We start from the raw sequence: 71,059 nt of genomic DNA, 5'->3' as shown, positions 1-71,059 counted from the left end.
CTCACCTTCAGGCCCGTAAGAAAGTGCGTCTGCACAAAATAGGTCGCGGAACTACACTTCCCAGAATCCTCTAGGAGGGAAAAAGGTAGGGGTTGGTCACTGCTCAAAGACTTCATTTCCCAAAAGCCTCCGCGGCGGCTCCCTACTACCTTATGATTCTCCCCAAACTTTCCCTCTCTTCCCCAATCTGGTGTCCCAAAGCCTTGAAGACGTCGTGTATGCAGGCAGACGTTGAGGAAGAGAGCATTTTATTAAGCGCTTACTGTGTGCCAGACACTCTGGGTGAGTTTCAAAGCAAACAAAACACAAGAAAACACGCTCACTGACAAAAACACAGGGTTGATATCCACAGACATCCACAGTCACTCACGCGCACTTTGGCTCTAGGGCATAGATGGGGCCACAAAAGGGAGTCTGTGACCCAACCACAGAGTCTACGATATACCCACGGGCACACTCCAGCTGCAGACTCACTTAGAGGCGGAGCGCCAGCGCAGGGATTCCCGAGACAAGAGGTCAAAGGTTATGATCAGCTTTTGAAAGTTCCCAAAGGTCAGTATCCAGCGGGGTGTGTGGAAACGAGATTCTGAAGCATCACTAACAAGTGCAAATTAAAAAGCCCGAAATTGAACCTCACCCCTAGTGCATTATCAGCATTGGTCAAAATGGCAGAAGACAGCAATAGTCGGCGTTGGAGGGGCTGGGGGGAGGCAGGGCTGCTCATCTGCATGGTGGGCCTCTAGAAAACGATTCAGAATTACACCGGAAGTCTCCCACTTGTTCATACCTTTTGACCCAGACAGTTCTACCCAACCTGCACCCCAAGGGATACAAGATGGGGGGCACCCACAGGTGAGCTTTTTGTTATAGCGTCCAATGGTTGGGGAACAGGTGAACTTTCACATGTGCAATGAATATAATGGAATACTATCATGCCGTAAGAATTCAAAGAAATACTGAATTCAGAGAACTTTGGGGAGAATTCCATGAACTGATTTGGATTGGAAAGAGATGACTCCCTTCTCATGGGTCCCCTGCATCTGACCTCGCCCCGCCCCGTCCCCTTTGATCTGTAGGTTGGCTTTCGTCCTTCCTCTTGGAAGAGAACCAAAATGGCGACATCGCAGTTTCCGACTGTGGCCGATCGGACCAATAGGAGCTCGGAATGCTGCGGCCCAGGTCGGAGGCAAATAGTCCCTGGGAACAGTTGGGGTGACGTCACTAACTCTATACATCTCTAGTTTCTCCTGAGCTAATTCATTTCTGCTGCTCACAGAATTACTGGTGCACTGGGATCATAAAGACGAACTGAAATCATCCCGAGGCGCTTTCTTGCTGTTTGTCACCCCGCTCTCAGTGTTGTCATTAAATAAGGAGCCATTACTTCTGCTCTAAATCTGTGACCCTCCGAATGGGCGTGGTCAGTCGGGAGGGGGGCTGAGCGCCAAATTGAGACCATTTTAATATTTCCAGGTCATCCCATTGTCTTCCCCGCTTTGCCATCTGGGAAGGGAAGACTAAAAATTTGTAGGTCAGCGCCCCCTGGTGGGCGATGGGGATTCTGCAGCCCCTTGAAGGCTAACAAAACCATTAAAGAAGTATTTATGGAACATCTGCTCTGTTCCGGACGCTGTGCTAAGGGTTGGGACACAAAGAAGGGTTAAAAAATAGCCCCTGCTCTCAAGTTCATAATTTATCTGGGGAAACACTGCAAGCAACATATGAGAGCAGGAAGACATGGTGGCGATAATCAGGGTGCAGTGCCACCTAGTGGACAACCCATGTATCGCACCACCCCGTACATTGACAACTTTTCTGTGTAGTTTGGGAGAACAGGGCAGGGAGCCACGTGTGAGCTGCTATTGCTATGGTAACCCTCAAGCATCACCTGGAAAACCCAGCAAGTGCAAACTCAAAGACACAGGGTCACTAGCTCCACTCTGCCCCTCCCTCCCTGCTGATCCAATACCTGTCATCACCTGGATTTCTCCATTGCACTGCCATCCTCTGGTCTCTTCCACTGAACTGACGCCATCTGCTGAGTCTCCACTGAACTGCGACTGATTATATGGCTTTTTTAGTCTATCTAGCCCACAACGATTTTAGCTCTTTGTATTAACTTTAGTAGTGGTGGAAAACATATTAATAATACACAGTAGCTAGGTGGTAAAATGGCTAGAGCACCAGGACTAGAGACAGGAAAACCTGAGTTCAAATCTGGCCTCCTTCCTAGCTCTGTGGCTTTGGGTACAAAACCACTGAACCCCCAAAATGGGTCATGAAGAGTCAGAATTTAAACAATTGAAAAATATTCACTCCATCTCCCAAGTCCTTTGCAGGCTACCTGCTTTCTGGACCTTCTGTATGCTTAATCTTCCCCTATCAGAATGTAAACTCTGGAAGCACCAATACTCTTGGTTCTTAGTTTTTTAATCCCCAGCATGTAGCACAGAACATCTTATATCTTAATAAAGCCTTCCTCTAAATCTCTAATGATTAGCAGCATCCTTGGTACTTTCTAAAATTGTTGGTTGACTTCCATTAAAAGTTAAGAATTTTCCCTTTAGTCATAGTTGTCTTTCTATTTATTTTATGGTGTGAGATTTATATACAAGCCAGTATCCTTTTTAGAAATGACTGTATTATAGGAGGTAAGATATTTGTTGTTGTTGTTGTAGTAGTGATGTCTGATTCTCCAGGACTTTCCTTTGGGGTTTTCTTTGCAAAGATAGTGGAATAATTTTCCATTTCCTTCTCTAGATCATATTACAGATGAGAAAACTGAGGCAAATAGGGTAAGTGACTTATCCAGGGTCATATGGCTAGTAAATGTTTGAGGCAAATCTGGCCTCATGAAATCTGAACTCATGAAGATGAGTCTTCTACTCTACCCATTGGGCTACCTAGCTGTCCATATGTCTGGATGTTATATAATGTGTAATATGATAAATATTTATTTATTTATAATATAACAAATATTTATTTATTAATTTATTATGTCTCTATGGACCCTTCCAGAGCTGAATCTATAACAAACATGGACACCAGAGACAAGTGGATTTCTTGACATTGAGAAAGAATGGACAATTATGTTTTGGAAGGGCTGGCATTAAGCTTCCTGTTTACAATGGGTTTTGTAATCTTGGAATGATCCAATGTACCAAATATTCTAAAATTGAAGAGGTTCCTTCTTCTAGTCATTGGCTTCTTCTATGTTCTGTTGAGTGTTCCTGACAATGAAATTGCCTTAAAATCTCCCAGGTTGAGCCTTAGGCAGCTAAGTGACACATTGGATAAATTTTTTGTTTTGCAGTTAGGAAGATCTGAGTTCAGATTCAGCTTCCATCACCTACTAGATATGTGTACCTGAAAAAGTGATTTAATCCCTGTGGCCTCCATTCCTTCCTGCAAAAAATGAGGATAATGATAGCATATAATGATAGCATATACTTCACAGATTTCAGGAGATGCTGGAGAATAGAATGGCCTGGTCTCCTATGCTTTTTAGGGTCATGAAAAGTTAATATGACTGAATGACAGTAACAATAGCCCCTATGGTGGAGGATTGATTGGCTTCCCGGGCTAAGGCGATGGCCAGTGCAATAATTATTCCTCTGTCTGGTGGCTTTGTATTACACATGGCAGGAAAAATAATCATCACTGAGAAGTCTATGTTTGACCCATACTATTCCTGATTTTGCAATAGTGGCCCTGTCTATGGGCCTCCAGGAACCTAGGTGGCAGCTGGGAATGTTCCAAGAACCAGCAGCAGCCTTCTGCTCAGCTAGAATCCCCCCTTATTTCTACCACCCCCTGGCTCTGCCCTCATCCCTCTCCTTCCTATTTGCTAACTTGTTCAAATCAACCCAAGTTGTTAAACACAAACATAGGAATCATCTCAGAAGTAGCTGGAGACTGTTTTCCTTTGGGTTTGATTTGGCATTTGCCTGTGACTGGAGAGCCAACAAGTACCAGAATGATTGAATAGGAGCATTTGTAGTCAGGAAGCTTCTTAATCACCTCCTTGTTGGAAAACCCAAAATGTTGAGAAATCGTATTTCCTCCAGTTTTTGGAAGACTTTTCCAGATGCCTCCAAAAGGTCTCTTGGGAAGGTGGGTGATAGGTTGATGACAAAGAGGTCTCTCATAAGGAAATAAATGGAGGGTGGACCTTGGAGTGCCCATAAAGATGTCTTGTCTTTGAGTTTTTACCTTCCTTATCCTCTGCAAGGATTGATCCAAGACTCACTCAAGGGAAAAACTTCTTTTTTCAGAAGAGATTCTGGATATCAGAGTCAGAAGATATTGATCTATGGGAAGAGCTGTCCAGGAAGCAAAGGGATGTTGACTGGAGGGTCATTTCCAGTCCTCCAGATCTATATGTTGCCCCTGATAGACCCAGATGGCTCTGGAGGAAGAAGTGAGGCCAGTGACTTTGCACAGTCCTTCCTCACTGAAATCCATTTCACTTGTGTGTCATGGCATCAGCCCCTTGATGTCATGGTCCTTTTCCAGAACAAAGGTCTAACAACAGATGGTGACCGTGTTACTCGGCCATTCGGGAATGTTAACCTCAAACTGCATTTTTTTACATGTGATTTTTTTCTCTAAGATTCCTAGATATGATTGGATCTAACACGTATTTCAACATATTTAACATGTATTGGATCACCTCCCAGCTAGGGGAAAGGGTGAGGGGAAGGAGGGGAAAATTTGGAACAAAAGGTTATGCAAGGGGTCAATGTTGGAAAAATTACTCATGCATATGCTTTGTAAATAAAAATCTTCAATAAAAAAATAAATAAAACTGAGGGAGCAAGAAAAAAAAAAGATTCCTATATATATGTTACCTTGGAGAGAGACATATCAGAGGGAATGGGGAAACTAGGCTGGTTTAAACATCTCTAAGTCAGACATGGCCTAGCTATTAATGTTTTTTAAAATTTATTTTTTTAAATAAAAAAGAATAGAAAAAAAGAAAAACAAAAGGAAAACAAAACAGAACAGAACATTGTGAAGTACCCAGCAGAAGATCAGGGAGAATTCAAAATATATAACAATAAATTAACAGTCCAAGAAAGGATATATAGATGGCCTAGATGCCTAGATGACACAGTGGATAGAGCACCAGCCCTGAAGTTAGGAAGACCTGAGTTCAAATGTGATCTCAGACACTTAACACTTCCTGGCTGTGTGACCCTGGGCAAGTCACTTAGCCCCAATTGCCTCAGCAAAAAAGAAAAGAAAAAAGAAAGGATATATAAAAGTAGAAGGAATTATATTCATGAGTATACATCTTTTCTTTGCCACCCTGTAGGTTATTCATTTGATCTCTGCTGCATATTTTTTTACTGTATTCTCCCTCCCATCCCCTGCCCAAGCAGGCTATAGTTAAGCATAAATATGTATTATATAATGCATATATAGACACACACACACACACAAACACATACAAATATATACACATACATTCACATCTATCTGTTAGGTCCTTACTAAGTGCTAATGAGATAATGAGATATTAGGTTCTTACTAAGTGCTAAGTTGGTACTTAACAATTCTCTAGTTCCCGCCTTTCCTGGTAGTTTGACTTGTGAATTCCTAAGGAAGAGCTTGTGTGCTTGGAAGGAGCAAGCTCATTGGTTGAAGTGGCTCTTCCCAGAAGCCCTTGCATTATCCCACGCCCATTCTCTGGGAGGATAAAAGAGGGCATCACTCCAGAGATAGAAGTCTCTGCACTACATCAGGCTTGACACGGCAGGAAGGGAAGTCACTTCTCTGGACAAGAGTTAACGGCAACTGTCTGGAGACAATGGTTCTTTACAGGAAGAAGAATCTATCAGAGAGATTTGAGTTGACACAGCAGATCTCCTCCCAGAGAGCAATCCGCAGCTTCTGAAGACAACAGCACGCTACAATTGGCGTCCACACGTGGGGCCAGGACCTTTCCTTATTCTGACAAGGACTTATTCTGAGCTCTTCAGAGCAGCTAGACTGGACCATAGCACCTATCCACAGATCTAATCATATACGTATATACACACATATTGGAGCAACATGCATACATATCTACATATACTCAGACACACACATATACTTACACATTTATACATATGTAAACATGCATCTAAAACAATATTAGTATGGCTGACATGTAATGTAGATTTCTCTCTTGATTACATTTAAATTTAATTTAATATAATTTAAATTTAACTTATCTCTTCTTTCCTATCTCTGTTTATTCTTCTGGTTTAATTCTGCTTCCTAACTTACCTTGCTATTACTTAACTTCTTGGCCCACATGGATCCTTCCTTTATCTTTCCCACCCTTTACTTACCCTTTTGCCCATCATTCCTCTCTTATTTCTTTATAGATTTTGGAGGGTGCTATATCTTTCATAGTATATATGTAATTTTGCCTATTTAATCCATTCTCAATGTGATTAGGTTTTCAGAACTCTGTGCTCTCCTCCCTCCTCTACTGCCTCTGTCTATTTTTCCTCTGAACCTCATTTGTATAACAAAATTGCTACTTTTACTTTTTTCTAGGTGTTCTTGCTTTTAAAAAATCAGATCATATTCAACTGTGCCCCAGTCTTTCTTTTGAGTTATCCAATTGTTGATGAAAATCTTAAAATACTATATAAATTTCCATGTAAAAGATTCAAAGATATAAACATCTTGTTGATGTTAAATTCCTTCAAATTGATCTTTGAGATTGGCTGCTATATGTTAAATTTTCTACTGAATTCAGGTTTGGTTGAAAGTCCTGAAAATCTGCAAGTTTGTTGAATGTCCTTTTTTTTTTTTTTCCAATTCAATAGTATGTAATTTTGCTGAATATGACATTTTTGAGCCACTGCCTAGTTGTTTTGATTGCCAGTATTTTTGATTCCAGTACTTTTATTGTAGCTGCTGACAAGTTCTATAATATTATTATTGTATCTTTAGTGTATTTGAAATTTTTCTTGTTTCTTGTTTCTTTTCTTTGATCTTGGGATTTCAAAATTTGGCAATAATATTCCTATGTGTTTTCCACAAAGGATCTCTTTGAAATGGTGATTGGTGTTTTGGTATTTTTTGTTTGTTTGTTTGTTTCTATTTTAACTTTCCCCTCCTGTTCTATCATTCTAGGACACTTTTCTTGGATTATTTCTTGCACCATTGTGTCAAGGTTTTTGTTTTTGTTTTTGTTTTTTTTTTTGGTCACAGTTTTCATGTAATCTAATTATTCTTATATTTTCTCTTCTCAATCTATTCTCTAGATCTGTTGTTTTCTTAAAAGATGTTTCAGATTCTGTTCTATTTTCTCATTCTTTATAATCTGTTTTGTTATTTCTTGGTCTCTCATGGCTTCACTGGCATCCCCTTACCCAATTCTAATTGTCAAAGAGTTATTTTCATCTTTAAGACTATGTATCTTCTTTTCTAGGAAATTTTTTCATAATCTTGTTTTTCTTGGGTGGTTTTTATTTATTTATTTTTATATTTTTCCTCAATGTCTTTTATTTGATTTTTAAATTCTTTTTTGAGTTCTTCTATAAATTCTCTCTGGGCTGGGAGCCATTTCACATTACTCTTTGGGGAAGAAGAGTGTTTTTTATTTCAGCATCCTCCTCTGAAGATGAACTGGGTCTTCCCTATTTCCATAGTAAGTTTGTTCTTCTTTGCCAGTTCATTTAAAAAAAGAGAGAGAGAGAGAACTATTACATAAACACTTATAATCTTGGGGTGGGGCAGATGGTGTCTCTAGCTTCAGTCTGGTTCTCCCCCTCTGATCTGGAAGCCCAAACCAAGAACCCCACCTTCCTGTAAGTACCCATAGCCAACAGCATCCCTACCCCACTGCTTCTGCACTCCCAGTGTGTGAGTTCCTTCTCGACCAGGGCTGGTCTCAGTAGCATAGCTAGGCCTCCTGTTCCAGATCAGAGGTTCTCCTCAGTCTTCCCTGACTCAGACCCTTGACTCCTCAAGCAGTCTGGAAGGTGACAGTTTCTGTGGTTCCTGTTGAGGCTCCAGCCAAACCCAGCTCACCCCAGGAACTGGTGTTTCTGCAGAGCTAGCCTGAAAATGTTTGCACTACATGCTGGCTAATCCCTGGCCTGAGTCTTTCTTCAAAGTTTTTTGTGTTGTCCCAGGAGGAGCCTGTTCTGCCTCAAGTCTTCTTGATTTTTCACTAGTCTGTTTGCCCTGAGATGAAAATTTGTTCTGTTTGTGGAGAGAATCTGGAGAGCTTAAAATTTATTAACCTACTCTGTCTTCTTCCCAGAATCTTCTTCCCAACTATTAGTGTTGAATAATTTTGTTTCTGGCAGACTTATGCTTAAAATACTGAGTACAATATTATTATTATTATTTTTCCCTGAGGCTGGGGTTAAGTGACTTGCCAGGGTCACACAGCTAGGAAGTGTTAAGTGTCTGAGACCAGATTTGAACTCAGTTCTCCTGACTTCAGGGCTGGCGCTCTATCCACTGCGCTACCTAGCTGCCCCTACAATATTATTTTTTCAAAAAAACAATTATCCAGGTGGAAAAAAACCAAACACCTGAATTTGACATTTAAATCATAGAAAAGTTTTAAGTATGCCATCTGCCCTGTTATTATGCAATGCGCAGAGTTTCCTTCTCCAGCACATTTTATAGACAAGGAACTGAGTTAAGTGAGTTGCCCAGGGTCAAACAGCTAGTCAGGTTTAAACTCAAAAAGAGGAGTCTTCGTGACTCCAGGTACAGCATCCTATTCACTGTACCACTATCAAACAATCTGATAAGTCCATTTTAAAAAATTTAAAAAGAAAGTTAGGGGATTGAGATGCTCCAACCATTTTATAAAGCATATAAAATGTAATCTTTCCCCTTTTGGGCTCAGCTGATTCTAATTCCATTGGGGCAGAGATTAGAAAAGTTCATAGACAAAGGAGAAGCACATAGAGGTTCTCCTTCCCACAGAGAAGAATGGAGAGTGACACAGCTCTAAGAAGAAAAGCTTCTCAACCTAGGATCCATGGACTTGGTGATTTTATTTTTCCCCCTTTTAAAAATAGATTTCTTTTTTTCTTGGTTATACATGTATATTAATTAATTTTTAAAATACACATTTCTTTATGAATCATGTTGGGAGAGAAAAATCAGAACAAAAGGGAAAAATCTTGAGAGAAAAAAAACAAGAAAAAAAAGTGAACACATCATGAACATTTCTAGTCTCAATAGCTTGGATCACTGAACCGCTAAGAACCAAGTCTTTCATAGTTGATCATTGCACACTCTTGCTGTTATTATGTACAATGTATTCTTGGTTCTGCTTGTTTTGCTCAGCATCAGTTTGTGTAAGTCTTTCCAGGCTTTTCTAAAATCATTTGTTCAAATTTTTTTAAAGAGCAATAAATAACATTCCATTACCTTCATATATTACAACTTATTCAATCATTCCCCAAATGAGGAGCATTCACTCCTTTTCTAATCCTTTGCTACCACAAAAAGGACTGCTACAAACATTTTTTGCACATGTGGGTCCTTTTTCCTCCTTTATGATTTTTTTGGAATATAGACTCAGTAATAATACTGCTGGATCAAAGGGTATGCAGTTTTACAGCCCTTTGGACCTAGTTGGACTTGGTTCTTTTAAAAAATATTTTAATAATTTCAATTATCCATGATCTTTATACATTTAAAATGCAATTTTGAGTCAGGAACCATATGAACACAATTACAGAACACTTTCCATACAAATAAAGTCAGAAATAATCTCTTGGGAAAATATCAAGTGCTCATGGGTAGGCTGAGCTAATATAATAAAAATGACAAAAATTAATCTACTTATTTAGTGCCATACCAATCAAACTTCCAAGAAACTACTTCACAGGGATAGAAAAAATAATAAAATTCATCCGGAAGAACAAAAGGTCAAGAATGTCAAGGGAATTAATGAAAAAAATGGCAATGAAGGTGGCCTAGCTGTGCCAGACCTAAAACTATATTATAAAGCAATGGTCATCAAAACCATTTGGTACTAGCCGAGAAATAGAGTAGTCAATCACTGGAACAAATTAGGTTCACAGGACAAAATAGTCAATGACTATAGTAATCTAGTGTTTGATAAAGCCAAAGACCCCAGCTTTTGGGACAAGAACTCACTATTTGACAAAAATTGTTGGGAAAATTGGAAATTTGTATGGCAGAAACTAGTCATTGAGCCACACCTAATACTGTCTACCAACATAAGGTCAAAATGGGTTCATGATTTAGACATAATGATATTATAAGCAAATTCTGATAAAGACTTCATTTCTAAAATATATAGAGAATTGATTCAAATTTATAAGAATTCAAGCCATTCTCCAATTACTAAATGGTCAAAGGATATGAACAATTTTCAGATGAAGAAATTAAAGCAATTTATAGTCATATACAAATGCTGAATAACTATTGTTCAGAGAAATGCAAATTAAGACGACTCTGAGGTACCACCACACACCTCTCAGATTGGCTAAGATGAAGGAAAAGATAATGACGAATGCTGGAGGGGATATAGGAAAACTGGGACACTGATGCATTGTTGGTGGAGTTGTGAAAGAGTCTGGCCATTCTGGAGAGCAATTTGGAACTATGCCCAAGAAGTTGTCAGGCTGTGCATACCCTTTGATCCAGCTGTTCTACTACTGGGCTTATATCTCAAGGAAATACTAAAGAAGGGAAAGGGACCTGTGTGCCAAAAGGTTTGTGGCAGGAGTCGGCTGCAGGCAGCAGCAGCGAAGGAGCGACTCCCTCCTCTCCTATGGCCCTCGTTTCCTCCCTCACCCTCCCTCCCTCGCTCGCTCCTTTCCGGAACCATGGCCTCTGGGGTCGCTGTCTCAGATGGAGTGATTAAGGTGTTCAACGACATGAAGGTTCGCAAGTCCTCAACACCCGAGGAGGTGAAGAAGCGCAAGAAGGCCGTGTTGTTCTGCCTGAATGAGGACAAGAAGAACATTGTGCTGGAAGAGGGCAAGGAGATCCTCGTGGGCGACGTGGGCGAGACCGTGGATGACCCCTATACCACCTTTGTCAAGATGCTCCCAGATAAGGACTGTCGCTACGCCCTCTACAACGCCACCTACAAGACCAAGGAGAGCAAGAAGGAGGACCTCGTGTTCATCTTCTGGGCCCCCGAGTGTGCCCCCCTCAAGAGCAAAATGATCTATGTGAGCTCCAAGGATGCCATCAAGAAGAAACTGACAGGGATCAAACACGAATTACAAGCCAATTGTTACGAGGAAGTGAAGGACCGCTGTACCCTGGCCGAGAAACTGGGGGGGGCAATACCGTGATTTCCCTGGAGGGGAAGCCCTTGTGAGTCTCCCACCTCCGGCTCCCCTGCTGGGGCTGGCCAAGCCCAGCAGGAGAGCGGGCTGCCCCCTTCCTGCCAGACCCAAGGGGCTGGGGGGATCCCAGCAGGGGCAGGGCAATCCCATCACCCATTTGCCAAACAGCCCCCCAACCCCTGACCTCCCCCACTTCACCCCAGTGGCTCTGGCCTTCCTAAACCGCCTTTGATATACTCATTCCTCTTGAGTTGTAGCAGACCAAGGCCCTCCCAGACGCCCAGATGGGGGGGGGGGGAGGCCAGTATTTTCCAGCATTTTTTTTTAACTGACGCCCCCAGTTTTCCCCCTTCCCCGGTGCTGCCAACTTCTAACTGCAATAGTGGCTTTGTGCTTGTTGTTTAGTTTTGTGTATAAATGGAATGATGTGGAGACCCCCTCTCCCAACACAGCCGGCTCCCCTCCCCCCCAGTTACTCATGTGGCCAGTATAAAGGAAAGTTACAGTGCCAGTAAAAAGGAAAGTTCAATTAAAAAAAAAGACAAATAAATAAAAAGGTGAGCTGCAAAAAAAAAAAATTAAAAAAAATGTTTGTGGCAGCCCTCTTTGTAGTGGCAAGAAACTGGAAACTGAGTAGATGCCAATCAATTGGAGAATGGCTGAATAAGTTATGGTCTGTGAATATTATGGAAAATTATTGTTCTATAAGAGACAATCAGCAAGATGATTTTAGAGAAGCCTGGAGAGACTTATATGAATTGATATGAAGTGACATGAGCAGAACCAGGAGATCATTGTACACAGCAATAGAGATCATACGATGATCAATTCTGACAGAAAGGGCTCTTTTCAACAATGAGGTGATTCAGGCCAGTTCCAATGGCCTTGTGATGAAGAGAGCCATATGTATCAAGAGAGAAAGGGAACTATGAGGACTGAGTGTGGATCACAACATAGTGATTTCACTCTTTTTGTTGTTTTGCATTTTATTTTCTTTCTCATTTTTTTCTTTTTTGATTTGATTTTTCTTGTGTAGCATTATATTTGTTGGAAATATGTATAGAAGAATTGAACATTTTTAACATATATTGCATTATTTGCTTCCAAGGGAGGGTAAAATTAGAAAACAAGGTTTTGTAAGGGTGAATGTTGAAAATTATCCTCAAATACAATTTTGAGAAGAGGTCCATAAACTTTAGTAGGCTACCTACCATAGGAGCTTATTCAAAAAAGGTGAAGAACTCTTGCCTTTGAGTGATATGAGTATTAAAAGTTCAGAGCAGCTTCCTGACCCCTTATCCCCATGCAGGGACACCCCTGTTATATTCTTTATATATCCAGATTCTAGGGGCACCCTGACAGGAATGCTCTTGGAATTAATTGTAAGCTGAGGGAACTCCCGATCCTGACTTTGAAAAGGATAAACTTGGAGCATATCAAATTCTTATAGCCTACAAGACATAGGAGTCTTTTATAAATTCCCCATAGAATCACAGACTCTTACAATAGGAAGGGACCCCAGAAGGTCTTTTTGTTCAACCATTCTTTTCTGGGAACACAAGCCCAGCCAAGGTTTATCTTCTGCTGCTTGAAAATCTTCCATGATGAGGTACTTGCTACTTCAAGAAATGGCCTGAAAGAGCTGAAACATCTTTTTTTTTTCCCAATGGGTCCTACTAGTTCTTTCCTTTGAAAACGGATCACTGTTTCTAATCCAAGGATTGGCCAGCACTCGGTACAATCGAGGGGATGATCTGGGGTATTCTGTCCCTCCTCTCCAGGCTGTGTTCTGGCTGAGGATCCAGACTTTTAGGTAGCCTTTGGGACATCCATCTTAATGAGTCCTGGGGGCCGCTTGCAGGAAATTCTTGTCCTTATTCTTATTTTTTAACCTTCGGATTTGATCATTGTGCCAAATACAGACTTCACATACTGTTGTTCATTATCTATACCAGTGTTGGGGAAATGGGGAAGATCGTGTTTTTTTCCACTAATTGTTGATCCTTTTTGAACTCGAGTTCAAATCCAGCCTCAAGACATTTACTAGCTCTGTGAGACTTGGACAAGTCCTTTAACTCTGTCTGCTCTAGTTTCATCTGCAAAATGAATTGAAGAAAATGGCAAAGCAGTCCATCTCTTTGCCTAGAGTCAAGAAGAGTCTCACATGACTGAAAAAGAAGTGCTTTACAAAGATTATTTAAGAATAACTAGATGATGCAGTGGATAGAGCACTGGGCTTGGAGTCAGGAAGACTCATGAGTTCAAAACTAGCCTTAGACACTTTAGTTGAAATTTAATTTTTCCTTTAGAGTTTCTTAAGCCAATGAAATCTCATGGACAAATTGCAGGGGTGGAAAAGGGGTGATCCTTTAAACTATTTTCCTGGTTTGCCATATAAGACCAAGAGTCCCTGGAAAAGACCACCTAAGGGTGATTTTTTTTATTGAATATCTCCTTTACCTAGACCTGGGACCTATCCAGAGAAGCCCTTAGTTAAAATTTGTAGACAATCTAACCCTGTTTACCTCAGTTCCTTATCTGTAAAATGAGCTGAAGAAGGAAATGGCAAATACCTCTAATATATTTGGCAAGAAAACCCCAAAAAGGGTCACAGAAATGACTCAAACTGACAATGTGGACACAGCAGAGCCGTTCTCAGAGGTTGCTTTGGAAAGTCCCACTTTTAGAACTTTCATAATGGGAATTTCTGGAGGAAGAGCTCTGACTGATGTTTGTGAACTACCTTAACTATCAATGATCTACAGATTTTAACAAAGGGCTTCTCTGGATAGCTCCCAGGACTAGGTAAAGGAGATATTCAATAAAAACCATCCTTAGGTTGTCTTTTCCAGGGTCCCTTGTTCTTATATGACAAAACGGGCCCTTTTCCAGGCTTGCAACTTGCCCTTGAGATTTCATTGGCATAGGAAACTCCCAAGGAAGAAGCGGCTTGTATTAATGCAGGACTGCTGAGGAACTCAATAATCTGACGGCTTCCGGGGTCACAGAGAAGGGTGCCATGGCCTGGTGAGTGTTGGAGGCAGATGGGAGTCTCGGTCCTCCCAACATTGAGACTGGCTCTATATGCCAGGTGGGGTGGGTCTGCAGCCCACAGCCAGAAATTAAGCCCTAAGTTGTCTCAGGCTGCAAGGTGATAAGATTAAGATGAGCTTGGGATGAGTTTAAAGATGGAGGGGGTGGGGACTTTCATTTCTTTCTCTTTTTTAGTTTTTAAATTTTACTTCCTTTTTTCTTTTTTCATTTCTTTCTTAAAACAAACAAACAAATTCATGTATTGGTTGTGGGTGTTAGGACGGGAAAAGAGCAGAGGCTAGTGATAGAATCAAAGAAAATTCAGATTCACAGTCCAAACCATCTATTTCTTTACTTTCTTTGCTTTAAAAAATGATCTGTACGTGTCTTTGTGTTGTTTAAAGTCGTTTGTGGTTTTAACCAATAGATTTCTTCAGGAAGGTGCCCCAAGTGGCTGTTATTTCTGATCACATCTTACACGAGAATGTGAGTGACTCCAGGTAGAGTCTAACATACACCAACGGGGAAATGGAAAAATATGGAGGGAAAAATATTTTATAATCAATAAACATCTATTAAATGCCACTGTGTGTCAGGCACTGTGCTAAGCATTGGGGATGCAAAAGGGGGCAAGACAGTCCCTGTCCTCAAGAAGTGTACAATCTAACGGGGGAGACAACAAGTAAACAAACAGATACAAAGAAGCTGCCAACAAGATAAACAGGAAATAACAGAAGGAAGGCACTAGAATTAAGAGGGGTTGGGAGAAAGCTTCCTACAAAAAGTGGGATTTTAGGAGTCAAAGAGATTAGCAGTCCGAGCAGAGATGGGGTATCCCAGGCACCGGGGACAGCCAGGGAGAAGCCCGGGGATTTTGCAGGTTGGTGTCACTGGGTTGAGGAGAACGTGTTGAGAAGTAGATCACAAGAAGTCTGAAAAAGTGGAGGGGGCCAGGTTCTAAAGGCCTTTGAAGGCCTGCATTTGCTTCTGAAGGCAAGGGGGAATCACTGAAGCTTCTTGGTTAGGATGATGAAATGGACTGATCCTTTAGAAAAATCACTTTGGTGGCTGAATGAGAGACTTAGAGGCAGCCAGAGCTCCCAGTGGACCACTGCCCTGGTCTAGACCTGAGGTGATGGGGATCTGTACAGGTGGGGTGTACCGAGGAGAAAATGCTGAAAAAAAAAAACCTGATAGGCTTTGGCAAGAGGCTGGATATGGGGTGTGAGAGACAGCAACACGTCCAGGACGGCTCCTTGGCTGAAAGCCTGAGGCACTAGGAGGATGGTGTTGCTCCCCACCATAATGGGGGAGTTAGGAGGCAAGGAAAATTTAGGGGAAAGAGATGAGGTCATTCAGATGTCTACTAGACATCCAATTCGAGATGTTGGAAAGGCCATTGGAGATGGGAGACTGAGGGCTGGGAGAACGATCACAGCTAGCGCAATCTGGTGCTTGGCTATTCATAAATGCGTCTGAGCCAAGCTTTTCTCAGTGAGCATTATACCCATTCCTGTGTGAAGTCTTATGTTTGATAAGGGATGAACGCCACCTGAAGAACTTCCCACACTCCTTGCACTCGTAAGACTTCTCTCCAGTGTGGGTCTTGAGGTGCTCGGTAAGAGACGAGCTGTAGCTGAAGGCTTTCCCACACTCATTGCACTGATAGGGCTTCTCTCCGGTGTGAGTTCTCAGATGGTGGGTAAGGGAGGAGCTGTAGCTGAAGGCTTTCCCACACTCATTGCACTGATAGGGCTTCTTTCCTGTGTGAGTTTGATGGTGCTGAGAAAGGGAGGTGCAGTAACTGAAGGCTTTCCCACATACTTTACATTTGTAAGGTTTCTCTCCTGTGTGAGTCTTCTGGTGCTGGATAAAGGCGGAGCAGTACCTGAAGGCTTTCCCGCATTCGGAGCATTCATAGGGTTTCTCTCCTGTATGAATCCTCTGGTGCTGAGTGAGGAAGGAATTCTGGCTGAAGGCTTTCCCACAGACGCTGCACTTGTAGGGCTTCTCTCCAGTGTGAATCTGCTGGTGCTGATTGAGGACTGAGCAGTAACTGAAGGCCTTTCCACATTCTCCACACACATAAGGTCTCTCCCCGGTGTGAATTCTCTGATGATAATACAGGGAGGCCCTCTGGCTGAAGGCTTTCCCACAGTGACTGCATTTATAGGGTTTCTCTCCAGTGTGAATCCTCTGATGCTGAGTAAGGAAGGAATTCTGGCTGAAGGCTTTCCCACAGACACTGCATCCATAAGGCTTCACTCCAGTGTGAATCTGCTGGTGCTGAGTAAGGACTGAATAGTACCTGAAGGCTTTTCCACATTCACTGCACAGATAGGGCTTCTCTCCAGTGTGAGTCCTCTGATGGTAACACAGGGATGATTTCTGGCTAAAAGCTTTCCCACATTCATTACACTCAAAAGGTTTCTCACCAGTATGAATTCTCTGGTGTTTGGTAAGACATGTGCTCCAGCTGAAGGTTCTCCCACACTCATCACATTTGTAAATTTTTTCCCGACTATGTGTTTTCTTGTGGGTGACTGTGCCCTGCTCTAATGATTTTTCCAGATTCTTCTGCTGTCCTTTTAAATTGTCTCCACATTTCCAGGTTTCTTCCACTTTTGAGTCCCAGAGACCATCCTTTGTAACTCTTTCCAACAATGGAGATGACATTTTGGCTGCAGATGTGCATTCTAAATCTGAAAGAAATAAAAAAAAAAAAATTACCTAAATTTCCTATCCTCTGAGCTGGGAGAGAAAACAAAAAGGAAAAGGAAAATAAAATCTATTTATCCATGTCAGCTTAGAAAGGGCACAGTCAAGGTGATATGGTATGGCTTCGAGGAAAATATAGCAGTGGTTTTGAGGTCCCCTGATTTTGGAGGGCTTTTGTTCTGCCAATCTATCCAATTCTTCTGCTCATGGCGTATAGTCCACATCCTATCCCTCACACAACCTGCATGCACAGGGCTCTCCCCTGGGCTTTCTCCTCTTCCTACATCCCTTTTGGTCAGTCTCTCAACCCCCAGGGGGGTTCAATGATCATCTCTAGGCAGACAATACTCATATCCACATCTACAATCCTCCACCCTCTCCTGAGCTGCATTCCCACATCTCCCCCTGCCTGCTCAACATTTCTGCCTAAATGGTCCAGGGCAACAAGCCTGCCATAAAGGTTACAATGCAAACTACTTTTGCCAATGGTCCCACAACAAGAACCAGGAATGATATTAAAAGGAGGGAGATAAAACTATTTCGAGTTGCTCTACTTGTAGTAGGACAACTCTGGACATAACTTATATCTATTCAATTGTTAGCTAATGCCTGACTAAATGGTAGTATATGACTAGGATGGAATATTCCTATACTATAAAAATGACATATATAAATACAGAGAAATCAGGAAAAAAAAAAAAAAGACTAAATATTTACCATGACTTAAAAAAAACCCACAACCATAAATTGCCTACAAAAAACTACTATGCGGAAAAAGTAAAGATGGAAGAGCTGGGAAGGGAACAGAAAGCCAATCAGCTATTACATTACTATTAGTATAACTAGCATGTGGCTTAAAGTTTTTAACGTGTGTACAGAACAATGTTATCACAAATGTCTGCTTTAACCCCTGTATGCAGTCTAAACTTATAGTTCTCTTCAGGAATCTTTGTTTTATTTCAGTATTTGCTGAGATTCAAACAAACCCACAAACCAAATGGCTCCATCAGGACAAACTCTCCTGGAGCATGGCGGAACATGTGGACACAAGCCTGTGGCCTCTCCTGCCCAAACCCAGAGGCTCCAAAAGTAGATCTAGGATGGTGGATGCAAGATCAGGAATGGCCTTGGGAGGGTCAGCACCAGACAGAGGTCTGACAGAGTCTAAGTGTCCGGGAGGGCAGAGCCCAAACTGAGACCAGGAGCTCCAGGCTGAGTGGTATGGCCAGCCAAGGCAGGGGTGAGGGAGGCTCTGGGAGGCCAGGGGTCCATCCCCATGGTTAGATGGAGAAGGAGGAGGGGAAAGACCTGACAGAGACAAGGAAAAGGCATTCCTTGTCTGTTTTATTTTTTTAAATGGGGAAACCGGTTATGTTTAAAGGTGAGTCTGTAATAAAGGTTGGACTTAGAGGGGTCGGGAGGAAAGATTGAGGTCCATAGAGGACATGAAGGAAGATGTTGGGGAGGGGAATGCTGAGGAGGGGGGATACTTAGGAGAGGGAATACTGAGGAGGGGGGATGTTGAGGGGGGGATAGGTCTAAGGAATGAGAGTGAAGATAAAGAAACCTTCCTGTTTCCTCATTCAATCTAATGCTCTCATGGGCCCTGTAGGCTCAAGGACACTGGCAGAGCCCCCCCATGGACCCCTTTTTAAGGACTCACCAGCTCCCCGACTTTCCATCACTCACCTGGCTGGGGGCCTCTGGGGTCTCCCATCTCCAGCTTCCAGGGTCCGTTCCCGAGTTCCAAATGAGAGAGCACATTAGGCCAGGCTCGGAGCAGTCCTGCTCATGGGAAGACAAATGGGATGTGTCTGCCTGTGCTCAGGGGCAGGGGTCGGCCCTGAGGGAGGGGAGGCCGTCAGTGGGGAGGTAACTGCCTGGGTTCAGAAAGAACAAGCTTATTTGTTCTAGCTGGGGTGTTGGGGGGATGGCCTGCCCCCCTGCCAAGGCCTCCTCACTGGGAAGGACACCGGGGCAGCCCAATTAATCTGGCCAGTCCTGTGAAGCACAGAGCTTTCCCTGGAGAACACAGGCACAAGTGGTCTAGGAATATGTAACCTTGCACCCCAATATCAAGAACAGATGACCCCCCAGGAGGCCCGCAGCCAGCAATAACCAAGGGGTCGAGGCAGCCTCAGGGGCAGGCCCTTACCCAGGAAGGCCAGGCTCCTGTAGTTCTCCAGCATCACGTCCCTGTAGAGATCCCTCTGGGCAGGGTCCAGCAGCCCCCACTCCTCCCGGCTGAAGTCCACGGCCACATCCTGGAATGTCACCGGCTCCTGAAACATCACACGGGTTCTGCTTATCCAGGGGCACCCCCCATCTCACTTTGGAGGAGGGCAGAGATCACAGGGTAGGAGAAATGGCTCGGACATCATGCAGTGAGTAACTATGTGCCTCCCGCTGTACTGAACACGGTCCTTGACCATTGTTGTGTTGTTCCCTCACACGGGAAGGCCCCGGCTTGAGGATATGGAAGGAGCAGGTTCAGTCAGGTGAGTGCCCTGATTCCCTAACTACAGCCCTTCCGGCTTAGGCTAGGTCTCAAGCCTGCTTCTCTACACCAGAATAATCCCTCTGGTTAAGACCTGGGACAGTGGCCAGGGGAGCTATCAGCATCCGGGCAGGTCTGCCCAAGGACGTGGGCATCCTTGTCCCCCTACAGGGGGCAGATGGCATCTAGACTGTCCCGAGGGCAGCACCAGTCCTGGCAGCCAGCCAGCCAAGCTGTGTTTTGCCCATCTCCTGTGTCCTGGCCCAGCACAGACTTGGGCCCCTTGACAGAGCAGGCAGGGACTGAAAGGTTAGGGCTTCTGACCTCTCCCTAACCCTTCAAAACAGAGGCTCATGGGGCCAGCAAGGTCAAGGGTAAGCCCAAGACCACAAAGTAAGTGAACAGTCAGAATTTAAGGTGAGATCTTTGCTCCAAGGTCAAGGTTCTTCCCCCTGGTCTGAGCTGCCCTGGGGAGGCTGTGGGGAAGCTCCTGAGATCAATGGGTGAATGCTGAATGGGAGGAGGGCCTAGAGCGGGACTTTGTCTAGTCAGGATCCCTTTGTGACCCAGAAATTGTATGTAAACCCCTCACAGGTATAAAAGGCTATAAAACAGGCACGGAAATCAAACATTTACTGACAAAAATCATAATTTCATGACCCCCCATTTAGTTATGAGACCCTAGGCAGGGTCATGACCCATAGTTTAAGAAGCAGATCTAGAGAGTCCATCCCCCATTAGAAGGACTTGTGACCTAAGGATGGGCAGAGACGCCCATGCAGCCGTTGCATTGCAGACAGGGGAGAAAGCCCCCCACCTCACCTGAGAGCCAGCTGTGGGCCCCTCAGTGGCCACTCCGTCCTCCTCGATGCTCCCCTCCGTCAGACAGGGCGAGTCCTGATATGGCAGCGCTGGGGAAACACAAACGGCCACGAAGGACGCTCTCATCAATAAGAGGTCTCCAACTCCTCTAGGGAGAGCAAGGTCCGAGGGGCCCCGGGCCCCCCCAAACACAGCCCGTGCCCGGGGATCATTAATGTGGACTGCAGCCAAGTTCTACATCTGGAGACAGCCATGGGGAGCTGGGGGTTGGCAGAGCCAGCCTGGCAATAATAAAGCACAAAAAGGGATGCGATGTCTTCGTGGCAAAACATAACAGCACTTAGTAGGTACTTTACACACATTTATGGACTGCTCAGCAGATATGGCAAAACATAACAGCACTTAGTAGGTACTTTACACACATTTATGGACTGCTCAGCAGATCTCTGAGCCAGCTAATAAAACCTCCCAAGATGGATCAAGACAATGTTATTGGTTCAGTCATTTTTCAGTCGTGGCCAACTCTCTGTGACCCCACTGTGGTTTTCTTGGCAAAGCCTCAGTGTTTGGGGGCTCTGATGGAAAGCATGGGGGAGGAGGCTGCCAAACTGAAGGTCTACAAAGCCTTGAGTTGCTGCTGCCCACTTGTAACCTGACCAGCCTCCCAGCGGCAGCCTCCCAGTGCCAGCCAGGAGGCTTTCCTGCTGAATCGTCCTAGGAAGATTCCGAAGGATACCTGGCAGGATCAGGTACTGGACACTCAGGTCCTTCTCGAACTTGACTGCCAAGGTGCCTACTGCAGGGCGGGCACAACTCTCTTGGCCTGGCCACACTGTACAAATGCCAAGTGGAGGCTTGCCCAAAAGATCATGTGAAGGAGAACTTGAACATGGGACGGCAGAAAGAGAGGTAGGAGGATGCTCTTGAGGTTGCTCTGGAAAACTTTAGAATGGATGGTGTGCCATGGAGCCTCCCAGCACAGTGAGTCCTCCTCAGAGAAGGAGCCGTGCTCCATGAGCACAGCAGAATGAATGAGCTCAGAAGAAATGCAAGATGCACAAAGTCAGAGAAGCCCCAGTATCTGTCTGTGCCTGATCTGGGGGAGCATTCCAAGTTTTTGCCTCTCGGGGGGCGCTGTAACTGCACTCTGACTCAGCTATGCTGTTTGGTCCCCTGAGAGCCAAGGGCAGCGTCCAACAGGAGCACTCTCACCCTTCTCCAGCTCATGGTGGGGAAACTGAGCAAATGGGCCCGCAGCCAGTCTGACTGGGGAAGGGAATGCTCCCTACTTCCCCCTGCTCCAAGTAACAGAACAAGAGAAGCATGGTGGCTAGAAGCTCCCTGAGGGCAGGACTCTTCTCACTTCTCTAGGTCCGTCTCAGACGGTTGCCCCCCCACTGCCTGGACTGGGCTGGGGTCTTCCCTCCAGCGCCCCCTCTGCCCCCTCGCTGGGCCCCCAGGTGCCGCCCTCCTCCGAGGCCCTAAGAGTCTAGGATGGGAGGACAGAGGGCGGGACCTGGCCTGTACAGTTAAACTTTAAGAAGGGCCAGGTAACTGGTTTCCTGGTCCGGAGTCTCAGCCTGGGGAATGCCGGAGAGAGGCCAGCGGGGAAAGGTCCTCGGCCAGCAGGCCTACACATCCCTCGTTGTCCTGGTCTCCTCCGTGACAAAGCTCGGAAGCCACAGGCTCACCGGAGCAATGGTAGTCTTTGGGCAGGAAGGAGCAGTAGGTAACAGTTGGAGAAAACAAGGAGCAAATGAGCTTGTGGAGCTTGAACCAACGTGATCTCTGGCATAAACTTGGGCGCAGTCACAGGGAGCCCAAAGACAACAGAGCCGGGATCTCTAAGGAGCCAGGAACAGCTTTCCTGGACACAAAACGAGGCCCCCCCCAGGTCTGGAGGTGGAGACCGAAAGAGGGAATCGGGAGCCGCCCCAGGCCCAACAGCCGACAAAGTGCGTCAGAATGACCTCGCACCAAGATGTAACAACGGGGTGAAGGATGCCGCAAAGAAGCCAGTTTGCCCAATGAATCCGGGTCCCCAGAGTCGGGCTTAACAGAGGGGTCAACTTGGGGTCTCGGGGATACTTTATACTACGTACGTACATGCATACACACACACACACACACACACACACACACACACACACACACACACACACACACAGACATTGATATACCAACAAGGCCTCCTCTTGCTCTCTTCTCATGGACACTTTTTATTAACGGCCTGCACTGGAGGCAGAACAAGTGCGCTCAGGGAGTGGGGGTCCAACACTGGGGTGAGAGCAGCAGCAAACAGACTTGTGGGCTGAATGGAAATCCCGACAGAATGGTGGACCTGAACCAACAATGGAGCTCCACACCGTTTCTCTCAAGTAGAGCGACTCCAAAGAGTAAACGTTAGGGCTTATTTTTAAAAGTTTTTAAATGGTTTACTTATAAGAAAGTTTATTTTAAAAACTTTGTGGCCTGTCCCAACTGTGTGAGGTGGCAGGTGGGACTGTAAAGTTGTGGAGTCGGTGACTGACAACAGGCGCCCGTGTCCTGGCCGAGAGGGCTCCCCTCGGTGCTCCCATAACTGGGGGCCCCAGAGCGTTTCCCCTCGCTTTAGCCGTCGCCAGACTGGAGACCGCAGGGAGCAGAAACCGGGACGTGATTCTGAAGAATTGTTTCGAGAACTGAGGAACAGCGAGGGCAGCTAAGGCCCCAACTCTAGCCCGACCCGGATCTCCGTACTGCTTCTTAACCAGACTAAATGACCCCGAGAGTCTCCCTTGGTCGACGTGCCCCAGAGGAGGAAATAGCAGGTGTTCTGACTCCAGCCGGCACCGCCAGAACTAAGGACGGGAGGAACACGTGGGGCCCGAGGGCAGAGCGGGCCAACCAGAGGAAAGCCGGACGGCCCGGGAGCTCCCCGGCACTGCTCGCACTCCGGCAAGGGCAAGAAGAGGCCGGGTGAGGAGATCCTGCCCGTTGGCTTCTGAGGATGTCTCAGGTCTGACACGGGAACCCTCGGAGCCAGAGTACCTTCAATGAGCTTTGCCCTTTGACTAGAGATGGTTTGAGCTGCAGACACCGATCTGGGGAACTTTTGGGGCCCCCTTCCCAACCGCAACAGAAGGATCACATGCAAAGGGAGCACGCTCCCCTACTCTTTTTCCCCTACTCTTTCCAATGATGGTCGACACCAATGGAGTCTTTTTAAAGTTTGCAAAACACTCATCTGAGCTTCAAAGTTCCACGACGAGGTAAGAGCCGCGGTCCTGGCCCAGAACTGGGATCCGCCGGCCTGCAGTGAGAGCTTCACCTCAGCAGCAGTTTGGTCTTGGGCTTGGGCTCTTAAAGGGGGGGCGGCGGCTTATTTTTTGCTTCTTTTCTACTTTTTTTTTGCACCATTTTGATAACTATTTCAGGACAATTGGTTTACTCTGTTTTTCTATGTACCTCACTTTGGAGGAGGGGTCTTTCAGACTGCAGCCAAAGGGGTCTCGGACACAAAGAAGGTTAAGGATTCCTGTTGGGGTGGGCGGGATACCGGGTGGTTCAGTGGCCTTTAGAGGCAAGGCCTGAACCCAAGCCCGACACCCTAGTCCCTCATTATCTTCCCAAGACCAGCCCTCCCCATCTGCTCCTCCGTCCCGAACCTTCACCCTCCTCCCGACTCTTCCATCAGTCTCACCTTTTTCCCCAAGAATCTGGGCGAAATTCTTGTGTTTTGGACGCTGTGGCCGCCCGCACGTCGCGGGCAGAGTGGTCAAGGGCCCTGCTCCTTCCCGTGGGTCTCTGCGCTTTGCCTTGAAGCCCCGGCAGGGGGCTCTGTGGGCAGCCTGGGCCCCTCCCGGGAGGAATCCCCGAGACCCGGGGCCGCTTTCCTCCACCTTCAGGCTTGGGAACCTCACTGGGGGAGCTGGGACCTGGAGGGACAGAGAGGCGGCCATGACCCAGGCCGGGGCGGGCTCTCCTCATGGCGGCGGCTGCTGGCCGGGCTCGGCTCTTCAGCGGGCGGGGCCCGGCAGCCTCGGCCACCAGAGCTCCGCTCCCGGGCCTGGCTGAGGTACCGGGGCCCACCGGCCGGCACCGAGTGGGCGGCAAGGATGTGGTGGGGATCCACCGCCCCTGGAACTCCGGCGGCACGTGTTTAAGAGGGAAGACTTCACAGACAGACCACATGGGCGACGAGTCACACTCGGACTCTCCGGCCCGGGCCTTCCCTCCTGATAGAAGGGCCCCCTTTCTCCGAGGCCCACCCGCAGGGTCCAGACACACAAGGGCCGCTCAGACACCGCGCGTCCACGTGTGGGGGGGGCGAGGAAACCCGGCCTGGGTGGGAGGCAGGGAAATGGGGAGGGGGAGGATGGATTAGGGAAGGGGGAGGTGGATTAGGGGGGGAAGGGGATGGAGGAGGGGGAGGTGGATTAGGGAGGGAAAGGGGGAAGAGCAGAATTACGATGATTGGGGAAGGGGGAAGGACGGACTGGAGAGAAGGGGGGAGCTTGAATTAGGGAAAAGATAACCGGGAGAGAGGGGTGAGCAGAAGGGGTCGGACAGGAAGGGGGGAGAGCATCACAGTTCCCCATCCTTTTCCCCAGGCCCGTGGGGTTCAGGGTCAGGGCCGGAGGGGGGCAGGACCCCCCTCCCCCCAGGGGCCAGAGTCACCTGGGCTGCGGGCGCTCGGAGCAGACGGCAGCACCGCCTATCTGGCCCCGCCCTCCAGACAACCTAACCCCCGCCCCGCCCCCTGCACTGCCCCAGACCCGGCGTCTGCAGGAAAGTCACCCACGCACCACTAGTCTCAGAATCCTCCAGAGCGTGGAGTCTCGCATTTTTGTTTTCCCAGAGACCTCGCGGCCCCACTCTGGACTAGGGAGAGCGGGATTCTCTCTGTGAACAGAGAATGGAACCCCGGATGTGACAAGGATTCTGGGAAATGTAGTCCGGGAGCCCCTCGCCCCGGAGCTGCTTGGTTCTCTCCCTTCTTGCCCCCTGCTTTCATTCATTCATCTTTCTTTGCGGTGTCTTTCAGTGCGGGTTTCAGTTCTTAGTGCCTGAGACCCCAGGTCACGTGTCCCGGCCGCAGACGCTCCGATGGCCACCATGGGAAGGCGGGCGGCCGCAGGTGCCCGGGTCTGGGCCAGCTCAGCGGGACAGACGGCGGGGCCATGAGGGGCGCCCCGGCAGTGGCACAGGGTCAATGACAGGAAAAGGGATGGTTGTCCCTTTTAGGGGGGGGACATTACGAGAGCTTCAGCCGTTGGGCGGAACAGGTGGAAATCTCAAAATAAAATGGATTACCTCTGGAGGAGTGGGTTCCTTCACCTAGAGGTCTGGTGGGGGATGGGGGAGGCGTCCAAGAAGGACTCAGAAAGTTCTTTGAAACTTGAACTTTAGGGTGTATTTCTCAAATCCTAGAACGTAACATTTCGCTTACAAAACAACAAAACCAAGACTCACCAAATGTGTTTGAGAACCAACGATTCAAGTATTTAGTTCCAAAAAAGCCAGCTGTATCGGATATGTAGGACCTCTAACAATGAGGCCATTTTTATTTATATTTGTTTTTAAAATGTATTTAAAACTTAAATACAAAAGGAAAAAAATATCATTTACTCAAAATAACATGAGAGTATTCGATATTAAACAATAAATTTTCATGGCAAGAAAACCTATATAATAAATACTATACATTGCTTTCAAAGCCGTCTAGCTTTTCTTTGCTTCCTCACAGGTTTTCTTTTGTCCAATGAGGCCTCTCGAAACATTAAATAGAATTATAGAGAAGTTCTTTATGTAAAATAACATCACAGAATCAAGGATGAGAAAACTGTTGTAGATATTTGTTTTTAAAGGACTATATAAGGACGACTTAAATATATATTTCCAAGATAAATACTCCAGTTAAAGCGGCAAATCTTGTAGTATGTTCTCACATTCAATCATCTGCTAGAATCACCTCTTTCTTTAAAAATCCTTTTAAAAAAATCAAAAACTTCATTGGCTTAAACCCTGTTTGCCTAAAATGTAATCTCCTGTGGACACATGAACTTTTCCTCATCTGTGTCAAACCCCAATTCACCTTGCTTGGTCACTGTAATTTCTACTTGGTCCAAACGCTCCAAGCTGAGATGTTGCAGCTTTTTATGGATTCATCTTTTCAGAGACGTAGAGGACACAGTCTTTGATTTGGGAAGGGTGAGTCACTATACTGGTAGTCCTGTAGAAATATACTAGAAACTTGTACCGTATCCAGGGCAGGGGTCCCTGGCTTTGCCCTCCTTTGGGGCCTTCTTGGGATGAGCCTGTTGCTTAAAGGCTACTGGACAAAGATGGCCCTGGGACACTCAGTTACCAGAGTCCTACTCTGTGACACCTTGTCTTGGGAGTGGAACAAAATGTTAAAGCAGGGGCCTGCTCACTGAAGATACCCTTTGCAGTGAAGATTTTGGTGCTTGGTGAGGGCTGCCCGCCTACTGAAGGCACTCCCACATTCGTCACAGCCATAGGGCCTCTCACCAGTGTGAATTCTCTGATGCTGAGTGAGGAACGTGCTCCGGCTGAAGGATTTCCCACACTCGCTGCACTCGTAGGGCTTCTCTCCAGTGTGTGTCCTCTGATGGTAATAAAGGGACTGTCTCTGGCTGAAGGACTTCCCACATTCACTGCACTCGTAAGGTTTCTCTCCGCTGTGGGTTTGCTGATGGCGAGTTAGGAACGTGCTCCGGCTGAAGGCTTTCCCGCACTCACTGCATTCGTAGGGCTTCTCTCCGGTATGATATCTCTGATGTTCAGTAAGAGAGGAGTTATGACTGAAGGACTTGCCGCATTCACGGCACTCAAAGAGTTTCTCCGTCCGATGAATCCTCTGGTGCTCAGTAAGGTAGGTCCTTCGGCTGAAGGTTTTCCCACACTCCCTGCATTGGTAGGGCTTCTCCCCAGTGTGCGTTTGCTTGTGCTGGGTGAGGGAGGCATTGTAACTGAAGGCTTTCCCACACACATTGCATTTGTAGGGTTTCTCCCCCGTATGTGCTCTCTGGTGATAATAAAGGGACGAGTTCTGGCTGAAGGCTTTCCCGCACTCGCTGCATTCGTAGGGTTTCTCTCCAGTGTGCGTTCTCTGATGCTGGGTAAGGCACGTGCTGTGGCTGAAGCATTTCCCACATTCACTACATTCATAAGGCTTCTCTCCAGTGTGAATCCGCTGATGTCGAATGAAGACTGAGCAGTAACTGAAGGACTTTCCACATTCGTTGCATTTGTAGGGTTTTTCTACATTATGAACTCTCTGATGTCGGAGAAGGTTTGAGCTATCAGTAAAGGCTTTTCCACAGTCATCACATTTATAGGGCTTCTCTATGGTATGGATTCTGTGATGCTGAATTAGAGAGGAACAGTACCCAAAGGCCTTCCCACACACACTGCATTCATAGGGCTTCTCTCCAGTATGAATTCTTTGATGTCGGAGCAAGGCTGAGCAGTAGCTAAAGGATTTCCCACAATCGCTACATTTATATGTCTTCTCCACATAATGGATTTTCTGATGTCGAAGGAGGGTTGAGTTATCGCTAAAAGCTTTCCCACATTCACTACATTCAAAAGGTTTCTCTAAAATGTGGATTTTCTGGTGCTGATTCAGGGATGAGCAGTATCTGAAGGTTTTCTCACATTCGTTGCATTTGTAAGGTTTTTCTCCAGTATGAATTCGCCAGTGTCGAATGAGCTCAGAGCAGTAGATAAATCTTTTCCCACATTCACTGCATTCATAGGGTTTCACTTGATTTCTCTGCTTTTTGTTTAAACTGCCCTCATTTTCTTTGGCTTTTCGTCCCCTAAACTTCGAGTACACGGGACTATTCCTTGGAAGTCTTTTTATTATCAGCCCGGGGAAAGAGCTTTCTTGAAAAACTCTCTGCTTTGGAATTGATGCTTTAGCCGCAGGCTTGGTCTTTGAGTCTGAAAAGAATTTTAGAAAATTACATGTATATTTTGTTCATTATGTTAAGAGGGGATAATACAGTGAAAGAGGATAATAAAACTGAAAATAATGTCTGAGGTGGGGTATGTTTTTCACAGCTCTGAATTCCATTCAGTGCTATTGGGCAACTTTGGAAACCATTAGAGTACAAAAGGGGAAAAATGAGCAGGGGATAGACATGTATTATATGAGATAAACAAAGAATGATTGTTAGATGTTTGATATTGAAATATATTTTGCATTTCTTCATATGTATAATCAATTTCATACTGCTTAACTTCTTAAAGAGCAAAGGAGGGGAAGGAAGGAAAGAATTTGGAATTCAAATTTTTGTTTAAATAAACATTAATTTTTTTTCATGTAATCAGGAAATATTTAATGAAATACAGCCATATTAAAATAGAATAAATAAAATGAATTACTCTTAAGAAAAAAAGATTCTTTTAAGAGAGAAAGAAGGTGGAAAATTGAGAGAGCAAATGGATCAGGTCAGGATCAAGACCTATTTCTCCTCTCTGCACTCTCTACTCCATTAGATTAACACACTCACTACTTCCTTTCCCTATCAGCCTCCTACCCCAGCAGGGGCTTCCTTACTTTTGATGTCTTGTTTCTGCCCCCTGCAATGCATGAACCTTCAGTCTCTGGATTTCTCTCAGTGGCTACTCCACTGTCCTCTAGTCTCTGATCTGCCTACATTGCCCACTTCCACAGTTTTTTTTTGAGGGGGAGGGTTCTCCTCTTTCTTATTTGTCATGGTGTCATTCTCCACAAACCACAGGCAAATATGGTACCAGGATGACACTTATTCTGTTGAGTTCCTGTGTGCAGGGCAGGCCATTAAATAACAAAACAAAATATCTAAAAGATGGTCTTTACCTCCTAAAAATGTATGTACCTGCCCAGGAAATAGTGGGGCTCCCCTCACTTGAGTCCATCAAGCAAAAGCTAGATAAATTTGCCAGATATGTAGCATGCGTGTGTATGATTGGGCGTGGGGGTGAGGGGGAGCAGTGGCTCTTCTGATTTCCTTTCCAATCCTGACACTTTGTGATTCCATAAAGAGAAATGTTCTATTTTAGGGCAAGGATGGGCCAAATCTGCCTGGCCACCTGATTTTGTACAGCCCCTGAGTTAAGAATTTTTGAATTTAAAATCCAACTGTAAAATGCTGAAAACTATTCTTGGCTCTCCACCATACAAAACCACAAGTAGTCTGTGACTCCCCCCTCTAGAAGGGGACCAAGAGGACTGGACCGCTCTATATCCCCAGTCAGTCTGGGAAACAGGCTTTTCTGAGGAATAGATGTAAGGACCCTGAGCTAGGAGCAAAGACAGGAAGCTGTTGGGTTGGCCATGCTGCCGCCTTTCCCAGTCTGAGGAGAGCCATGAGGGAAGGGAAATTCCCATACCAACCACACTTAACAAGATTCCACCAATCTGGATCTCCACAGCCATTTAGTCTAATTCCCCCTGTCCCCATGAGTTCTTATTTCTAATTCCTAACAAGGAGTTGTCCACCCTTTGCCAAGGACTGGGAGAGCCAAGGGCCATGGGAGATGGAGGACAAGGGCAATCCATAAGGAGTCTTCCTGAAGGGGCTGTTCTGTAGCTCTGCCCTGGGCACCTGGCTTCTGCCTGGTGGCATTCATTAGCCTAGTAGAGGCCAGCCCGCCCTCTTCATGCCATGCTCCCATCTGCTTTTCCTAGCTCTGGGAACTGAAACTGAATCAACACACCAAGTGACTCCCCTCACTGGCCCCACACATCCCCAGGGGAAACAATCCTCCAGTGGGCTATCTTCCCCCCCAAAGCAGGCTGGTTTGTTTTTTGTATTTACATCCTTAGTTTAGCCTGGCACCTGGCACCCAGTAAGGGCTTAAAGGCCTACCTACTGTCCAATTATAGACACAGACACCTTGTCCCAGGCCAGATGCCTTTGCTTCTGGTTCGTGCCAGCAGCAGGGCCTGAGGAATCTGTCTCACAGGTCCCACAGCTGGCACTAGGTCACAGGAATGGGGCGAGAAGCAGGCCAATCTCACAGATTAGGAAGGGTCTGAGATAACGGCGCTGATGACTTCTGATATTGCCTCTGGGCACTCCCTGAACCACCAATGCTGGGGAATCCACCATCTTTTTAGCCTACTCATCTTTCAGATAACTCTAATTGTCAGGAGGCTCTGGGACAACAGGTGGGCATTTCATTAAGAACAGGTACAGGATATATTCAGAAACAAAGGTGAGGCAAAAGCAAGGTAGTTTTTAAAAGCTGACAATTAGTGCACATATTTAACCTCGCTGCCTGGGGAGGAGAGAACAATTTGGAACACAGTCTTACAAAAATGAATGTTGGGCAGCTAGATGGTGCAGTGGATAGAGCCCCAGCCCTGAAGTCAAGAAGACCTGAGTTCAAATTTTACCTCAGGCCCTTAACACTTCTTAGCTGTGTGACCCTGGGCAAGTCACTTAACCTCAATGTTGCAAGGGACTTAAAAAGGGTTATCTTTTTGCATTCCTACATGGGAGATAATACTTGTAACTCATTAGAACTTTCTCATTTTGGCAATTAAAAAAAAAAAAAAATATATATATATATATATATATATATGTATATATATATATATATATATATATATATATATATATATATAAACAGGGGGCACAGGTGTGAGTTGAATATGAAGGGATACTATCTTTTAAAAAAAATGATGAAATTAAGGAGTGAGAGCAATGTATTGGGAGAGAAAGGAAGAAGTGGAATGGTGCAAAGTATCTGTAATAAAAAAAAAAAGCTTTTGCAGTGGAGGGGAAGAGAGGAAGGAGAGAGTGAATGAGTGAACCTTACTGTCAGTAGGACTGGCTCAAAGAGGAAATAACATACTCAATATGGGTATACAAAGCTATCTTATCCTACAGGAAAATAGCAGGAGAATGGGATATGGGAAGGGGGAAAGGTAATAAAATAGGGCCTATTGCTCAGTAGCAAAATACTTTTGAGAAAGGAGAGAGTGAAAAGAGAGAGAGCAAATTGGGGGGGGAATACGGTTAGCAATAGTAACTATAAAAAAGAATTTCGAAGCAAGTTTCTCCAAGAAGGCCTCATTTCTCAAATATGGAGGGAACTGAGTCAAATTTCTAAAAAAATCAGAACCATGTCCTAATTGATAAGTGATTAAGTGATATAATGTGCCCAATAGGCTATAAATTCATTCATATCTTTTGACCTAACAGCATGAATACCAAAAGAGATTCAAAAAGAAAAAAGGAAAAGGAAAATGATTTCTATGTACAAAAATATTTTTAGCAGCTCTATTCTCAGAGCAAAAAAATTTGGAAATTGAAGGGATGCCCATTAATTGGGGAATGGTTCAATAAATTGTGATATATATATTTGTGATATAATATTATTGTTCTATGGGAAATGATGAGCAGGAAGCTCTCAGAAAAAAAAAAAACAACCTGGAAAGTCCTCCATGAACTTAAATGAACTGAAAAGTACTGTATACAAAGTAGTAGCAATGTTCTGGGATGACCAGCTGTAAATGACTTTGTTTTCTCTGTAGCACTATCATTCGCAACTACTCTGAACTTGACTTATGGAAATGTTTTGCATAACTTCACACGTGTCTTAATTGTGGATGGGGATAAGGGAAAGAATCTAGAATTCAAAAAATTTTTAAATATTAATAAATAAACGTTAAATTATCTTTGATTTATACGAACTGATGCTAAGTGAAGTGAGCAGAACCAAGAGAACACTGTACACAGCAATGAGATTATGTGATGATCAACTGTGATGGACTTGGCTCTTTTCAACAATGAAGTGATTCAGGCCAGCTCCAATACACTTGTGATGGAGAGAGCCATCTGCACCCAGAGAGAGGACTGTGGGAACCGAGTGTGGACCACAATATAGTCTTTTTACTTTTTTGTTTGCTTTTTTTCCTTTCTCATGTTTTTTTCTCTCAATTTGATTTTTCTTGTGCAGCATGGTAAATATGGAAGTATTCAGAATTATGACACATGTTAAAACTATATCAGATTGTTTGATGTCTTAGGGAAAAAGGTAAAAAGGGGAAGAGAGAGGGAGAAAAAATTGGAACACAGAGTTTTGCAAGGGTGAAGTCTGAAAGCTAACTTTGCATGTATTTGGAAAAAGAAAATACTATTGAAGATTTTAAAAAAATGACAATTAGGTTAAGTAGACACTTCTCATGAAGGGTCAAAGGTAAGGGAAGACCTGTGGAGAAGCGGTCATGGCTGACCATTTCAAAGGTGCCACCCCAAAGTGACCAACTGGTTTTCCTGTGGCCAGGTTTCTTCCTGGCTACATTTACTTACCTGGACAGGTACCTCTGGAGACATTTCTCTTGTTAATACTCTGTAGGCTCCATGGCTCTTTCCTCTGCTCCAAATGGCGAATGACATTGGGTTTAGAAAACACAAGTCCTGCTCACAGGAAAAGGTACTCCAGTTATTTACTAATCAGCAAATCTTTAACGCTTCTGGCAGCTATGAATGTAAACGATGCTCCTGTTCCACCCAGGGGTCTTAGAGCATTTTGTCCCCTGGGCATCCACAGGAAAAGGGGCCCAGCATGCTCTCTCTGGGTCTTTTCTGGTCCCCTTGGGGATTAGATGAAGAAAGAAGTGGTTGGAATGGGCCCTGGCTCAGAACTCAGCAAGAGAAGGAGACTTTTTCAGAATTAACAAATCCGCCCAAAGTGTCTAGCAGGTAGGACCACAGGGACTGGACCACTAGCAGTGGGCAGCACTTTGTCGCCGAGAACAGCCACTGTTCTTGGGCCTTTGGAAAAGAAGACCAGCTCCTTTAACAAGGAAAGCAGCATAGGACTGTACCTGACCCACTGGGTTCACAGATCTAAATGGCTGGGGGCTACCTTTCTGCATCTCCCCCATAGAAACAGGACTTTGCTTCTAACATGGGGAGAGAAATCTCCCACAGAAAAAATGAAATATATTAGTTGAAAAATGAATCTGGATTTGACTCCCTTCTAACAGTGAGATTCCACCACAGATCAATAGGCAGATGATTGCCTTGGGGGCAGTGGGAGCTCCAAGGCCCCTTGGGAGGCTGCCCCTAGACTTTAAGGGAGCTATACAGCCTAGCCCTTGTTGGCCATCCCTCCTCAGGATGAAGGTTGTTCTGCTTTTGTTTTGGCAGAGAATACTCTTCAATGAAGGAGAAATGGAGCAGCAGAGTCCCCGAGGCAGGTGAGGAGACCCTTCCTCTATGTTGAAGAGGTGCTGACCTCTTTGAGGTCAGCTGTTACCTCTCATTGAGGTAACAGGTCCCTGCCTGTTTGTATCTCCCTATAATTACTGATTCTTTCCTTGCTATGTGGTGAGTTCTCCATGTTTTTTTTTTAATTGTCTTAAATACATGTCTAAAGATAATAGCCACAGCAAATTGTTTCTGGAAATAGGGAGGGTATAAATCACAACTAAATACTAGTTGCTCAAAGAGGCTTGACCAGTGGGCCTGCCAGAACTTTCTGGACCTTGGTCCTGGAAGTCCTTGTCTCTTTGGGGCTTAGGACGGAACTGTGGCCTGTATCACATGAGCACCCTGCAACCCCTTCAGTAGCAGCAACACTCTCATTCAGGCTCCAGTCTGCCTGGATCAATTGCTGAAAACAAAAGAGGCCCAAGACCTACAGTCTGTGTGTGTGCTCAGGATGAAGGCGAGAACTTGGATTATTTGCAGTAACAACAACAAACCAGGAAATAATAGTAGAGGACTATTTCCCCGGCTGTTAGACCCCCAGGAAAGTGGGATTCTCTCCCTGGCTCACAGTGGCTCAGGAAGCACAAAAGAGCCCGTGTTGCAAACATTACAAGCTTAGCTGAGGGCAACATGGCTCGGGGTCCAAAGCAGAAGTTCCAGCCAGGCAAACCCACGGATCCTGGGGTTAGAAAATCAGAAGTGGATCCAGAGACTAGATCTCTTTATCAACCAAGAAATGAAGAGCCAGGAAGATTGCTTGGTTTGGGCCTCTTGGCCCAGGAGCAGGTGATTCATAACCAGGTCCTGATTCCAGCTGCACTGCTTTCCATTCCCCCTGCTAGTACATCTCGGAGATGTCTGAGAAAGGGAAAGAGGCTGAGAAGGGTGAGCAGAGGGGAAGCAGAAGTGTCCAAGCTCTCAAAATTGAGGAGTTGCCCGATCCCCAGGCGGTCCCTGAGAAGGGAGCAACTTCAGGGACCAGGGAGAGTTCTCCCACATTTGATCTATGGCATCCCTGCAGGAGTTCGGCTTCCCAGGGGAGAACATCTGCATTGGCTGAACATGAGCAGGAAAACGAGAAGTTCATTTCATCAGCACCAGTGAAGCAGCGGCAGCCCTCTGGCAAAGGGCGGAACGAGAGAGGAGCCCAAGCAGAAAAGGTGGTGAGAGAGAGCGTGTCCTCAGTGCAAGAACATGGCACTCCTTTTCAGAGGAAGGAATCTTTCTTGGGGGAAGATGGAAGATGAGTAGGAAGAAAGAAGGGGTCTAAAAGCACTAAGATATTACCTGTCAGACCCTGAGAGCGAGGGATGAGGAAGGGAGGAGGGCCCTGGGGATAAGTTAAGAAAGGCACCCCTTACCCAAGGGCAGTGCCTTCATGCCAGACCCTGTGGAAGGGTCAAAAGCCAAACTGCCCTCATGTTTTCTCCCAGTTAAGCCATAGAGGTCTGTCCCAGGTGCTGGCAGGAAAGCCTGACCTAGACGTGGGGAGAATGAGAATGAGAAAGCAGACAGAGAGGGAGGGAGAGCTCCCTGGGCCAAAAGCGGGGCAATGAGCTGGGATAATGCCCTTCTGGTGGGGTGAGGCAAAGGGGACATTTCCCCTTTCTGCACCCAACAGGCAGAGTCTAAAATGAGACTCCTTGAGAAGGGCATCCCCACCTGCAGACCCAAGATTGACTCTTTGCACTGGGCAACAGAGCCCTGCCCACTGGGACCCAAAGCTGCAGGAGTCTAAGAAGGCTTGGACGGAGCTGGACTCTGTCCCAGAGGCCTGTAGAGGCTCAGAAAGATGGTGGGAGCAAAGGGAGCTCAGAACAAGGGCCCTGCGGCCTCCCAGCCGTACAGAGTGGGGAGCAGAGGGCCCCTCTCTTGGCGGGGGCCATTCAGGAAGGTCTGCTCCCTGACCCTCACCCCAAACCCGGCCCCAATCCACAAGCTGGCAGACAGAGGTTCTGAGTCCAAGGAAAGCCATCCTTACCCAGGAAGACCAGGTTTTTGTAGTTCTCCAGCATCACCTCCCTGTAGAGGTCCCTCTGAGCAGGGTCCAGGTAGCCCCACTCCTCCTGTGTGAAGTCCACAGCCACATCCTTGAATGTCACCGACTCCTGGAACACCAAAGACATTCCTGCTTATGTGGCTCATCCCTCCCCGGCCAGGGAGGAGAGGCTTTTATTGGGGGGGAGATGACTCTTCTGGCTCCTGAGCTGTGGTTTTGACGGGACTGGGCAGACAAGACAGACATCCATTCAGGGGAGGAAACCCGTACGGACGTGCTAATCCACTCTTGGCCAAGGCGTAAGCGAGCTGGCTCAGTCATGCTGGAGTGCGATTTGGCAGGAGGCAAGAAAACACTGTGACTAAGCTTGAAACCCCAAAGAAGTGGCTGAGGGCAAGGAAACAGCAACTTTTACAAAATTACTCACAGCAAGATTGTTCAACCATTTGCAAGCATTCTATAAACCCAACTGGACAATGGTGGACCGAACCGTGGCGTGAGTATAGCAGAACATAGGGAGGCTGTGGCCTGGTGGAGGGAGAGGCTCCCGTAGGATTCTGCCAAATCCTGCTATCAGCAAGTTAATAAAACTTGTATTAAAACTGTAAAGTGGGGGGAGTAGATTAAATGGCTCCCAAGGCTCCTTTCAGCTCTCGATCAGTGAATCTGTGATTCCTGTGCCATAAAGAAGGATGACTATGAAGACCCCCCCAAAAAAGGGGCAGTAATGGATGAAATGATTCAGAAAAAAGAAAGCAGAGCCAGAAGAACAATACACATTCTAACTAATAGGGAGAAACGTCCAGACTTACACTTATATTTTAAAGAAACCCACTTTGTAAGTATGAGAGAAGCTGTGGTTAATTAGGGGACAACTGGGCAGTGCAGGGTCTGGACTTAGGAAGGCCTGAGTTCAAATGCAGCCTCAGACACTGACTAGCTGTGTGATCCTGGGCAAGTCACTTAACCCTGCTTACCTCAGTTTCCCCATTTGTAAAATGAGCTGGAGAAGGAAATGGTAAACCATGCCAGCATTTTTGCCAAGAAAATACCAGAGAGAGACATAAAGAGTAAACAGTGACTACATTGACTCAAAAACAGAAAAATGGTTAATTAACAGTGGTATGAAAAGGATTTGGTATTTGATGAACTAGGTGCTGGGTGCTGTTTATTATCAGGACCCTATTCCTATGTCAGTCAAGCTACGTGGTGCCCGATGGTGGCCGATCAGACCAAGAGCTCAGAAGGCTCTGCCACGGGTAGGTCATCAACATGTGGCGTGGAGAGGGCTCTAAGTCTGCAGTCTTAGGTTTCTGGAGCTGCTGCAATTCTGCTTTGCTCCTGGATTACAGCACCAGCTTTGACAGGGTATACCACGTGTCTCCCATCAATTCCACAGCTCTTCAGAGAGACCCCGAGAGGGTCCTTGGATTGCGTTTTCTGACCACCTTGTTTGAGTTCTCCACTCTGTGTTCTAGGGAATATTGAGATCCCCTTTGGGGAGAAAATCAGGAAGGCAGAAGTCAATCCAGACCTTAAAGGGGTAGGATATCAGCAGCAGGGATAAACAGAGTTCTTTCCAGATATGGGAAGCAGCCTAAACAAAAGCATGAGTGCTGGAAAACTGGCATTAGGAAGATTAATACGCTCAGGTCCTCATCTCTCAAACACCCATTTTTGCAAAATTCACTCCAAATAAATAATGAAAAAGAAACTAAAATAATGCTGAGAAATGAGAGTAAACATAACTGCTTCTACCCCAGAACTGCAAGAAAAATCACCCAGAATCCCATGGGCAGTCAGAAAGGAGCCTGCCAGAAGAGCCAGGGCCAAGGTAAGCAAACAGATCTGCAGTCTCCTAGCAGGCCAGAAAAAATAAAAAAGAGTAGTCTTCAAGGCTGCCCTGGAGGCCCCAAGGCTCCTCCCCATAGCCTGGAGGGGTCAGGCTTCCTTGGCAGTCTTAGGGAGTGTCAGAGGCGCGGCTGGAACAGCCAATGCGATTGGGCCTGTGAAGGCCTTAGCACTGTCCCAAGAGGACACACAAGCCCTGGCAGACTCAGTGCTTTAAACCCCAGTTAGTGGAGGTCAGTATCAACACTCAAGTACCCCAGGCCTAGTGCTAGCAAAGGCAACAGCCCTATCCAAAAAGTACTGCCAGGAGCCTGGCCCAGGCACAAAGACCCAATTCAGGAACCAACGCTAGAGAGAAATGAATAAAATCAAGTGTGATACCAGTAAATATAAAAAAAAAATTCTTTAAAAAATAAAAAACGCCCAGAAATCTAGCCTGAGAGAAAGCAACTATAAGAAGGGACTCAAAGGAAAAGGTAGATTTCTCATAAGGACTACATAGATACTTAAAAATTAAAGCAAAAGATAAAAAGAAAAAAGAAATTAAAATATTAGAGGAGGAAATTAGAATTATTTAGAATAAACTATTAAAATAGTTCTTATTCAAGAAATGGAATTCCTTCCAAAGCAATTCCAATAGACTTTGGACAGAAAATGCCATCTGTATCCAGAAAAAGAATTAAGGAGACTGAATGTAAATCAAAACATGCTATGTTTACTTCTTTTTTTCTGTTGGTTTTTTAATCTCTCCCATGGTTTTTCCCTTTTGCTCAGCTTTTTCTCTCCCAACATGATTCATAAAGCAATGTGTGTTAAAAATAAATAAAAAGAAAGAAAGAAAATGGAATTCCTGAAAACCAGGATAGATCAAACAGAAATCAATGATTCCATGAGACAGCCAGAAACATAAGAACAAAACTAAAAGACTGAAGACGTAGAAGAAAATGTAAAGATATCTGATATCAAAAACTGACCTGGAAAATGGGTCAAGGAAAGAGAACTTTAGAATCACTGGACTCCTTGAGAACTATTATTCTAAAAAAAAAAAAAAGCATACATCATAGCAATAAATTACATACTATTAATATTTCCATTGACAAAATATGAAAACCCATTAGACAATCATTTTGAATATTATACCATAGTAACTCTCTAAACTTATTTATAATATTCATGAGAATAAGAAAAAATTGGGAAGGATTCTGGAAAGATGCAGTCGGTTGGAAAATTTCAAGCTCTCCAGATTTTCCCCACAAATAAAACAAATTTGTGCCTCAGGGAGAACACTGACTGTTGAAAAATCAATAAGATTTGGGGCAAAACAGGGGTCTTCTTGGTACAACCCAACAAGATTAAAGAAAAAAAAAGTGTGGACACTATTTTAAGAATTCATAAATGAAAATTGTTCAGATCTATTAATATCCAAATGCAAAGCAAAGACAGGAAGAATCCATTGACTGCTTCTACTATAAACTATAGAAGATATTGGCATATATTTCTTTTCTTTTCTTTTCTTTTTTTTTTTTTTTTTTTTTTTTGAGGCTGGGGTTAAGTGACTTGCCCAGAGTCACACAGTTAGGAAGTGTTAAGTGTCTGAGACCAGATTTAAACTTGGGTCCTCCTGAATTCAAGGCTGGTGCTCTCTCCACTGCGCCACCTAGCTGCCCCCATATATTTCAAAAGCCAAAAGATAGACGCTTATTACCAAGAATATATTATTTTGCAAAGCTGAGTATAATGCTACAGGAAGAAAAATGAATCTTTAAGGAAAGAGAATTTTCAAACATTCCTAATAAAAAGACAAGGATTGAATTGTTTTTTCAGTTGCAAACAATCAAGAAAAAGGTAAATTTATATGAAAAAAGTGAACAATCTATTTAATACTGTAGCAGGAAAGAGTAAATAAGTATCCTTTCAGAGAATGGAGAAAGCTAAATAGGAAAAACAAGATCTGGAAGTAGATGGTTTTGTTCTAAGAATTTTAAAAGAGTAAAGAAGAGGGAGAGTAAAAGGAATATATTAATGTACAAAGGCACAAGAGAAGGGTGAAGCTTGCTCTATAATTGGGGGTGGGTAAAAAATTATGCAAAGATGGAGTGGGGAATGACCATGAGATGAACCACTCTTACATGAAAGGACAAAAAAAAGTTGTACATACACAAACACTGTGATGGAGAAATACAGTACATCAAATTTAATTGGGGAAAAAATGGGGGACTCCACTCTCTCCTCCTCCTCCTCCCACCTCTCTGACAACAGCTTCTGTTTTCTTTGCTGGATCTTCATACAGGTCACACACTCTGTACCTGGAGATATACCTGAGAATACCCTCAGGGGTATTCTGGGCCTTCTTCCCTTCTCTCTCTTTACTATTTCATGGTGATTTCATCAGTTCCATGGATTTATTGCCATCTCTGTGGATGACTCCCAAATCTACCTTCCCTGCCCTAAACTCTCTGCTAACTCCCAATCTTGCATCTCCAACTGCTTTCTAGACATCTTGAATTGGATATATGGTAGACATCCTTTTCTCCAAAAAGAACTCATTATCTTTCCCTAAAACTCTCCTTCCTTCCTACCTTTCCTATTACTTTTGAGAACACCACTTTCCTAGTTTCTCATTTAATTGGTAGTTGAAGGAAGGAGTGGAAGACAATGCCATAGTTCAGGCAAGAGGGGATTATGGGGGTGAACTAAGATAATGATAAGATGTATAGTAATAACAGGAGATGGACTTGAGAGATCATGTGGAGATAGAACAGGACTAAAGAAGCAACTGAACATGGAAAATGAGAGAGAGGAAAGTCCACGATGACTTTGTGATTTCAACCTATCAGGATCGGGGGGAAGGGATGCCATTAACAGAATAAGAAGGCAGGAGAGGAATGCTTAAAGGCAAAAATGGTAAGTTCAGTTTTGGACAAGCCAAATTTTAAATGTTAGTTGGATGTGAAATAAGGGAATGAGCTTAGGGGAGAGATTTGTATTTGAAGAATTTGGAGTTCTTCCAATCTGAATTTGGAGAACTGGCAGTCATCAAAATAAAGAGAATAATCAAATTAATGGGAGTAGATGAGCTCATCAGGTAAGAGATTTACAAAAATGAAGTGATTGAAAACAATTTAAAATCAAAGTTGGAAAAATTACCCATGCATATGCCTTGTAAATAAGCATATTTGTTTATAAATAAATATTTTTTCTAAAAGAATAAATAAATAATTTTTTTAAAAGAAAGAAAACAAATTAAAAGAGAGAACCTAGAGGCATGTCCACATTAATAGAGTACAAAGAGGAAATTAAAACATTGAAAAGGACTGTGAAGGGGATGATGGGGAGAAAGGAGGAAGAGAAGGAGAAGGAAGAGAAAGAAGAAGAGGGGAGTGAGGGAGGGAGAGAGAAAGAAGAGAAGAAAAGGGAAAAGAGAGAAAAGGAAAGGAATAAGATGAAAGGAGTGGAGAGAGCTCAAAATACAAGACACAGGCCATGAAGCTAGCCTATCCAGGAGCAGAGGGTCGTAAGCAAGCTGGAGAAGACTGGAAAGATAAGATGGGACTGGTAACTTTAAATGCCAAATTGAGGGCTTCAGGTCTGACCCTGGAAGGACCTAGCTAGCACACGTACAGGTGTTGGGAGGACCATGTCAGAATCAGGTTTGAGGAAATCCCTTTGGTAGCCATGAAGAGGTGCAAAAGACCTATTACAATGGAGGGAAAGAAGAAAGGAGGATGAACACTGTCTGAAGCTTAATCTCATCAGTTTTGGCTCCAAGAGGGAATAACTTATTATTCAACTGGGTACAGAAATTTATCTAAGCCTATAAAGCAGGAGAAAGAGGAAAAGAAGGGAGGGCAGAAACTAGGGAAAAGGTAAGAGAAGGGGAGGTGACAGAAGGCAGTGGTAAAAAACACTAGTAAGAGAAGGGGAGCTTTAGGAAATAAAGTAGTGAGTGGGGTGGGTAAAAAAAAAGAACAGGACTAAGGACAGGGTGGAAAGATAGAACAAAAATACAAAATGGGTAGAAAACAACATGGAGGGAAATACAGAGCTGATAATGGTAACTGGGAATGGAAATGGGATCAGCTCTCATAAAACAGAAGCACATAGCAGAGTGGACTAAAATAGAATCCAAAATATGTTGTTTACAAGAAATACATTTGACTCAGAGACACATACAGGGCAAAGGTAAAAGGCTGGAACAGAACTTATGCTTCAATTGAAGTAAAAAAAGCAGGGGAAGCCATCCTGATCTCAGACAAAGCAAAAGCAAAAATCTTATTAAAAGAGTTAAGGAAGGCACATCTTGATAAAGGGCACCGTAAATAATGAACTACAAAATGTGTATGTACCAAGTGGTAGAACAGGCAAATTCCCAGAGATGATTTTAAGCCAGTTACAGGAAGAAACAGACAACGAAACTATACTAGTGGGGGACCTCAACCTCCGCCTCTCAGAATTAGACTAATCTAACCAAATTCATCTGGAGATTGGTCCCCAGCTCTGGGGCAAAAAACCCCAATATAATCAAAGGCTGTGTGCCCAAACCTTTGTCCGCTAAGAAAGCTGTTTTCTCAGTGTAACAAACCCATTTTTTGCCACTAACCTTGGGCCTGTATTCATTCGGGTTTATAAATTCTTTCACAAAGCCTGCAGCGACCAGGGGGACCCCATTGCCCTCAGGGGATCTCTCAACCCTCATTTCTCACCCCTCAAAAGAAATAGTAAATGCTTTCCTTTCAAACCACAATGCAATAAAAATTATATTCAATTGGAAATTAAATAATCTAATTCTAAAGAATGAATGGGTCAAACAAATCACAGAAACAACCTATAATTTTATCCAAGAGAATGACAATAATGAGAGAATATACCAAAATCTACAGGCCACAGCCAAAGCAGTTCTTAGGGGAAATTCTCTCTCTGAATAGCTACATGAACAAACTACAGAGTCCCATGCCCACTCCTGCCCCTCCTGTCACACTCAGGGACTGAGCATCCCTGCCGCTGATCCTGGTGCTTGCACCTCAGAGGCCCTTGACTGTGGTCAGCACTGAGGCCCAAGCCTGGCCCTCAGCCTCGGGGGAGACTCCTCTGCCCCTCCCCAACCTCAGAGACACAGTGAGTAGGACACAGCTCCTCAGGACCAGCCAAGGGGGGACCCTTCCCAAAGCCCTCCACGGGTCTGCTTCTCTTTCTGAACAATGGGCCGGGGATTTATGCAGAACTGGAGGATGGTGACAAGAGCAGAGACTGTGGAACCAGAAGGAAGCACAAAGGAGCCTGGGAAGTCCCTGGGGCCCCAGCAGCATCCTCCTTGTCCCAGGCCAGTCACACAGCCAGGCCTCCGGCCGAGGAGGAAACAAGACCCCGCACAGCGGGCGGGAAGCCTGGTGCAGACCCTCCCTGCCATCCATTCTGGCTGGGTGAGAGGCATTCCCTTAGCAAAGTGGGGCTGATCTCACTTGCCAAGCCTAGCCCCCTTAGCTACTGCTGTTCTTCCCAAGCTGAAGCTCCCCTCCCCAATTCATCTTTCTGGCCCCCCATTTAGGGGCCCTTGGCTCTTTAGCTACAATTCGCTCCTGGGGCAGCTGCACTCAGTGGCCATGTGTGGACCCTGCACAGATCGCGGGCCCCTCCACCTCCTCGAGGCTCCCTGGCCTCCGCCACTGGCCACACTTCTGAGCAGCATGGTCCAGAAGTCCCCTTTGGACCCCCCACGCTGCCTCTCAGCACTCCAGTGTGCTTTATCTGGGAACACCATTTTCTGGCCACAAGGGCCTATGAGGCACTTTGCTCTCAGAACAGAGCTTCCTCTTTCCCACAAACAGCTTCCATTTTGCAAATCGGATGTGATCTCCCAGACAGGAGGAGAAGCATCCCAGATACTAGCCAGGTGATAGTGCCTAGCATGGAAGCCCCAGGAGGTCTCTGTCCCAGGGAGGGACTTTGGGAGCCTGATCCATCAGGGACATGGTGGAGGGGGGAGGCTGTGATGTCCTTGGGGGGGTGCCCTCTCCCCAGAGTACACAGAGATGTGTCCTCTCCCTTTCCCTGATTCACGGTGGCCACTGCTCCCTCCTGTCTATGCTTTTGGAGGAGCAGCCCCCTGCAGAGCTCAGGACCCCCAGCTGACCCTCTGCTTAATGGCCAGCTCCTCTCCAGTCCTTCTTGCTGAGTTAGTGCTGGGAGAGACCGTGGCCCGGCTCCCAGCCCCCTCTGGTCATCGGCCAGGCCAGGGACCAGTTTTAGGAGTGCCCCTTCCCCGCCTAGGTGGGGGTCTGCTCCTGGGTCTCCTCCTGCCACCCCAGCAGAGATGCCCTCCCAGGGCTGCCCCCGCTGCGGGGAAGCTCTCCCAGGCTCAGGGCTGGCTCACAAACCACCTCTCCAGCCCTGGCCACCTCTCTCAGGCTCCGGGCCTGCTCCATGTCCAAAATGGACCTCATTCTCCTTCCCGGCCTTCCCTGCGCGGGATCAGGGCAGAGGCCCAAATCTCTTTGTAGCTCTGAAGGGCAGGACCAGGGCCAAAGGAGTGAGTTACGGCAAGAGGGAAGAGCCAACAATGAGAGCGAGCCTGGGGGAAGCCGCCTTCCACCGTCCCAAAGCCCGCATGCTGGCAAGGGCTCGAGCCCTCAGTCACCAGCGGATCGCCGAGACCTCGAGGACAATGTCCACCCTTCTCTGCTTCTGCATCCCATTTTCCCTTCCTCTGCCCCCGCCCTCACTCACGTGGCACTTATCCACAAGCCTTCCCTCCTGCCCCTTCCATGGGAAGCGGGCGCTCCGAGGGCAGGAGTGGCCCCCACAGTGGTCACGGAAACATCAGCAGGGTGAATGAGGGAAGGGTGAATCGGTGGGAGAAGAGCCCCTCAAGGCAGGCCTGAGGCAAGCAAGGCCCAGTGCCCAAGGAGCCCACCATCCACCAGGGGCTGGGTGGGAAGAGAGCCAACAGGTGTGTGCGTCCAGCATCCCGGACTCACCTGGGATCCAGCTGCCAGAGGCCCTCCTCCTCTTCCTGGGATTCCCTGCCAGTGAAGAGCAGAATCCTGGAAAGGAAGCTCTAGGAGAGAAGAAAGACTCCGAAAGTGATCTGGGATTCTCAGACCCAGCTGCTTTTGTTAAAAAGCCTTCTTTCTCTCTTAAAAGTCTTGTTGCGGGGGCAGCTAGGGGGCGCAGTGGATGGAGCACCAGCCCTGAATTCAGGAGGACCCGAGTTCAAATCTGATCTCAGACGCTTAACACTTCCTAGCTGTGTGACCCTGGGCAAGTCACTTAACCCCAGCCTCAGGGATAAAAAAGAAAAAAAGTCTTGTTACGAGGGACAGCTCCCTGGGGAGGGGGAGGGGTGTATTTGGAAGTGAAGATGGCTTAAAGCCGAAGGTATTCATAAAAAGGAGGCTAAAAAAAGGCAAATGCAGGACTTACAGGGTGCGGTGACAACTGGTTGGTACGAGGCCTGAAGCGTGGCCTTTTGGAGGGTCCAGCTCCCCTTTATTCTATGAATGCCGAACCCAGGGTAACTCAGATGGGGCAGGTACGTTGCTGAATTTCTTTTTGACGCGGGGGCTTCTATGCTGTCCTGCCTGGGTACTCCGGCTCTACCCGGCCTCCCCTCAGAGTGATGGGAATTGAAGGAAAACTTGGAGACCTTCCCTCTGCCTTGTCAGTCTGGCGGCCTGTCACTCAAAAACTCTTTTCTCATCATTCCTCCTGTCCTGCCCCTTGTTGGGTGAAGTGGGATCCCCTGGGTCCTCTGCCCAGAGAGCCGAACTCTGACCTCATCCGAGCTTTAGAATGAGGGACAGGAGTGAGAGGGAACATGCATGCTGACTCCAGGGGTGCCTTCAGGTCCATGAGCTTTGTGTCTTCCAGACCCCTGGCTCCTCACCGAAGACTCAGCACCCCTGGAGGGCAGCCGCTGCGACGGGTCTCCCTGCCTCCGTCTGGACCCAGCTTGGCCGGGCCAGCCTCCAGAAGGTGACCTCCGACCCTTTTCCCCCACAGAATTTGGGCTTGGATTGCTCAGGGGGAATGATGAAGTCTGACAAAGTGGCAAGGCCGGAGAGACCCTGAGGCCAGTGGCCGTGGGGCCCCCAACCAGCTGGGCCCAGCAGTACTTCGGTGCTGGTTCTGGGAGCTGCAGCCCACCCTTAGCACTCCCTCGTCAGGGGATCAATGTAATCTTTCTCTTTCCTGTCGTTATCTCCCGGATTCTGCTCCTGGCCCGATTCCCCCAGAACTTTAAGGCCGCTTCAACTGTCACAATTATCTCCCGATTGGGATTCTGCTGGATCCCCGGATTAGCTAGCCGGCTGTCCGGCAGCAGCACGGCTTCTTCTGGCTCCAGCCCTTTGCTAAAAGCTCCTCTGGACAAACATTTCCCCTTAACTGGGAGACTGAGTGTGGGTGTGAAATCTCTCACCAAACCCAACCAAGGGGCCCTGATCTTGTTGAGAGTGTTTCTCCTCAACAAAAGGAGGGAAGGAAGGAACTGAGGGAGGGGGGAAGGGAAGAAGGAGGAAGGAACAGAGTGAGGGGGGAGGGAGGAAGGGAAGGAGAGAGGAAAGGAGGAGGAACGGATGGAGGGAGAGAAGAGGGAGGAAGGGAAGAAAGGGAAGGAGGGAAGAAAAGGGAGAGAGGAAGAAAGGGAGGATGGGAAGAAGGAAGAAGGGACAGAGGGAGGGAGGATGGAGGAAGGGAGGGAGGGAGGAAGGAAAAAAGAAGGGAAGAAAGGGAAGGAGGGAAGGAAGGAAGGGATGGAGGAAGGGAGGGAGGGCGGAAAGGAGATTACAGCCTCCACCTTCTTTGCTTCACAGAACTCCCAGAAGGACAAAATGAAATCACAGACACACCAAAGGCACACAGGATCTAAAGGCAGCCAGCACACACAGGATCCAGGGGGTGGGGAACGCTGCCCCGGGGCGGGTGACCAGGCCGGCCCCCCTGGAATGACCTCCCTCTCCAGCTCCACCTGCTGACTGCCCACTAGAACCCCGTCCTGTCCTGGAAGCCTTTCCGCTCTCCCAACTGCTCATCATTCCCCGTTTGCCCCTTGCCCGCATGTTTTCAGGAGGTCTTCCCCATCAGACTGCGCTCCCTGCAGCAGACCCCGCCTTGGTTCCCCGGCACTCAGCCACAACATGCCAGGGGGTCAGAATTAGGTGAGGGGGCTTTGCACAAAGTCACCAGCCTCATTTTCTCCTCCAGAGCCATGGGGTCCAGGGTCAGACTGACTGGAGACTATTTCCTTCCAGCATCACCTCCCCTTGTGAGCCCCCTAGCTCCTGTAACTTGTGTCCCTTTTGTGTGTCTGGTTTGTGTCCCCGACACAATGTAGGCCCCTGGAGGCAGGGGGTGCCACCGATGGCCTCTCCCCCTCCCCGGCCTTGTCTCCCTCATGGAACCCGGCATTTGTCCCCCTCCGGTAACTGACCGCAGGACGCTCCTGGGAGTACTCACTGTGGCCTGGACTCCGCCGTGCCCTCTGCCAGGTGCCCATCCCCTCAGGCCCAGCAGACGGAGATGGCTGCGCCCCGGGCGCTGCCCTGAAGCACTGCCCGGAGGGCCCGGGCTTACTGCCCCCCAGGGAGAGTTCCTGGTACCCGGGGAGCTCTTCTTCCACCTTTATTCTCAGGAGGCCGACTGGCGCTTGTGGGCTCAGGAGCCTGGCCATGGCACCGAGGCAGCTGCTCCAGAGCTGGACGCGAGGCTCTGCAGGGGCCGGCTCCCCGGGAGGGGGGGGCCGGCGGTGGAAGCGCCCGCGGAACCTGCCGAGGTGCAGGAGACCCTGCAAGAGAGACGAGATCCAGGCTGAGCGGGAGCAGCCCGGCAGGGTCTCAGCTGAGGCCCAGGGACAGCGGCTGGTGCAGCGGCCGGGAGCTTCCCCCGGCCGGGCTGCCTCAGCTTCCTCAACTGTAAAGTGAGCCGGAGGAGGAAATGACAACAAGTCCAGTGTCTCTGCCCCAAATGGGCCGCGGAGAGACGGAGGGCCTGAAAAATGGCCTGTGTGTGTGCGACAGTGTGTGTGTGTAACAGTGTGTGTGTGTCTGTGTGACAGTGTGAGTGTGTGTGAGTGACAGTGTGTGTGCGTGTGCATGTGAGTGAGTGACAGTGTGTGTGTGACTGTGTGTGACAGTGTGTGTGTGTGCGTGACAGTGTGTGCGTGTGTGTGAGTGACTGTGTGTAACAGTGTGTGTGTGTGTGTGTGTGTAGCAGTGTGTGTGTGTCTGTGTGTGTGTGTGACAGTATGAGTGTGTGTGAATGACAGTGTGTGTGCATGTGAGTGAGTGACTGTGTGTGTGACTGTGTGTGTGTGACAGTGTGTGTGTGTCTCTGTGTGACAGTGTGAGTGTGTGTGAGTGACAGTGTGTGCGTGTGCATGTGAGTGAGTGACAGTGTGTGTGTGACTGTGTGTGACAGTGTGTGCGTGTGTGAGTGACAGTGTGTGTAACAGTGTGTGTGCATGTGAGTGTGTGTGTGACAGTGTGAGTGTGTGTGTGTGACAGTGTGTGTGTGACAGTGTGTGTGTGTAACAGTGTGTGTGTCTGTGTGACAGTGTGAGTGTGTGAGTGACTGTGTGTGCATGTGCATGTGAGTGAGTGACAGTGTGTGTGTGACTGTGTGTGACAGTGTGTGTGTGTGTGCGTGACAGTGTGTGCATGTGTGTATGTGAGTGACAGTGTGTGTAACAGTGTGTGTGTGCATGTGAGTGTGTGTGAGTGACAGTGTGTGTGCGTGTGCATGTGAGTGAGTGACAGTGTGTGTGTGCATGTGAGTGTGTGTGTGTAACAGTGTGTGTGTCTGTGTGACAGTGTGAGTGTGTGTGAGTGACAGTGTGTGTGTGACTGTGTGCGACAGTGTGTGTGTGCGTGACAGTGTGTGCGTGTGTGTGAGTGACAGTGTGTGTAACAGTGTGTGTGTGCGTGTGAGTGTGTGAGTGAGTGACAGTGTGTGTAACAGTGTGTGTGTGCATGTGAGTGTGTGTGACAGTGTGTGTGTGAGTGAGTGTGTGCGTGTGCATGTGAGTGACACTGTGTGTGTGTGTCTATGTGTGTGACAGTGTGTGTGTGAGTGACAGTGTGCGTGCGTGTGCATGTGAGTGAGTGACAGTGTGTGTGTGCATGTGAGTGTGTGTGTGTGCATGTGAGTGTGTGTGACAGTGTGTGTGTGAGTGACAGTGTGTGCGTGTGTGTATGTGAGTGAGTGTGTAACAGTGTGTGTGTGCATATGAGTGTGTGTGACAGTGTGAGTGTGTGTGTGACAGTGTGTGCGTGTGCATGTGAGTGACACTGTGTGTGACTGTGTGTGTGTGCGTGACAGTGTGTGCGTGTGTGTATGTGAGTGACAGTGTAACTGTGTGTGTGCATGTGTGTGTGTGACAGTGTGTGTGCGTGTGCATGTGAGTGAGTGACACTGTGTGTGTGCATGTGAGTGTGTGTGACAGTGTGTGTGTGTGTGAGTGACAGTGTGTGTAACAGTGTGTGTGCGCATGTGAGTGTGTGACAGTGTGAGTGTGTGTGAGACAGTGTGTGTGACTGTGTGTGCGTGTGTGTATGTGAGTGACAGTGTGTGTAACAGTGTGTGTGTGTGCATGTGAGTGTGTGTGAGTGACAGTGTGTGTAACAGTGTGTGTGTGCATGTGAGTGTGTGTGAGTGACAGTGTGTGTAACAGTGTGAGTGTGTGTGACAGTGTGTGCGTGTGTGTATGTGAGTGACAGTGTGTGTAACAGTGTGTGTGTGCATGTGAGTGTGTGTGAGTGACAGTGTGTGTGCGTGTGCATGTGAGTGAGTGACAGTGTGTGTGTGCATGTGAGTGTGTGTGTGTAACAGTGTGTGTGTCTGTGTGACAGTGTGAGTGTGTGTGAGTGACAGTGTGTGTGTGACTGTGTGCGACAGTGTGTGTGTGCGTGACAGTGTGTGCGTGTGTGTGAGTGACAGTGTGTGTAACAGTGTGTGTGTGCGTGTGAGTGTGTGAGTGAGTGACAGTGTGTGTAACAGTGTGTGTGTGCATGTGAGTGTGTGTGACAGTGTGTGTGTGAGTGAGTGTGTGCGTGTGCATGTGAGTGACACTGTGTGTGTGTGTCTATGTGTGTGACAGTGTGTGTGTGAGTGACAGTGTGCGTGCGTGTGCATGTGAGTGAGTGACAGTGTGTGTGTGCATGTGAGTGTGTGTGTGTGCATGTGAGTGTGTGTGACAGTGTGTGTGTGAGTGACAGTGTGTGCGTGTGTGTATGTGAGTGAGTGTGTAACAGTGTGTGTGTGCATATGAGTGTGTGTGACAGTGTGAGTGTGTGTGTGACAGTGTGTGCGTGTGCATGTGAGTGACACTGTGTGTGACTGTGTGTGTGTGCGTGACAGTGTGTGCGTGTGTGTATGTGAGTGACAGTGTAACTGTGTGTGTGCATGTGTGTGTGTGACAGTGTGTGTGCGTGTGCATGTGAGTGAGTGACACTGTGTGTGTGCATGTGAGTGTGTGTGACAGTGTGTGTGTGTGTGAGTGACAGTGTGTGTAACAGTGTGTGTGCGCATGTGAGTGTGTGACAGTGTGAGTGTGTGTGAGACAGTGTGTGTGACTGTGTGTGCGTGTGTGTATGTGAGTGACAGTGTGTGTAACAGTGTGTGTGTGTGCATGTGAGTGTGTGTGAGTGACAGTGTGTGTAACAGTGTGTGTGTGTGCATGTGAGTGTGTGTGAGTGACAGTGTGTGTAACAGTGTGAGTGTGTGTGACAGTGTGTGCGTGTGTGTATGTGAGTGACAGTGTGTGTAACAGTGTGTGTGTGTGCATGTGAGTGAGTGACAGTGTGTGTGTGACTGTGTGTGTGTGACTGTGTGTGTGTGTGACAGTGTGTGCGTGTGTGTATGTGAGTGACAGTGTGTGTAACAGTGTGTGTGTGTGCATGTGAGTGAGTGACAGTGTGTGTGTGACTGTGTGTGTGCGTGTGTCTGTGTGTGCATGTGTGTGTCTGTGCGTGTGTGTCTTGTGTCTGTCTGTGTGTGAGTGCGTGTGTCTGCATGTGGGTCGTCTGTGTGCGCGCATGTCTGTCTGAGTGCATGTCTGTGTGTGTGACAGTGTGTGAGCGTGTCTGTCTGTGTGTGAGCGTGTGTGTCTGTGTGTGCATGTGTGTCTTGTGTCTGTGTCTGTGTGTGAGTGCGTGTGTCTGTGCATGTGGGTCTGTCTGTGTGTGCACGTGTCTGTCTGTGTGAGTGCGTGTCTATGTGAGTGCGTGTCTGTCTGTCTGTCTGTGTGAGTGTGTGTCTGTCTGTGTGTGTGCGTGTCTGTGTGAGTGCATGTCTGTCTGTCTGTCTGTGTGAGTGCGTGTCTGTCTGTCTGTGTGAGTGCGTGTCTGTCTGTCTGTCTGTCTGTGTGCGTGTCTGTCTGTCTGTCTGTGTGTGAGTGCGTGTGTCTGTCTGTCTGTGTGTGCGCATGTCTGTCTGTGTGAGTGCATGTCTGTCTGTCTGTCTGTGTGTGAGTGCGTGTGTCTGCGTGTGTGTCTGTCTGTGTGTGCGCATGTCTGTCTGTGTGAGTGCATGTCTGTGTGTCTGTGTGAGTGCGTGTCTGTCTGTCTGTGTGTGAGTGCGTGTGTCTGCGTGTGTGTCTGTCTGTGTGTGCGCATGTCTGTCTGTGTGAGTGCGTGTCTGTCTGTCTGTGAGTGCGTGTGTCTGCGTGTGTGTCTGTCTGTCTGTGTGTGCGCATGTCTTTCTGTGTGAGTGTGTGTCTGTCTGTCTGTGTGAGTGCGTGTCTGTCTGTCTGTGTGTGAGTGCGTGTGTCTGCGTGTGTGTCTGTCTGTGTGTGCGCATGTCTGTCTGTGTGAGTGTGTGTCTGTCTGTCTGTGTGAGTGCGTGTCTGTCTGTGTGTGAGTGCGTGTCTGCGTGTGTGTCTGTCTGTCTGTGTGTGCGCATGTCTGTCTGTGTGAGTGCATGTCTGTCTGTCTGTCTGTGTGAGTGCGTGTCTGTCTGTGTGTGTGCGTGTCTGTGTGAGTGCATGTCTGTCTGTCTGTCTGTGTGAGTGCGTGTCTGTCTGTCTGTGTGAGTGCGTGTCTGTCTGTCTGTCTGTGTGTGAGTGCGTGTGTCTGCGTGTGTGTCTGTCTGTCTGTGTGTGCGCATGTCTGTCTGTGTGAGTGCATGTCTGTGTGTCTGTGTGTGCACGTGTCTGTCTGTGTGAGTGCATGTCTGTCTGTCTGTCTGTGTGAGTGCGTGTCTGTCTGTGTGTGTGCGTGTCTGTGTGAGTGCATGTCTGTCTGTCTGTCTGTGTGAGTGCGTGTCTGTCTGTCTGTGTGAGTGCGTGTCTGTCTGTCTGTCTGTCTGTGTGCGTGTCTGTCTGTCTGTGTGTGAGTGCGTGTGTCTGCGTGTGTGTCTGTCTGTCTGTGTGTGCGCATGTCTGTCTGTGTGAGTGCGTGTCTGTCTGTCTGTCTGTGTGTGAGTGCGTGTGTCTGCGTGTGTGTCTGTCTGTCTGTGTGTGCGCATGTCTGTCTGTGTGAGTGCGTGTCTGTCTGTCTGTCTGTGTGTGAGTGCGTGTGTCTGCGTGTGTGTCTGTCTGTCTGTGTGTGCGCATGTCTGTCTGTGTGAGTGCGTGTGTCTGCGTGTGTGTCTGTCTGTCTGTGTGTGCGCATGTCTGTCTGTGTGAGTGTGTGTCTGTTTGTCTGTGTGAGTGCGTGTCTGTCTGTCTGTGTGTGAGTGCGTGTGTCTGCGTGTGTGTCTGTCTGTCTGTGTGTGCGCATGTCTGTCTGTGTGAGTGCGTGTCTGTGTGTCTGTGTGTGCACATGTCTGTCTGTGTGAGTGCGTGTCTGTCTGTCTGTCTTTGTGAGTGCGTGTCTGTCTGTCTGTGTGAGTGCGTGTCTGTCTGTCTGTGTGCGTGTCTGTCTGTCTGTGTGTGAGTGCGTGTGTCTGTGTGTCTGTCTGTCTGTGTGTGCGCATGTCTGTCTGTGTGAGTGTGTGTCTGTCTGTGTGAGTGCGTGTCTGTCTGTCTGTCTGTGTGTGAGTGCGTGTGTCTGCGTGTGTGTCTGTCTGTGTGTGCGCATGTCTGTCTGTGTGAGTGCATGTCTGTGTGTCTGTGTGTGAGTGCGTGTGTCTGCGTGTGTGTCTGTGTGCGCGCATGTCTGTCTGTGTGAGTGTGTGTCTGTCTGTGTGAGTGCGTGTCTGTCTGTCTGTGTGTGAGTGCGTGTGTCTGCGTGTGTGTCTGTCTGTGTGTGCACATGTCTGTCTGTGTGAGTGCGTGTCTGTCTGTCTGTCTGTGTGAGTGTGTGTCTGTCTGTCTGTGTGAGTGCGTGTCTGTCTGTCTGTCTGTGTGTGTGCGCGCGTGCTCGCGTTCTGGTGTAAACATGCTTGGGGGCACCAGGGAGCCGCTCCCTCGGGTCCTCCCCACAGCGGGAGACACACAAGTGCCCGGGGGCGCAGAGGCTGCTCCCCCAGCTCACCAACATCGGCCGGGCCGGTGTCAGAGCCTTGGGAGCTTCCCCAGCGCCGCACGGGGTCAGAGGGCGGGGGTCGGGGGCACCAGCAGCAAGAACCCCGGGGCCCAAGACTCCCCTTCCCAGCAGTGCAGAACCCCGGGCCGAGGCGGAGGAAGAGAAGGTGAGAGGGGGCAGGGAGGCTCGCAGGCAGGGGAGCAAGAAAGTCTGGGGGGGGGGCAGAAAAAAGGGGGGAGAGGCTCAAGGGGAGCGACGGAGGCAAAGGAGATGGGGGGCTGGGGGTCTGGGGGTCTGGGGAGGGATGGGGGGCTGGGGGGCTGGGGGATGGGGCGGGATGGGGGGATGGGGCGGGATGGGGACAGGAATGGAGGCAGGGTGGGGGGCAGAGGAGGGGAGGCTGGGGGAGACAGAAAAAGGGGAGAAGAGGGGGGATTACTGGGAGAAGCAGAAATAAGGATGGGGAGATGGGGTGATGGAGAGGGGTGGGAGAGATGGGGGATGGGGGATGGGCAAAGGGGAGGGCGAGGCGGGGGCAGGGGAGGGGAGGCTGGGGGGAGACGAAGAGGGGGAGGCAGGGATGAGGAGGGATGGGGGACACGGGAGGACTGTCCGGGGGAGCGCGGAAAGGCTGCGGGGCAGCGCCGGCGGGGCTCATGCAGGGGGACCCCTCTCGGCTCCGCGGTCGGCGCCCCCCGCCCCGCCCCCGGCCCCGGGTTCCCAGCCAGCGTCACCTCGGCTGCTGCCACCGTGGTCCAAGCGCTCTTTCGGGCAGTCCGCACCGCTGCGCCTGCGCAGGAACAGCTCCGAAGGAGCCCTTCCAGGGCTAGTCCCACAATCCGTCTCGCGCTGTCAAGGCCTCCGCAGGGTAGAGGGAGGGGCTCTGTGGCTCACGTGGGAGAGGCTGAGAACGGAGGATGCTGGGAAGTGAAGTCCAGAAGGCTCTGGCGCAGGCGCGCTGCCCAAGGCTGGGCTGGGGAGTCCTGGGGGACACTCATAGCCTAAAGTGGGTGGGACCCGGGGTGTTGGAGGACGTGGCCTTGGAGGCCCCCGGCTCTAATTCTGGGGTCCCGCGAGCCTCTCATCCCTGTAGACCCCGAGGACACAAGAGGACAAACACGAGAGATGCTTTGTTGTTCACTCGTGTCCAACTCTTCCCGACCCCACTCGGAGTTCTCTTGACAAAGATACGGAGAAGGCTTGGCCGGTCCTTGTCCAGCCCATTCTCCAGATGAGGAAACTGAGACAAACAGGGTGGAGGGACTTGCCCGGGACCCCCCAGCTAGGAGGTGTCCGAGGCTGGATTTGAACGGGGGGGGGGGGGGAAGGGGGAAGTCCGAGTCACCGCCGGGAGCCGACCACCTGCAGTGGGGGCCGAGGACGACATCTAGCCTGGGGGACAGGCCTCGTTAGCAATAGAGAAGTTAGGAGAGGACGTCTCTGGGGAAATAATGGCTTCAAGATTGTTTGGAGAGAAGTGTCAGGTGAAGAATGGGGCCAGAAATCAGGATTTCGGGTTTAGAGGATGTGGGGAAGAGACGAAGGCGCCAAGGACCGGGAATTAGCTTTTCAGGGGATTTATGCAGGAAAGGAGGGAGGGAGGATAATAGTGAGCAGGGGCTGGGGGGGGGGGGGATCCCGGGGCAGGCGCAGCAGGGTTAAGGGTCATCCGGCACAGGGAAAGATGGAATGATTTTTTTTTTTTTTTTGAGACTGGGGGTTAAGTGACTTGCCCAGGGTCACACAGCTAGGAAGTGTTAAGTGTGGGGTCACATTTGAACTCGGGTCTCCTGACTCCAGGGCTGGTGCTCTATCCACTGCGCCACCTAGCTGCCCCCAAGATGAAATGATTATTAAACATGTGACCGGGTAAAGGCACTTCCAGAGCTCATGCGCAAGGAACTGGAACGCGTGAAGGATGCCGGGATTGTCTGGAGAATAAGTTCGTGAGAAAGGGATGGATTGTAGAGAGGTTAAATGGGCTGCTACGAGCGCGAGGTTTGGGAGGGAGGACGGAGCAGGCATCTGATTGGGCCACAAACGCAGGGTGAGCGAATCTGAACCCTGAGGTCCGGGACTGAGGGTGGCGGCGAAGCGTCGGCCCTGGGGCACGAGGAGTGTGGCTGCAGCGGCGTGTGCTGCAGAGGGTGGCAGGGAGGCTGGCGGTCAGAAGGGAGCCGGTACCAACGGCCAGAAAGCAGGAGTCAGGAGGACAAGTTTGGGATGTTAAAGGCTTGTTACCTATGGAACGGGCATTCCAGAGCGCAAAGAGCGAGCCACGGAGAGTTCAGAGAAGTGGGGGATGGGAAATGGAAATAATAGTTTGGTCTAAAAAATCAATGACTGGAGAGGCAGAATGCGGGCAGCTGACAGAGGGCTCTTCTCAGAGACAGGAAACCCTGGTCCGAAAAGGGAATTTTTATCAGATTAGACTGAATGGGCCCATATGGGGAAAGTAGGACTTGGGCTGAAGGAAAAGAAATTATGATACTGATCTGGTGGGCTTTGGAATTAGGAGGAAGACCAGACTTTGGAGAGGAGAAATTTGGGAGTGCTGAGAAACTTCAAGAAAAGGCTAAAATTGAAAAAGGAAAATTTGAGTTGAAGGACAAAGATGGAAGGTGAGGAAAGGGGAGATTCAAGCAGAGAGAAGGGAGACAGGAGAAGAGACAGAGAGTAAAACTTGAAAGAGAAAATAACTCAAGAGAAATAGGATAAGGTAAAGAGGTCCCCCTTCAAAGCACAAATTGCTTCAGAAGATAGAATTCCCTATTTAACAAGGATTGCTGGTAAGGAAAGTAGTTTGGGAGAAATTAGCTGTAGAGCAGCATCTCATACCATAACACAATAACTTTAAAATGTATATATATGTCACTTAGACATGAAAGGTCAGGCCATAGAAAAAGTAGAAGAAAATCTTTCACAGCATTGGTTATGGGATGAAATAAATATAATCATTTCTCAAAATAATTGTAATTAATTAAGAATGATCTTAATCATTCTTTTTTTTTTTTTTTGATAAGGCAATTTTTGCCCAGGGTCACATACCTAGGAAGTGTTAAGTGTCTGAGGTCAAATTTGAACTCGGTTCTCCTGACTTTAGGGCTGGTGCTAATCATTCTTACTCAATGTACTTGTACACTTAATGTAATTTTAATATAATGTAATTAAGAATGTTCTTAGTCACTAATAATAGGAATCAAACCAACTCTAAGGTTCTACCTCATTCTAAGCAAATTGGCAAAGTTGACACTGGTAATGCAATGCTGGAAGGGTTGTGGAAAGGAGGACTCAATAATGCATTGTTGATTGAACTATGAATTGATCCAACCGTTCTGGAAAGGAATTTGGAAATAATAATAGTAATATGAGGCAGCTAGGTGGCACAGTGACTATAGAGCACCAGGCCTGGAGTCAAGAAGACCTGAATTCAAATGTGGCCTCAGATACTTACTAGCTAGGTGACTCTGAGCAGTCCTGCCCGCCTCACTTTCCTCATCTGTTAAATGAACTGGAGATGGAATGTTAAATCATTCCAGTAGATTTTCCAGGAAAAAGAGTTGGATGTGACTGAAATGACTGAACAACAATGGTAATATAATAATAATATCCAGCATTTATTTATCACCTATTATGTACTAGGCACTGTGCTAAGAACTTTATAAATATAATCTCATTTTATCCTGTAAGATAAGAGCTAATAATAATAATAATAATTGTTATTATTATTCCTATTTTGTAGTTTAAGAAACTGAGACAGACAGAGGGTAAAGTGCCTTGCTCAGGGTCATACAGCAAGTAAGTGTTTGAGTCTGAATTTGAACTCTGTTCTTTTTGATTCCAAATAAAGGTCTAATAGTCTTATCTACTGCACCACATAGGTGCTCCACATTATGCATCCTCATTATTATGCAAACAAATTAAATCACCTATAACCTTTCACCAAGAAATTCCACTTCTTAAAATATACCCCCAGAAAGCCAAGGACTTCTTTTTTAAAGGCTTTGCATACATCAAACTAGTTTTGTGGTAGCAAAGTATTGGAAACAAAGTAGATGGACGTTCAGGATAGAGCCAAGATGGCAAAATAGAACCAAAAACCTGCTCCAGCTCTCCCTGTTTCCCTCAAAAACCACATGAAATCAAACCTCTGAAAAGAGTCTGACAGAATTAAACCACTTTCCAGCTCAAGCTAGCTTGAAAAATTTTAAGAAAGCTCAGTCTCACCAGGGTAAAAAGGGTATTTAGCCCAGCTCAGACAATCCTTGGGAAAGCCAGTGAGTTGTGAGCAAATCAGGATCTAAGACCCTCAGTCCTGGCTCAGTAAAAAAGCAAATCGGGGGGAAGCCCCTAGTCCCAGCTCAGAAGGAAAACTCAGGGAAACCAGGCTGTTTCCTGAATAGAGCAGTCAAGCTATCCCCTACAAACACAAGGGATTCATTCCTGTGTTCAAAGCCGAGGCTCAGAGCTGCACTGGAAGCTTGGGATGGTGTCCCTTTTATCCCAAGAGCAGAGCTCCACCTTAAAAGTATAAAAAGAGGAAATACCAAAGAAAAGGAAAGAAAATGAGCAATAAACAGAAAAGAACTTTGACCATCAAGCTACTATGGTGACAGGGAACACCAAAATTCAGATAACAGAATGCCCACAGAGGAAATCTCAAAGAGTGAGATAAATTAGTCTCAAGTCCAAAGAGGTGTCTTGGAAGTGCTCATAAAAGACTTTAAAAGGCACATAAGAGAAGTAGAAGAAAAAATGAGAAAGGAAAGGAGAGGTATGCATGAGAGAGTTAGTTTGGAAAAGGAAGGAAAAAATTGTCTGAAGAAAGCAACTCCATAAACAGTAGAATTAACCAAATGGAAAAAGAGATACAAAAGCTAACTGAAGAAAATCACACATGAAAAACTATAACAGGGCAATTAGAAGCTAATGACTTTGTGAGACAGCAAGATCAGTCAAACAAACTAAAAAGAATGAAAACATGGAAGAAGATGTGAAATATCTCATTAGAAAAACAGCTGACCTGGAAAATAGATCCAGAAGAGACAATTTAAAAAATTATAGGTCTACCTGAAGGCCATGACCAAAAAAGAGCCTGGATACAGATAAATAAGGAAACTTGTCCCAATATTCTAGAAACAGAGGCAGAAATATTGATTGAAAGAGTTCATCAATCACCTTTGGAAAGAAATCTCACAAGGAGAACCCCAAGGAACATTATTGTGAAACTCCAAAAGTACAATCTCAAGGAAAAAATACTGCAAGCTGCCAGACAAAAACAATTCATATAACAAGGAGTAACAGTCAGGATTATCCAGGATCTGGCAACTTTTACAATAAAAGATCAGAGAGCCTGGAATATCATATTCCAGAAGGCCAAGGACTTAGGGATACAACCAAGAATTAATTACCCAGTGAGATTCAACGTCATCTTTCAGGGGAGATGATGGAGCTTCAATGAAGTAAGAGACTTTCACTCATTTCTATTGAAAAAACTAAACTAAACTGAAAATTTAATCTACAAACAGGATTCAAGAGAAGCATAGAAAGGTAAACAAGGGGGGAAATATATTTACAGGTTAAGCTGTTTATATCCCTGGATGAGAAAATGATATCTGTAAGTCTTGAGGAACTGTATCTGTCACTGGGGCAGAGGGGGCCATCACATGGACTGAAGTTGTGGTTGTAAATGGACTCTAATGTGATTACATGAAAGAAAAAGACATTAAGGAGTTAAAAAAAAAGAGAGAAAAGGGTAACTGTAATGGGAAATTAGTTCACATGAAGAGGTGCAAAAGACCTATTACAATTGAGGGAAAGAAGGGAGTGGGATAAGTATTGTTTGAAGCTTGATCTCATCAGTTTTGCCTCTAAAAGGAAATAACTTAATCATTCAGTTGGGTATAGAAATTTATCTAACCTTATAAAGAAGGAGGAGGCCTAGCCCCCGAGGAGTGAGTTCTCACCTTGTGATTGTCCAGACAAACTGAGTTCTCACCTAGTAATCCTAACAAAAAGGGAGGGGCAGGGCAGAAGCATTAAGAGAAAAGGTAAGAGAAGGGTGGAAGGGGTGGGTAAAAAAAGAACAGAACTAAGGACAAGGTGGAAAGAGAATGAAAATCTATACAATACACACACACACATACATACATACAAGAAAATAGGATGGAGGGAAATAAAGAGCTCATAATCATAACTGAATGAGAATGAGAATGTGATGTTCTTCACATAATGGAAACAGAGTAGATTAAAAAACAGAATCCTACAATATGTTGTTTACAAAAACACATTTGACACAGACAGAGTAAAGATAAAAGGCTGGAAATGAATTTATTATACTTCAGCTGAAGTTAAAAAAAAATTAGCAGGAATAGCAATTCTGATCTCAGACAAAACAAAAGCAAAAAAAAATCTTATTAAAAGAAATAAGGAAGAAAAGTAAATCTTGATAAAACGTACCATAAATAATAAAGTAGTAACTTTACTAAATATGTGTGTACCAAGTGGCAGAGAAACCAAATTTCAAGAGATTTTATGCCAGTTACAGAAGAACTAGATAGCAAAACTATTCTAGTGGGGGACTTCAATCTTCCCCTCTCAGAATCAGACAAATCTAACCACAAAATAAACAAGAAAGAAACTGAGGTTAATAGAATCCTAGAAAACCTAGATATGATAGACCTCTGAAGGAAATTGAATAGGGACAGAAAGGAATACACCTTTTTCTTGACAGTACATGACACCTACACAAAAATTGACTGTGTATTAGGGCATAAAAACCTCACAAATGCAGAAAGGAAGAAATAGTAAATGCTTCCTTTTCAGATCACAATGCAATAAAAATTGCATTCAACAAAGGGCAGGAAAGGTAGACTAAAAACCAATTGCAAATTAAACAATCTAATTCTAAAGAGTGAGTGGGTCAAACAACAAAACACAGAAACAATATATAATTTCATCCAAGAGAATGACAATAATGAGATAACATACCAAAACCTATGGGATGCAGTCAAAGCAGTTTTTTGGGGAAATTTCATGTCTCTAAATAGCTATATAAATAAAATAGAGAAATAGAAGATCAATGAATTGGGTATGCCACTAAAAAAGCTAGAAAAAAGATCAAATTAAATGCTTCGATTAAATACCAAATTAGAAATTTTGAAATTCAAAGGAGAGATTAATAAATTTGAAATTAAGATAACTATTGAACTAATAAATAAAACTAAGAATTGGCTTTATAAAATAATGAACAAAAAAACTTTTGGTTAATTTCATTAGAAAAAGAAAAGAAAAAAAATTAAATCACCAGCATTAAAAATGAAAAAGGTGGACTTACCACCAATGATAAAAAAATTAAAGCAATAATTAGGAACTATTTTGCCCAGCTGTAAGCAGCAAGTATGACAATCTTTTTTTTTTTGCCCCCTGAGGCTGGGGTTAAGTGACTTGCCCAGAGTCACACAGCTAGGAAGTGTTAAGTGTCTGAGACCAGATTTGAACTCGGGTCCTCCTGAATTTAAGGCTGGTGCTCTATCCACTGCGCCACCTAGCTGCCCCTAAGTATGACAATCTAACCGAAATGGATGAATATTTATAAAAATATAAATTGTCTAGATTAACAGAATAGGAAATAACTTACCCATTTGAGAAAAAGAAATTGAACAAGCCATTAGTGAACTCCTTAAGAAAAAAATCTTCAGGGCCAGATGGATTCACAAGTGAATTCTACCAAACAGTCAAAGAAGAATTCCAATATTATGTAAACTATTTGGAAAAATAGGTAAAGAAGGAGTACTGCCAAATTTCTCTTATGACACAAATATGGTACTGATATCTAAAACAGGATGAACCTAAACAAAGAAAATTATAGACCAATCTCCCTAATGAATATTGATGGGAAAACATATTTGGGCATGTATTTATTTTCTTGGCAAAAATGCTAGAGTAATTTGCCATTTCCTTTTACAGCTCATTTTATAGATGAGGAAACAGAAGCAAAGAGGGTTAAGTCACTTGCCCAGGATCATCCAGCTAGGATTTGAACTCTGACTCCAACTCTGGTACTTTATTCACTGTCCCACCTAGATGCTTCATCTTGATCATTACTCACATTACTTCATTACTAACTGCTTAACTTGAGAAACCTAGTCAATTCTGCTTTTTCAATTTTAATTTATAAGTTTAAGACTTAAATATTCTCCTTCTATATATGCAAGGTTATATCTTATGTGGAATATTTTCAGTCCCATAAATCTTAAAGATTTCTTTTCAAGGCTAAGATTTGTGAAAGAGAATTATGAACAACTATGCAAAAACATGGTAACCTATGAACTAAATGTTGAGTCACAGAGAAGTGGCAGACATTTCTTTGTCAATGTCCTTCTCCCGTAATGACTGATCTCTTTACACTTATGAGAGTGAGGGTGAGGAAAATATAGAAGGGGAAGAGGAAGAAGTAGTTTGAAAATCAGAGATAGATAAATACTGCCTGGATGATAACGCAGCACAAAGTAAATTTAAAGAAAATCAAGCATTCACTTTTTTCTTCTATTGTTCTTTTAAGCCCAACAAAGAGTTTGCAATTAAGTCTGTTTGAATGGAAAGAGCTAAAAGTCTAGTAACAAATAAAAGAAAAATATTGATAATCTGCCTATTCTTTTAATTTGATGATGTTACTTGGCTGTTTCAGTAATGAGATTTCCACTTTTTTTTTTTTTTGAAAAGTTCAGAATGCTGTGGCTAATAGTCTAGATTTCAGACCAGTGATCTCCCTGTATTACTTAACTCGACTGTCAGCAAAACAAACAAACAACCAATATATATATTGTGGGAAACAAAATCAGGGGGAGCAGGGGGCTTTTACCATCCTTCAGAATTTTTACCTCTAGACACCTGAGTATAAAAGTGATAAGTCTAAAGGAAGCTTTCTTCACATTCACCTCATAAGCAAATTGACCAAAGAGAGAGTTAGTTTCCCGAGTGAAGTTTCTATGTTTCACAAGCCCTGCTCGCCTACTGAAGGCATTGACACATTCAGGGGATTTATAGGGCTTCTCTCCAATGTGAATTCTGTGATATTCAGTGAGGTATGTCCTTCTACTAAAAGATTTTCCACATTCAATACATGCATAGGGTTTCATTCCAAAGTGAATTCTCTGATGTTCAATAAGGTATTCCCTTCTACTGAAGGTTTTCCCACATTCAGTACATAAATAGGGTTTCTTTTCAGGATGTACTCTAAGATGTTGAATAAGAAATGAGCTACCACTGAAGGATTTCCCATATTTGTAAAATTCATTACATACACATTCATTACAGCTGTATAATTTCTCTCCAGTATGAGTTTTCAGATGGCACATTCACTGTACTCATAAGGTTTTACTCCCATATGGACTATTTGATGATGAGAAAGGCATAAAGTACTGCTGAAGAATTCCCCATATTCATTACATTCATAGTTCTTCCCTCCAGCATGACTTTGCTGATGTTCAGTAAGAGATATCCTCGGAATGAAGGATTTCCCACATTCAGTGCATTCAAAATGTTTCTCTCTGGCATGAAATCTCTGATGTTCAGTAAGGAATCTTTTTCTCTTGAAGGATTTCCTACATTCGGTACATTTGTAAGGTTTTTCTCCAGTAGGAAGTCTCTGGTGTTCAATGAGGAATCCTCTTTTTCTAAAAGCTTTCCTATATTCACCTGTAAGCATTTGCTTATGTTGGGCAAGATTTGATTTATAAATGAAAGCTTTCCCACATTCATTATATTTGTATTTTTTTTCCCCAGTATGTTTGCTGATGCAGAATAAGGCATGGATTACGACTGAAGTATTTCCCACATTCTTTGCATTCAAAATGCTTATACTAGTTTCTGATTTAACTCTAAAAGGTCTTTATTCCCTCTGGTTCCTGATCCTTTCTACTTAGAGTTCAAAGAACCATCTTTAAGATTGATTTTTCTTCAGATGTTCCCCACTTTGGAGTTTGATACCTTGGATTTAGGCCTAGTTTCCCATTCTTCAAGAAATAAAAAATTCCATATATTCTCTGATATCTGTCCAGGGGCCAAGGACCAGGGGTGGGGAGAAATCACTATAACAACAAGAAGAAGGGAATAATAAAATTAAAAAGGATGTCCAGATGGAAATTGGTCTTTTCATGGTTCTCAAGTATAATTCTGTAATCATTAGAAAGTTATGGATGGGTTGTATTTCACATCAGTGGAAGGAGTACCAATATTGATTTAATCAGGGATCCTTGAAGTGAGATAATTACATAATGGCTGCCACAGATGAAAAATGCTACAGAAGTTCAGAGAAGGCTGAATTCATTGTGTTGTGGAAGTTATAGAAAGCTTTGGAATGGAATTGTGCTGAGCCCTGAAGGATAGATAGAATCAAACAGAACAGAAGGGTAAAACATTCCACTAAACTATCCACTCTGAGATAATTTCTGTCCAGAATAATAATAGCTAGCATTTATATAAAGCTTTAAGATTTGCAAAGTGCTTTACAAATATTATCTCACTGATCTTCACTATAATTCTAGGAGTAGGCACTATTATCATTACCCCCTTTTTAAAGATGAGGAAATTGAGGCAGACTTGTTCATGATCACATGGCTAGTCAGTATCTGAGGCAGGATTTGAATTTAGGGCTTCTTGATTCCATGTCCAATGCTCTAACCATTGGACAATCTAACTTAGATTTCCATCTAAATGAAAATACCTTGCAAACAATTCACAACCTACAACTGAAGGCCAAGGCTAAATATAGATGGAGATTTGGGTGTCACCTACATGTAGGAGATCTTTGAAGATTATTATACTTCCAAGGGAGACAATGTAAAGGAAAAGCAGCAACAGACCAAGGACTACAACTTGGGGAATACCTGTATCTGCTTCAGGAGCAGACGAAGGAGCAACAACAATTGGGTAGTAAAGTGTGAGACGGGTGAAATACTCAGAACTGTGAGAGCAATAATTCTAGCAATTCTAGTTTTTAGGGTGGTGAATCAAAGAAGAGAGTTCTTAGCACAAGATGTTTTGCTCCTTTAGGAAAGAAGGATTAGAATTGGGGGCACTGATAATCTACTTGCCATCACAGAAAAGAGTCTATGATTTTAACTATCATCTTAAAGAAGGACTAAGGGGAAATTCATTCCTGAAGAGACTTGAACAATAGACTGAGAGAGAGTATGAATTTAGGAGACCATGAGAATTAATTGTTATTTTTGCTAAAGACTGCTGAAGAGGGGGAAAAAGTGATTATTGAGAAAGAGGCCCAGAATTTGATGGTTAGAAGATTATTGGGAACTAAATCTTTCAGTACAGTGATTGCTAGGGGAGGAAATCAGGATACAGAGAGGAAAGGAATGACTAAATAGAGGCATAGATACATAACTCTAGTGCAAGATACTGTCCCATTATATAATAAAGGAGCCACTGAGAGTGTGTGTTTATTTTACACCTGAGGAATGTAGATTCCCAATATTAGGCCATCCTGGAATTTTTTTTTTTTAATGAGGAGAATCAAGGGATTTTGATGATTTTTAAAAGAGGTATTGAGTTATAATGTACTATCCCTCTGACTAGTAATTCTAAATCTTCTTACTAGTAATCTAACTAAAAGGATTTAAGGATTGTAAAAGCCAGAGAATAGGGTTATAGGGTTAAATAATAGATATATTATTATCTAAGTAATTACCTTAAATTAAAATTTAAAATTATCTTAAGTAATAGAGATTATAAGAAAGAAAAGTATTGGATTTAGGACCAAGAAAAATTTGGATTCTAGTCTCTGTTATTATACATGGTAGGTTCTGTGGTCATAAGTATGTGTGTGAGGAGTCCTGGCTGCATTTTGGAATGATTATTCTGACCTGAAACTAAGGCTGCCTCCAGAAACTCTCAAGAAATCTGCCCCCAAGAGGACCATTACAATTTAGAGAAACAGATCTCACAATAGAATAGTTATACTGCTTAAGTTGCCCTAGATTTTCAGTCATTTACAGTTGTGTCTGACTTTTCATCCCATTTGGGGTTTTCTTGGCTAAGATGCTACAAGTTGGTCATTTCCTTCTCCAGCTCATTTTGCAGATAAGGAAATGAAGGCAAACAGAATTAAGGGACTTGTCCAAAGTCACACAACTAATAAGTATTTGTAGCTGGATTTGAACTCAGGAAGATAAGTTCCTGGAATAGGGAAGAAAGATACCTGAAGAAGAATCCTCTCCTATCCCACCTGTGGGATTACCAATAGGAAGTCCCTTACCGAGGGCAGAGAATACCAATGTTAGGGAAAATCCAGGAAGAAAATTAGTTAGCTTAGTTTATTTAAGAAGGGGTAAGAAAGAACTCCCTATCTTCTAAGAATCAAAAGGAACCTTTATGTTCTTTTCAGAGTTACCTGAGAGGTTCTGATACTGGAGTTTCTACTAACCCTGTGTTGTAACCTGCAGGGATTGGGGGTGTGTGTGGTGATACAGAGACATGGTTCTTGGCATTTTTAATGGAGGTGCCCTTTTCCTGTAAGGAGGGGCTTCTAGCTGTTCCTGGAAGCCAGAAGCAGAACCTGATCTAAAATCACTGGGGATCCCACATGAAAAAAAGGAGAAAGGGCATTCAGAATCCTAGAGATGTAATCTCTTGCTCAGGAAATGATTCAAGTACCAGACTAAAAACTTAGAGGAAGAAGGGTGCCATACTAATAATATTCCCCATGCTACTAATAAAAAAATAAAATTCCAGAGTAGCCAAAGGGAAGCCAGGGAGACTGACTCCTCACATTCTCCTAATTTCCAGACAGGCAGGTTATAGAAGCCTCCAGCCAAGATGCTGCAGAGAAGCAGAAAACCCCCAATACACAGAACAAGCAGTGTATAGTCTCTTCTGTATCAGGAAATATACTTTCAGAGCCCTCAGGGATCCATTAAAAAATACAACAAATAAACAAATGCTGAAAACATTGGGATAGTATGAGCTGCCTAATAAAACAGCTGTCAGGAATAAACATTCTACTACTGAGACTGAAAGTGAACCGAAACATGCTATTTTAATTTTTTTTTTTGTTTGCTTGTATTTTTCTTTTTTTGTTTTTTTTTCCCTCCTTTTTGGTCTGATTTTTCTTGCACCACATGACAAATATGTAAATATATTTTAAAAGATTGCACATATTTAACCTATATGATATTGCTTGCTGTCTTAGGGAGGGGGGAGGAGAAAAGAGAAAAATTTGGAACACAAGGTTTTGCAAAGGTGTATGTTGAAAACTATCTTTACATGTATTTGGAAAAATAAAATACTATTAAATAAATAAAGATGTATTACTAAATTTTGCCATTTTATAGCTTCCTTTCCTTTTAAATTTCAGGCTAAAGCTCAAAGCAAAAACTTGGATCACTCTACCTTAGTTATGATCTGGTTACCCTGGGGAAAACTAGCCTAAGTAACAGAAACCTCAGAGGGATAGAAAATGACAAAGGGACAGCTTTCAGAGAAGCTGCCCATTTCTCACTCTACAAAGCACAGAACATTCTCTGGACAACTCACTGCTGAAATGCCCACTGCCAAAATGGCAGAGTAGAACCAGGAAGCTGCTCGAGCTCTCCCATTTTTCCTGGAAAACCACATGAAACAAACCTCTGAACATTCTGAGGAAATGAAATCACTCTCCTGCTTAAGATAGACTGGAAAACTTCAAGAACCGTCAGTCTCAGGTATTCAGCCCAGCTAAGAGAGATTCTGAGAAAGCCTTTGAGTTGTGAGCCAATCAGCATCTAGGACCCTTAGTCCTTGCTCTGCAGAGGAGCACAGCAGAGGGGCAGCTTCCAGTCCCAACTCAGAAGAAAAGCTCTGAGAAACCAGGCCATTTCCTGAAAAGAGCAGTCAACCTACCCTCTACAAACACAAAGGACTGAATCCATCTTATTAGGTTGAGCCCAAATCTCTAGTTTGTCACTTTGGGAGTAGCCCTCTGCTAGGCAGAATGTTAGCTAATCCTTCCAGGTTTCTGTCATTTGTTTATTTAATGATTATACTAAACCCACAGACAGAACTTATTCCTGGATTGATGAATATGTGGTGAGGAGTAAGGTATAAGAAGACAAGAAATAGAGGAGGGATTATGAAGTTATGGGTTATGAAGGACTTTAAATGCCAAACTGAGGATTTTATATTTGTTCTTGAAGGTGATAGGGAGCCACTGGAGTTGAGAAGGGGGTGACATGATCATATCTGTGATTCGGATATAGTATATTTACCAAGATACAACAGGAACTATAAAATATAATCATAAAATATTCCTTATACAAATAAAGACAACTCTAAATAATTGAAAAATATTAATTGCTCATGAGTTGAGCCAATATAATAAAAATGACTACCAAAATGTCAAAGGATTACTCTATAGAAGTAGAAAAAATAATGAAGGAGAGAAAAAGCAAAAAGATTAATAGTCTCAGGGAAAATAATGGAGGAAGGAATAGAAAAGAAGAGGAGGGGGTCTAGCAGTACCACATTTCAAACTCCAAAACTACTGGATACTATTTAAGAAATGGAAAATGGAACACATGTAAACATCATGAGTAGAATAGACTTAGGTATACAGCATAGACAAATAAATGGATACAGGAGCAATAATCTGAGATAATCCCAAAGATACTAGCTACTACTGTCAGTAAGGACTCACTATTCAACAAAAATTGTTTTTTTTAATATTAAAATATAATTTATGTAAATTTATCTGACATATTCCAGGAAACAGGTCATCTTACATGATATTGTTCATAAATGGTAATAGTTCACATGAATAACTTTAAATCAAATTTTGTAGTTTTTCTTCTTTTGCTTTCTTAGCCATGTAGTAATTATAATCATTGTTTTTTTTCTTTTTTCTTTTTTTATTATTTTTAAAATTAATTTTATAATTATAACATTTTTTGACAGTACATCTGCATAGGTAATTTTTTTTTATGACATTATCCCTTGTAATCCCTTCTGTTCTGAATTTTTCCCCTCCTTCCCTCAACCCCCTCCCCTAGATGGCAGGCATTCTCATACATATTAAATATGTTATAGTATATCCTAGGTAAAATATATATGTGCAGAACCGAATTTTGTTGTTGTTGCAAAGGAAGAATTGGATTCGGAAGGTAAAAATAATCTGGGGAGAAAAACAAAAAATGCTCAGTATTTCTTCTCTGGGTGTAGCTGATTCTGTCCATCATTGATCAATTGGAATTGGATTAGCTCCTCTCTATGTTGAAGATATCCACTTCCATCAGAATACATCCTCGTACAGTATCATTGTTGAGGTGTATAATGATCTCCTAGTTCTTCTCGTTTCACTCAGCATCAGTTGATGTAAGTCTCTCCAAGCCTCTCTGTATTCCTCCTTCAACAAAAATTGTTAAGAAAACTGAAAAGCAGTTTCTTTCTGATAGAAACCAGATATAGACCAGTACTTCATATTATGTATCAGGATAACTTTGAAATAAAGGGTGAAATCATTGATAAATTAGAGGAGCAAGGAGGAAATTACCTTTCAAATCTATGGAGAGGGACCAAATAATGGATAGAAAGCAAAAAAAGACTAACTGGGCAATTAAAAAAATTTATTTATAAATTTTTTGACAGAATATATGCACAAGTAAATTTTTTTTATAACATTATCCCTTGTATTCATTTTTCCAAATTATCTCCTCCCTCCCTCTACTCCCTCCCCTTGATGACAGGCAATCCCATACATTTTACATGTGTTACAATATAACCTAGATACAATATATGTGTGTAAATCCAATTTTCTTGTTGCACGTTAAGTATTAGATTCCGAAGGTATAAGTAACCTGGGTAGACAGTAGTGCTAACAGTTTACATTCACTTCCCAGTGTTCCTTCTCTGGGTATAGTTGTTTCTGTCCATCACTGATCAAATGGAAGTGAGTTGGATCTTCTTTATGTTAAAGATATCCACTTCCATCAGAATACATCTTCATACAACATTGAAGTGTACAGCGATCTTCTGGTTCTGCTCATTTCACTCAGCATCAGTTGATATATGTCTCTCCAAGCCTCTCTTTATTCCTCCTGCTGGTCATTTCTTACAGAGCAATAATATTCCATAACCTTCATATACTATAATTTACCCAACCATTCTCCAATTGATGGACATCCATTCAACTTCCAGTTTCTAGCCACTACGAAAAGAGCCGCCACAAACATTTTGGCACATACAGGTCCCTTTCCTCTCCTCAGTATTTCTTTGGGATATAAGCCCAATAGCAGCAATGCTGGATCAAAGGGTATGCACATTCTGATAACTTTTTGGGCATAGTTCCAAATTGCTCTCCAGAATGGCTGGATTCTTTCACAACTCCACCAACAATGTATTAGTGTCCCAGTTTTCCCACATCCCCTCCAACATTCATCATTATTTGTTCCTGTCATCTTAGCCAATCTGACAGGTGTGTAGTGGTATCTCAGAGTTGTCTTAATTTGCATTTCTCTGATTTGTAGTGATTTGGAACACTCTTTCAAATGAGTGGATATAATTTCAATTTCATCATCTGAGAATTGTCTGTTCATATCCTTTGACCATTTATCAATTGGAGAATGGCTTGATTTCTTATAAATTAGGGTCAGTTCTCAATATATTTTGGAAATTATCAGAACCTTTAACTTTAAAAATATTTTCCCAATTTGTTACTTCCCTTCTAATCTTGTTTGCATTAGTATTGTTAGTACAGAAACATTTTAGTTTGATGTAATCAAAATCTTCTATTTTGTGATCAATAATGATCTCTAGTTCTCCTCTGGTCATAAATTCCTTCCTCCTCCACAGGTCTGAGAGGTAGACTATTCTCTGTTCCTCTAATCTATTTATGATCTCATTCTTTATGCCTAAATCATGGACCCATTTTGATCTTATCTTGGTATTTGGTGTTAAGTGTGGGTCCATATCTAATTTCTGCCATACTAATTTCCAGTTTTCCCAACAGTTTTTTCCAAATAATTAATTTTTATCCCTAATGTTGGTATTTTTGGGTTTGTCAAAGACTAGATTGCTATAGATGTACCCTTTTTTGTCCTTTGTATCTAATCTGTTCCACTGATAGACTGCTCTATTTCTTAGCCAGTACCAAATGGTTTTGGTGACTGCTGCTATATAATATAGCTTTAGATCAGGTACACCTAGACCACCTTCATCTGACTTTTTTTTCATTAGTTCCCTTGCAATTCTCGACCTTTTATTCTTCCATATGAATTTTGTTATTTTTTCTAGGTCATTAAAATAGTTTCTTGGGAGTCTGATTGGTATAGCACTAAATAAATAGATTAGTTTGGGGAGTATTGTCATTATTATATTCGCTCGGCCTATCCAAGAGCACTGCATGTCTTTCCAATTATTTAAATCTGACTTTATTTTTGTGGCAAGTGTTTTGTAATTTTTCTCATATAATTCCTGACTATTCTTTGGTAGATGGATTCCCAAATCCTTTATACTCTCAACATTTGTTTGGAATGGAATTTCTCTTTGTATCTCTTGCTGTTGCATTTTGTTGGTGATATATAAGAATGCTGAGGATTTATGTGGATTTATTTTGTATCCTGCCATTTTGCTAAAATTCTGAATTATTTCTAATAGCTTTTTAGCAGAGTCTTTGGGGTTCTCTAAGTATACCATCATGTCATTTGCAAAGAGTGATAGTTTGATTTCCTCATTTCCTACTCTAATTCCTTGAATCTCTTTCTCAGCTCTTATTTCCAAGGCTACCGTTTCTAGTACTATGTTGAATAGTAATGGTGATAGTGGGCAACCTTGTTTCACTCTGGGCAATTTTGATTATAGAAAATTTAAGGTTTTGCACCAATGAAACCAGTTCAGCTAAAATTAGAAGGGGAGCATGTAACCGGGGAAAATCTTTGCAAGCAAGCTTCTCTGATAAAGGTCTCATTTCTAAGATATCTAGGAAGGAAGAAAGGAAGGAAGGAAGAAAGGAAGGAAGGAAGAAAGGAAAGAAGGAAAGAAGGAAGGAAGGGAAGAAAGAAAAAAGAAAGGAAGGAAGGGAGGGAAGAAGGAAGGAAAGGAAAGAAGGAAGGAAAAAATAAAGGAAGGGAGGGAGAGAGGAAGGAAGGAAGGAAGGAAAAAAGGAAGCAAGGCAGGGAGGGAGGGAGGAAGGAAGAAAAAAAAGAAAGGAAGAGAGGGAGGGAGGAAGGAAGGAAGAA

The 71,059-nt window shown here is 45.0% G+C and overlaps 1 protein-coding gene and 1 pseudogene across 2 annotated transcripts; one reads left to right on the top strand and one right to left on the bottom strand.

Annotated features, from left to right (window-relative positions):
- The first annotated feature begins 10,731 nt into the window (after positions 1–10,731).
- LOC141564323 (cofilin-1 pseudogene) lies at positions 10,732–11,888 on the top strand (annotated as a pseudogene).
- Positions 11,889–12,371: 483 nt separating this feature from the next.
- Positions 12,372–53,667, bottom strand: ZNF565 (zinc finger protein 565). Of its 2 annotated transcripts, XM_074306659.1 has the most exons (7): positions 53,573–53,667; positions 46,894–47,221; positions 44,415–44,494; positions 35,572–35,698; positions 32,685–32,792; positions 26,916–28,320; positions 12,372–16,803 (listed from the first exon to the last, which is right to left on the bottom strand). In XM_074306659.1, exons 2-7 carry the CDS (start codon positions 47,105–47,107, stop codon positions 15,825–15,827), a joined length of 2,913 nt encoding a protein of 970 aa, XP_074162760.1. In that variant the 5' UTR covers positions 47,108–47,221; positions 53,573–53,667; the 3' UTR covers positions 12,372–15,824. The 2 variants fall into 2 exon arrangements, with proteins under 2 accessions (XP_074162760.1, XP_074162759.1); XM_074306658.1 differs by lacking the exons at positions 26,916–28,320; positions 32,685–32,792; positions 35,572–35,698; ... (1 more) ...; positions 46,894–47,221; positions 53,573–53,667 and adding exons at positions 18,741–18,836; positions 19,207–19,333; positions 20,371–20,459; positions 24,053–24,287; positions 25,158–25,288 and having other exon boundaries at positions 12,372–17,035.
- Between the last annotated feature and the right edge of the window lie 17,392 nt (positions 53,668–71,059).

This window comes from Sminthopsis crassicaudata, chromosome 3 (genome assembly GCF_048593235.1).
Source record: "Sminthopsis crassicaudata isolate SCR6 chromosome 3, ASM4859323v1, whole genome shotgun sequence".
In the NCBI taxonomy this organism is placed as follows: Eukaryota; Metazoa; Chordata; class Mammalia; order Dasyuromorphia; family Dasyuridae; genus Sminthopsis; species Sminthopsis crassicaudata.
Note: the sequence above shows the minus strand (reverse complement) of the source record. Positions and strands in the feature narration are given on the sequence as shown.

Excerpts from the sequence above, each read along its gene's own strand:
- ZNF565 (XM_074306659.1), bottom strand. The coding sequence starts at position 47,107 with ATGGCCAGGCTCCTGAGCCCACAAGCGCCAGTCGGCCTCCTGAGAATA. Across the intron at positions 35,699-44,414 it reads CTCTGGCAGCTGGATCCCAG|GAGTCGGTGACATTCAAGGA; the intron begins GTGAGTCCGGGA and ends TTGGTGTTCCAG. Across the intron at positions 16,804-26,915 it reads AAATCCTTCAGCCGGAGCAC|CACATGTCTTACCAAACACC; the intron begins GTTCCTCACTCA and ends CTTCAGCTGGAG.